We start from the raw sequence: 71896 nt of genomic DNA, 5'->3' as shown, positions 1-71896 counted from the left end.
ATTCCTGAGTTACACCGGCTCCTGAAGGCAGCCCCGCGCTGTTTAATCCGGGGGTCACATCATCTTGGTCTTCTCAGCGGCCTCTGCCGTGTGCCTGCGTCGTGGTGGCCGTGGCCTGTGTGGCCCAGCGGGCCCTCCCTCCCCACGAGCAGCGGAAGAAGCAGGGTCTTGGGAGCCAGAAGAATCTGGGTTTGGATTTCAGTTTTGCAGCTCAAGGCCTCTGCTACTCTGGTTCCATTTTCCAAACTCTCTGAGTTCAGTCTCTTTACCCGTAAAAGACGAGCAGCACCGAGAAACCGTGGCCGTTGGATGTGACCCAGGTGAGGTGACATCCAGCTCGGGAGCAGGTGTAGCTCAGCGCTGAGAATAGGATCATGGGCTTGACCTTGTGCTGTGTAAGGCCTGTCCGTGTCCGGCCCTCTCAGTCCTGAGCTGGGACACTAAGGATCCCGTCCTCCTGTACACGTTAGGGAACAGGGCACTGAGGAGTTACGTAAGTTGCATAAGGACATAAAGCCGATAATACAAACATATATGTTGCTTTTAAAAGCTGGAGCTCTTCCTACCACCTTGTACCACCCTGCCTCATATTATAGGAAACAAATTCCAGACCCTGAGTAGGCTTATTAGAACACGTCCCTATTACTAAAACCACAGTTTTCAGAGCTCAGGCTCTCAGAATGTCTATCACACCCGGTCCACATGCGCTGCATTTGCCCTTTATTCACCGTTTGGAGTACCGTCCCTATCGGCAGGGGGATGTCAGCACTAAGTTAGAAGACACAGCAGCACATTTGCTTAGAGAATCTCTCAAAAATCATCAAGACTCTTTGCAATAAAGGGGAATATGTTAAATTTATTTTAGATCTGCAGGCTATTTTTCACCAGTTTCTATTATTTTATTCATTTATTCATTCAACAAACATGTGTTGATGTCTGTGTTCCAGAAGATGTGCTGGCTACTGGGAATTTATGCTTTAAGATGTTCTGTCTAGTGAAGAAAAAAGGTGTCAAAAAACTGCCACAGGACTTCCCTGGTGGTGCAGTGGTTAAGAATCCACCTGCCAATGCAGGGGACACAGGTTCGATCCCTGGTCTGGGAAGATCCCACATGCCATGGAGCGATTAAGCCCATGCGCCACAACTACTGAGCCCACGTGCCACAACTACTGAAGCCCGCACACCTAGAGCCCGTGCTCCACAACAAGAGAAGCCACCGCAGTGAGAAGCCCGTGCACCTCAATGAAGAGCAGCGTCCGCTCGCCGCAACTAGAGAAAGCCCACGCGCAGCAACGAAGACCCAACGCAGCCAAAAATAAATAAAAAATTAAATCTTTTAAAAAAAAAAGAACAAAACTGCCACGCAGTGAGATAAGCACCACATTGTAAATGATATAAATCTCTCAGAAAGAGTGAATTTGGAAAAGTATTCAAAGTATGTGACATCTGAGCCACGTCTTATGTATTAGAGGACGTGCAGTCAAAGGCCTTGTAAAAATGCTAAAAGTTCTAAAAAATGACTGAGCTGTATTTATAGAAAATCTTAGTATCTGATTGATGTCCCGTAATTCAAGCTCATGTGACCTTAATGAAAGTAGAATATTTAAATCATGAATGAAGTGAGAATGGTGAGGACAAAGCAGAAATATATTGCAAAAATATTACCACTAATGCTTCACTAGGAAATTAAACGAATGAACAGACTTTTCCCTTTAGAAAATTATCTGTTTGCATTTTGGACACCAAGAAACGACTTGCCTGTAGCTCTACTGATGAGGAAAGGAAAGTGGGCAGATGTGGTTCTTGGGAGGACGAACCAGATGTCTGCAGGGATGTGACTCACCCACACATGTCCCTTGTGGGATATTTCTACATGCTACCTGGCCTGCAAACTTCCAGGCATCATTTATATGCCATATACACTAACTAAAGCCGTCTTTTTTTGACTTCAGATTGCCCCAGACAAGCTACCAGCCATTTCTTTTACATTTATAAATTGCTCTCCAAATAATTTTGTCTTTGAGATATATATCCTGAGATATGAAAAAAATTAAACATAGAATATTAAATTGAGGGGTTTTTTTTTTTTAAGTCAAATGCACACTCCTTATATACGTTGACTAAAATTTACATGTAACACATAGTGGAATGTGTGTGAACATTAAGGGAATATATTGGTATTGCTAACATCTTTGAGATACTAGTTCTGGCTTTTATTTGTATCACAAGGACATTAGAAGGAAAAATAATTCTCCAAGTTCTGAGCAAACCAGAGAGAAGTGATTAATAGTAGCAGGACTAACCTCACCACGGGTTTGGAGTTTGGGTTTAAACACACAGCTTGGTGGTTGTCACAGTGCTTGCAACACGTGGTGAGCATCTTGGCTTGTGCGTTCGTCCACCGCGTTTGGTAAGCATGTGCTTGTATGTGGTCTGGCTGGTCCTGCCCTGTTTGAGTCGGTGCACACTGGGTGTGGGTGGTGCCTCTTCAAAATAAAGGGAAACTTAGCTCTGTGCCGCTCAGATTGCAGCTTATCTCATCCCACTAGACGTGGGGTTTTCTTTGCATGGTTTAATCTTCCAACTTGTGTAATTTATAATAAATCCACTTTTTCCTGATCTTTTCAAGCAGAAGTTCTATTTTTCTTCTTATATATCATTAAATATTTCTTTTAAAATCCTTAAACTGTTCTAGTGGCCTATGTGACAAGCACTGATTACAACGAGTGATTGTAATCTGATTTCATAAAGCCAAAACAGTCAAGTCATCAAGAAGAAAAAGTTTTGAAAAATGTTCTTGACTATTAATAAGGTGAATATTTTTAGCACTCAGAAAGCGTGATTTTTGTTAAAGAGATAACGCTAACAAACTCCCATTAGGATGTTGTCTTTCTGAATGTAACAGTATTATCTTAAGAGTAAAGAATAATCGAACACATAAAACAACACTCCACATACATAATGAACACTATTCACTTTTTCTCTTATTAACAAAAGAAACAATTCTTCATACAGCTGTTTGGTGGTACTAATCATGAAGTAAGTAAAGTCTCTGAAAGTATACAAACAATAGATTTTAAATCAAAAATGTTTATTGTAAAAAAGAACCTTGAAAATTGTTTTTTAAAAAAGAAACGTGAATTTCACAAGTCTTCAGGTTGTTTATAGGCATTAGCTATAGACAACTTCTCACTTTCATACAAAACTCATTCAATCATATAAAAATAAACAGAAATTTACATGGACTCATCAACTATACAATTAATTAAAAAGGCAGTTGCAAAGGGTGCTGTGTGGATTGCATTTCTTGTATGCATTTAAAATAGTTTAAGTACATCACAGAGTTTCTAAAAATCCTTTGTTGCACTTATTCCCATCGTTAGAAAATCATTAAAATTTAAAAAATTAAAATTTTTAGAAAATCATCAAAAATTCTTTAAAAAAGTATGACATGGAGCGTGCACCAGGAATGTTCAAAGCTAGTCTTTCCCGTCTCCCCCAAGGCACATACTATTTATTGGCAAAAAAAAAAAAGAACAAAAAAACCCACTTTTAATACATTCTCCTGTGTTTTTTCTTCTTGTTCTTTCTTCCTCTCTCCCCCCTCTCTCCCCCTCCCTCCCTCCCTTAAAAACACAGTTTAAAGTATGACCAGTAATCAAAACAGGCTTTAGCTCAAGGATGGTGACCTGACATCAGACATGTAATAAAGTAAACTTGGAATACTTTATAAGGCACCTGAGATAGGGTCTGGCAGATTCTCTTCCTATAGGAAATTCTATTACAAATTCTGTTACAAGGCAACACTGTTCTTTTCAGTGAAATGATTTGGCAGCGATGTAAATCTTTGCATTCTTTCTTAGTAAGAAAAGATGCACAATGTGCTTTTTGCTTCATCTCTGAAGAGAGAGATTCTTGTCTTTTATCCTCTCCATCTAGCTGTCAGTAAATATATAGTAATTTTAAACTTCACATGGAAAGGATTAACTTGACACACATGGATGCCCGTGCTCTTGAAGCTCTGTGTGTGTGTGTGTGTGTGTGTGTGTGTGTGTGTGTATACATATTCTTTGGTCGGTAAGCACAAGAGAAAATGCCTTTGGACTTTTACTTGTCATTCGGAGGCGGAGTGAAGAAATGCCTTCTGCTTGAGTAAACATGGGTTGTGTCACTCAGTGTGCTACACAGCAGCCAGATTCCTCGTGTTTGTGCAGAAGAGACATTCGGGAGAAGGTTTTGGAGCAGTTCTTGCACTGGTATTTCTTGACGTCCGAGTGTGTCTGCAGATGAGCCCTCAGATTTGACCTGTCTGCAAAGGCCCTGCTGCAGTGAGAGCAGGAGAAAGGCTTCTCCCCTGGGGGGTGGGATGGGGGGGGCAGGGGGAGAAAGAAAGACAATCAGTGTTTTCAGAGGAAACGCAAAGCCAGATAACGTTTATGAGCAACAACCACATTTAGCCCAAAGCATGAGAAACAGCCAAACTTGATTCAAATCCCCCAGAATAGATACTTGTTTTAATGTCTGGCCCTTTAAGACAAATGTGACTGTTGCATTAAAAAAAAAAAAAAAATCAAATTAAAAAAAATTTAAGAATATGGTTCCTGCCACCAGTCACGCAGAAATAATTCCTGTCGTCCCAGGGCTTCACTTGTCCAGGCTCTCTGCTTCAGCAGGTGCAGCTAACGGCCAGCTCCTCCCCACATTTCCCAACCTTTCCCCTTTTCCCTCCTTCCGTGTTATGACAAAGCCTGGATAAATGCCTCGACTCCCTGAAGGGTAATTTTGTGCTAGGAATAGAAAATTCTGCAGCAAAAACAAAACAAAAGCAAACAACGGAAAGCAAATTCAGCTCTAACTATCCAGCTTGCTGTGGGGTGAGAGATAGCACAGCAAGAATGAAACTAACCAAAACCAAAAACCAAAACCTTCCTCTCTCTGTCCCCCTGATCAATTGATTGGGACAGCAACGTTTGTACTTGCTGATTATTGGGAGCCATTTCACAGAACACACATTCAAGCACATCTTTCCTGATTTGCTAACTGATCTTTGAGACCAAACCTCCTGAATCTACTTTCCAAAGTCTAAATGCTTGTTTGCGGTCCCGGGAGCAGAGAGTGTTAGCAAGCAATGGGGCCCTTGGTGCTCTGACGACTTTTCGAGTCGTCAGGCAGTAGCTAAAAATGATCATCCATCATTAAAAGCACCGTGTCGCCACTTAATGCAACTCCGACAGCCCGCCCAGAGCTTCCTTGGGTCCATCAGTAAGATCCCTGACTAGGTTTTCTCTTACCAGTGTGAGTTCTAATGTGCCCTTGAAGTAACCAGGGTCTGGAGAACGCCTTGCCGCAGATCTTGCAGACACAAGGTAACGTGTGGGTCCGGATGTGCATCTTGAGGGCGCCCAGGCTCACATACTCCTTGTCACAGTATTTGCAGCTGAAAGACTTCCTTGACTGGGTGTCACAGTGCAGCTGCTTGTGTTTGCCCAGCCCAGAGAAGGTCGAATAGGTTTTACTGCATAAATTGCACTGAAACTTTTCAGCTTCGATGGCATGGGGGTCTGAAAGCTTGGATTGTAGTCTTTCCTCTTCATCGCTAATGGGGCTTTCGGAGCCGCTGTGGTCCTTGGAAGAGGTGTCAGATGGCGGAGGGGGACTCACTCGCCCCAAGGATGCGGGGTATCCCGACAGAGGAGAGAGGCCGGTGGGCAGCGGGGCGTGGAAGGGAGCTGCTGTGGTCCACACGGTGATGGGGCTGTAGGCTCCCGAGCTGAGGATCTCCGGCTGGGGGATGACAGGCACGGGGTAGCCCTCGTAGAGATACGGGGAGATAATCACTGGGAGGAGAGAGGAGGGGAGAGGAGAGTGAGCTGAAACGCAGCTTCAAAAACGCACGAAGAAGCTGCTTGGCAACACGCGCAGGACTTGGTTACGAGAAGACAGACCCTGTAAGAAGGCGCAGGAGGTGGGAGGACATTTCTTCTCCACCGTTGCTGCCGGCAGTCGCTGCCCTTAAGGCACATCTGTGTCCTGCCCTGCGGCCAGGGAGCGCAGCCCAGCGAGGGGAAAACCTACCCACTCTTTTCAGAGATACAGAAAAGCCCTCTTCCATTTTATGCGTGGGCTGGTTGCAGGGCTTACGCCTGTGAGTACAAAGATCGGCGTAAATCAAGCCGCTTTCTGCAGGGAAGGAGCCTTATTACATGGGGAAAAAAGCAGTAATTCAACGTTTACGCACCGCCTCACCCACCCTCCACGTACTCCTTATGCAAGTATGTACACGCTTTGGAACAGGACGATGGACGAGCCGAAGGAAGTTCTCCTAGCCAGTTCAGAGTTTGAAAGTTTTGAATTAAACCTGAGCCTGGATGATCAGAGGAATGACCGCTCTTTCGCGACCCTGTTTCGAGGCAAACAGCTCGGTCTCCGGCTCTTTTGTAACAGAAGCTGAGCGGCCGCGCGCCCCTGCGTTTACCTATTTATAGATAGATGGAGATGCAGACGTCGGGCCCCCCCTTTACCTGTGTGTGTGTCTAGCTCGCTGTAGTTGGGCTTCTTGGAGGCGTTGAAATGCTTCTTGACCAGGAAGGAGCGCGGCATCCTGGCGGCGGCTCGGGGCGCGGGGCGCGGGGCGCGCGGTCCTACAGCATCGCGGCCCCGGCAGGTGCGCGTGCGGCGCCGCCAGGTCGCGGGCTCCTCGCGGACTGAGCCCGCGGTGGCGGCGGGGAGGCCTTTTTTTCCTCTCTTTTGCGAGAAGGGTCCAATCACAGCCGAGAGGCTCAGATTTCAGCTCCTCCCTCTGGGACAGCTGTGAACAGAGGAAGAATCTGTTGTCAGACTAAGTTATTCTGGTTCAAAATGGGCTGTGCCCCGGGTTTCAGTGGAGAGGAAAAAAGTGCTTGAGTCTTTTCAGGAGAGGTCATTCTCCTTCTTGAGCGCTAAGCCGGGCGTCCGTGCTCCGGGGGCGCCAGGTCCGCCTGGCCGGGCCTGGCTTCCAGATGTGGGCTCCGCGCCGGCCTGGGAGGCCGGCCCCCGGTCCCGGGAGAGGTCCGGCTAGCCCGGGGACGGAACGGTTCGCTCCTGGCTTTTGCAAAGGGAAGGTAGCGGCGAGGACAAAGCCCCCGTGAGTGAGCGGCTGGCCCGTAGGGGGCTTCCCGGGGCCTGCGAACCAGCCCTGCCACGCGCTGAGGATGCGCTTCGCGCGTCCCAGAGGCTCGGCCGAGCCGGACGCGGCGCTTCCCCGGGAAATGGAGCGGCCGTGTCACCATGTTAGCCTCGGTGCCTGAAAGAAGCGCTTTGTAGCCCCTGAAGGAGCCGCGTTCGGGGAGAAGCGGGGGCACCGCAGGGATGAGAGGGAAGGATGGGTGAATCTTAACGTCTCCACAAAGGCATCTGACAAGTGCTTGTATCTTTCCATGCATCACTGTGTTTTTTATGGAAAAAAAAAAAAAGCGTGAATGGGCCCTTAGAGACAGTTGTTTCAAACATGCATCTGCTTCTATATGGTGCTGTTTTCTTCAGTGTAAAGTCGTCAAACTTCATGTCTGCTGCTGCCCTGCGTGGTGCTTTTAAAGAAAGGGTGCTTTCATGAGTACTGCTTGGTTAAGCTTTTAAGCTAGTCTAGCAACCAGCAAAAATACCTTGATTTTGTGTATGGTATTCAATCTGAAAGTACGCTATGGTGGCTCACTGTAAAAATGACATTTCAACCGTATTTTCAAACATCTGTGTCCCTTCCAGATTTTCTCCCCACCTTTTGCTTAGAGATTAAGGAAAGAACAAATTTGCAATCAGACCACCCTACTCTTGATTCGAACAGGTGCCAGGAGAAAAAAAAAAGTGAAAAAATAACAGTGTGAAGTCAAGACTTGTAAGAGGGAAGCGCGTGGCAGGCCGCATAACTTCTTAATCTCGGGGTGAGGCAGCCGTGTGCGGGGGCGGGGCGGGCGCTCCCCATGCAGGAGCCCATTTCAATGATTCCCCCCCCTCTTTTTTTTTTTCCTCCCAACAGTCACTAGTTTAAACGCCAGAGAAAGGAATTTAGATGAATCTTTACGTTAAAAGGAACGGTGTTCGTAGGCGCCAGGAAAATGTGAATATGCCTCAGATTTCTCCACAAACGATAAAGTGGGGGGGTGGGGGGGTGGGCCCCTCACAGCAAGGTTTCTGAGCCTCTGCTTTGGGGAGGGCTGCTTCAGATCCGGGTTTATTGGGGCATGGGCCCTCCTCGCCCTTCCCAGCCGGTTCCTGCAGAAGCACTTGTGTTAGAGACGCGACCCCCCCACCCCCCCACCCCGGGAAAACGCAGATGCCACGTGCCCGCCCTTCCTCACTGAGCTGCACGTAGAGCTTGCTCACAGCACTGAGGCTGCGAAGGGCATCCGCTGTTTGTTTGTTGGTAATCACAGCACGAGATAACCTGCTAAAGGTGTGTATTCGAACACTCCATTCTAGAAGCTGAGCAGCAATTCACTCAGCTAGGAAACCCCTGGAAGCTGGGTTACAGACGTCTCATCCCGAGAACACCAGGCAGAGGTGGGAAGCGTTCCCGCGCCCCCCGGCGGGGAGTAGGGGCGTCAGGGCCGTCCGAGGAGCGCCCTTACGCAGGTCTTCGGGCCCCCGTGAGGCGGGGCCGCGCTCAGGTGAGTCAGGGCACAGGTGCTGCGCTCACACACCCACCGAGGGGCCAGCGGCGCCAGGCGAAGCAGCGAGGATGGGAGGATGGAGGCGGGCCGCCGGGAACCCCCCCCAAAGAACGGGACCCCCTACCAAGGAACCCGCTGCGGGGCTCTGCTCACACCTGTGAAGGGTCCCCTCCTGTCCGCCAGCATCTGGCCTCGGTCACCGGCGAAAGGCGCTCTGGCCCAGGCATGGACCCCGGGCTTCAATGTGTCACTGGGGCAGCACACACCCAAGTGGGTTTTGTTCTGCAAGAAAGCAGTCCTGGGTGGATGGCTCAGGCTCACGGGAAAAGCGAGGAAAGACACCGGGGCTGAGATGTTACTGGGCCTGCAGTGTGTGTGGGGGGAGCTGGGGGCACAGGTGAGGCCCCCGGCAAGGGGCACATGTCACCCTTCGTGGAGCAGACACGTGAGGGGAGAAAGGACGGCCTGGGGGCAGCTTCTAGGGGCCTGGGCCCAACTCCCCAGGATCCCCAGGATCGCGGTTCTGCTGGAGGAAGTGGGCCTTAAAAATACCCCTCCTAGCAACTGAGCCCCTCCGGGGGGGCCGCGCCTTCCCTGTGGTCTGTGGGGCGCGTGGGACCTTGGAAGCCCATGTGATCTAGCTCCTTAATTGTCGGGAAGGCTATTAGGATGGGCCCTGATGTGAGTTACCTGACAGTCTCTTCTTTGCTCTGTTTTCTGAAGATGCTGACAGAGGTGACTTGTAGACAGCTTTGTAAAGGGCGGCTCTGTGACCTCACGGGAGGGCCAGCCCTTCCCCGCAGCCTCCCCGTGCCAGCGGGACTTCTCCCGGACCCCGTCTTTTCCATGAAAGACATATTCTTGCCTCGCCGGTTTGGGGAATAAATTAGATTCATGAGGTTTGGGAATGCACCTCAGGTTTGTTTACTTTGCACAGGGATTTGTGTACATGTCGGTACGTAGGTATGTGGGAAGCAGTGCAGATCTGACTGAGTTTAGGAAACAAGTCCGGCACCAGAGGAAACCACGCTGGGCCGAGGTAGAGAACAGGCTCCTAAGACGATGGTGTGTCTTCTGGCTTCAGTTTGTGGCCGGCACCCTGGAGCGGGCGGGGGAGGGATAATCTCCCTTGAAAGATATGCAGTCATGGAATGTTGTTGGTTTGACTGTGCTGTCTGGAGAATATGATCATGCCTAGCTAATTTCTTAACTATTTAGATAGTAACAAAGTGGCTGTGATATGGAACTTTGAAGTCTGAATGACAAAGGCGTGAGGCCACTCATGGTTTGGCACGTACCTGTGTTTGTACACAGATGTGTATGTATTTGTAGTCCTAATTCATAATTGAACTCAGCTTCAGATAAAGTCAACCAGCCCCTGAAAGAGAAATAAATATTTCCTTGGGTACCTGGGTATCTCTGTCTGTAAATTATGTTCGATACTCTTCCCTTATTTCTTTTCCAATGATATGGGGACAAATATTTCCCAATGCAGAAGGGGAAATAACCAGAGTGAGTGTAGGATTCTGCTAATAGGTTCTGAGCTTCATGACATCCTCTGGGGATGTGGATAAAACTCACGTACACACATATGTCTGCTCAGCGAGGTCAGCATGAGCCTGTGTGTGTGTGTGTGTGTGTGTGTGTGTGTGTGTGTGACAGAGAGAACTGTGTGAAGAACAACGGGAAGGCAAGCTGTCAGGGTGTGCTGTACCATGTGACGGTGCTCGTTCTTTCTGGCTGTCTCACAGCCGCGGGTTCTGTGTGTGTCCGCCTGGCTCCAATGCGGTGAGGTCAGAAGTGGCGCACATCTAACACCGAACACAAAACCTTGCTGAACGCGGGAGCAGCTTTTAATGAGATGTATTGAATATTTTGTGTCGAATAACTTGTATGCAGCGCCTCGTCTCTAGGCACGGTTTTCGAACCCCCTTTGGCTCTGATGGCTGCACTGCAGTGAATGTGCCCTTCAAGGTCAAAGACATCCACGCCCGCAGCGTCCCCTCCGTACCTGCCGACGGGGCAGTTAGAGGAGCGGGAACGACGGCAGAGAACACGCCGGGGCTCCAGGATCTGTGGGCGCAGAGAGACACCTACTGGTGGAGTTGGGAAGACGCCCGGTTTCCTTTCCAGGCTTCCTTTTCCATAATTCTCCGACAAGGCTGCCACCTCGGGGAAGGTGGACGATTGGTCTGCACACCCAGGGCCTGAACCGAGCCTCATTTTGCAGTTGCCCCAATTTCAGGCGAACATTATTTAAACCCTGAGTTTTTAATCTGTTCTTAATTAACAGTGACTTATTTGTGTTTGTAGAAACGCAGGTGATATTTACAAACGCACTATGCCGTTTAAAGGATGGTGAGCGAGGTGGGGAAGACTTTCATTGGTCTGGGCCGACGTGAGGAGAGCATCGTATTGGTAACTCACGGGCACCTCGGATGGTTGTTCGCTGGGCCCCTGATGACCCACAGGCAGAGGCTCAAAGGCGGGAACGAGCATCCCAGGGCATCCAATGGCCGCGATGGGGCGGATTCCCACTGTGCGTCCTCCTTCACGGCTGGGCACTCCGCTACCCACCTGGTCTGCTAAGTGGGCGAGACCCTGAGGCCAGGCAGTCTGTGGAGTGGAGGGTGATATACAGGCCGCGGTTCTAGAAGGTTCCATGTGAGCTGCCCACCGTGCTGGGCACTCCTCACGCAGGGCTCAGTTAATCCCCCAAAGTAGCCAGCCCTGCAGGGGCAGGTGAGGAGATGGAGACGCAAGGGTCAGGTCCCACTGCTAACAGGGAACTGGGGCAGGGGGGTGGGCACTCGTCTCTAATCTGCTTAACTTCAAGTCCTACCTATTCCACTGCTCGGTGGTAACTTAATTTCTATCATAGGACTGAGTCAGGCTCATTACCAGCTGCAGAGCACGAAGAGTGCCTTGCCACATTCTTCCTCACTAGGGAATGTTTATAATCTCCCCATTTATCATCTTCCTGTGTCCGTTCCACCCACCACAGTCTGCGCTGTGTGTCTCCCTTTTTTCCTAAGTAACACCAGGGTCACAGTTGCTTCATTTCAAACGTGATATCATTTACCCCAGGCCTTGGGTGTGGCTTCTGGGAAGACATTGGACCAGAGCCCTGAGCACTCAGCTAAGGAGCTGCCGTGGTCTTTGCCCAAAAAGGAGACAACACTGATCATTATTCTTATCCTATAAGCATCACGTGGCTTTCAAAACTGGAAGTGACTGGAAGGGACTCCAGTCTTTAATGGGATTTTGTTGGGAAAGTAAACCCACCCGTAAAGAAGCAGTGTTTCCAGCTATAATGGGGGTGCCCCACAGCCGGGAAGTCCTCTTTCTCTCCGTAAGTGTGCGCACACGTGTGTGACACGCCTGCCTTGCTCCCAGCGTGGGGCGCTGCCGTGTCGTGGACATGGCTTCCTTGTACACACGTGGGCAGGTTGGTCTGCACTCGCTTACAAGAAGGGCTGAGGCACTTCCTGGGGGAGAACGGGGAGCCGGGCCCCCAGTGGGACCCTGTAAGAAAACCTGGGTCCCCGGGGAGGCTTCTGACCGCAGTCCAGTGCCAGCCAGGCCGCAGGAGAAGTGGGGGGAGCCTGGCGGGTGGACCCGGAAAGGGACGGACTGGGAGCCCGTGGGCTCCCAAGGGAGGTGGAGCTGCTCTGGACCCCCCAGCGCAGAGCAATTGAGGAGGTGTGAGCCCCCTTCCCGGGTCTGCCCGAGGACCCCACAGTGTCCATGCCCGAAGGGGTGCCGGGTGCCGGCTCCAGTGGGTGCCCGGTGGGAGTGCGGGTGCAGCCGGGGAACGAGGAACTACCGGGTGCTCTGGTCCCCAGCAGAGGCGGCGGCGCCTGGGGGGCCTGGCGGCCGGACAGACAGGCTCGGGGGTCAGGGGGAGGAGCTCCCCGAGTTCCCCGGGGCACCCACCCTGGCCCCGCAGAGCACACAGTAGGTCCGCAGAATGCCTTCCAGGTGCTCAGGTCCTGGATCAGTGCCGGTGTCACTGACATACTGAGCAGGGATTGGAGGACGGGGGCAGGGAGGGGGCAGTATGTGAGTGTCGCTGCCCGCCCGCCCCCTGCGCCCAGGTGCCCTGGCTTAGCCCTGGACCCGAGTCGCCCAGACATCCACCTGGATATTCACGCCAAAATCCTTTCAAAGAGCAGACTGTGAAACTTTTCAAGACGATTAGAGAAGCAAAGTCTAAATCACGCTCTGCTTATGACTTTCTCCCTTAATTGAGATCTGGGCCCACCTCCTGGAGAGCCATTTCCCAGAAACACGCGTCTGTCAGATCACTCAGTTGACAAGAGGCTCCCGCCAGCTTCCCTGACACCTGTCCTCTGCGCCAGGACGGTGGCTGTCACCAGCCAGGCAGACCCGGGCACACTGTTTGCAAGCCCCTGGGAAAGACATCTAGAGCCTTGTGGGCACTTTGATCCACTGCTGACCAACTATTTTACCTGGATGGAAACCTCATTTCATATGCTGTGATTTTTCAAAGTAGACATTTTCTTAAGTTATACCTGTTTCAAAAGAAACACACACATACCACGAGCAGAGCAATCTTTTCTAAACGTGCTCTGTGACCTGTGCTTAAAAGTAAAAGTCTTATCTTAAAACCAGCATCATCATGGGAAGTAAGCCCCGTGGTGCTCACTCATCACCTTCTGACCTCGGATGTAAGTAAACCTCTCGCTGGCACTAAGGAATGATCGGTCCCCGTCGCCCGCTGCCAGGGGAGGTGGTGGTCCGGTTCACGGGCAGCAGGAGAGTGTTAACATCTATTATTAACTAGTATTAACACTGAAGGCTCCTTACTGTAACTCTCCCGGCGGCTGGAGACCATCAGCTGATTGCGGAAGCCTAAGGCCTCTTAGGAGCTGGGTGGTGGAGTTCTACCCTCCACCCCCACACGGACCCAGACTCTACTGGGGGGGGGGATACATCACGAGGCAGAGACACTGTGAAACCATTCAAAGGTGATTATGGATGGACGTCAAGGGCGTGAGAGTAATCCCGAGACGCCACGTGGTCTCGAACCGTTGGAATTACGTTCTTGATGCTGAGTGATGACCCAGAACCAGGAGCTGTGCTTCGGAAAGGGTGACGGGAACTGAGGCCAGAGAGGAGGCTGAGGTGGAGTCAGGCGTCAGGGCAGAGCCTCGGGGATGGGGGGCAGCGTGTGCCCTTTGACTCTGGCCGGGAAGGCGAGGAGAGGTGGGAACCTTCTCAGCCTCACAGGGGATGAGGTCTGACCCTACTGCTTCCCGGGGTAAAGCCCTGGCAGGCAACCTCCATGGCGCTGGGGGACAGGTCACCGTCTGCTGGGAAATGTAAGCCAGCAGCCTTTGCAGACTCTCCTCGAAAGCCTCTAAAGGCATCAAAGTAGAAAGAAGGAACAGTTCTCTACTTCAAAACTCTGGTGAAATTAGTGTCCTGTCCTCTGCTGCCCTCTCCACCCCGGGAAGCGGTCCAGTTTAATGCCTCTGCGTGGGCATCCCCTGAATATTTAATGTTGGTTTCATCCTTACCCTCCCGCACATCAGGACAGATGTCCCCCTGCTACGCGGAGACTGTGGGAAACAGCAGGTTCCGCTTAAAATGGCAAATGCCCCCTCCACCCCAGGAGAGACCCTCACTCATGGAAAGGGGGGGACAGAAGGTACAGGATGTCTTGGCTTCAGTAGTTTTAGACCAAAGTGCAAAGGGAGACTTGGATCCCACACACTGGACCATCCTCCACCTGAGGGAGAACATACACCAGAAGGACCACGGTTCAACCTGGTTCTCCCGACGCCCGGTTTTCGGTTTTCTCTTTGTGGTCGACTGAAAGGTGGCTCCCCTTGGCTCTAAGCTGCACTGGGGGAGCTCTTGAAACGGCCTGGGGGGTCCCCAGTTGGCGATACTCGCTGGTGTCAGCGAACGTGGGGATGGGGGTGGTCCCAGAGGTGTGGGCGCGGTCCCGCTTCCCGCCACAAAGCACCTGACAAGCCTGTGCCTTTACAGGAACAGCCACTGGCCACGTGAGCCGGGCGCATCCTCCTGTCGACGGGACCCCCTCCGCCCAGTCCCTCCTGGGGGAACCGTCGGGCACCTGCAACCGTGCTGACTCCCCCGGGTACAGCACAAATCTCCCTCGTCTCCAAAGATGATGGTCAGGGTTTGTCAAGTTGCAGTAAGGAAGAAAAAGGACACTGGTCCCTGGTAGCCACGATCTTTAAACACACAGGCTGAGGCGAGGCCCCCTGAAACGGGAAGGCTCAGAGCCAGTGGTCCACGTCGTTCCCATGACATGGATCTAAGCCACCCTTGTGTCAGGATAGAGACTCTGCACTGGAGGAAGGTCACTCTGAGCCCCAGGGAAGGCCCTGACTTGACACAGCAATGTTGAAAATCAACATGGGTGACGCCCCAGGATTAAGTGTCGGATGGAAGAGGATGGGTGCCGTGCATGGAAGGTCCCCGGGACACAGAGCCCAGGGAGGCCTTCCCTGGAGGAGCCTGCAGGGAGGATGGCAGGGCGGGACCCCTCCCACAGGGAGTGGAAACCCAGCCGCTGGTGGGCGGTACGGGGAAGTTAAATGCACTGCTCAGCTGATCGCAGACAACAAGTTTGGAAGCTGGTCCTATGTACTGTGTATTGTCTTTTGAGGGTGGGATTTTGCTGCTTTTTTTTTTTTTCTTTGTACTTGGAATAGAAATGTTGGCTATTTCCATCAGCAGTGAGTCAATGGATTCCAAAGTGAACTTAAAAAATAATAACCTGGAAATTATAGGACATGTTATGCACATCATCATTATCATCGTTTTCCCAGAAGAACATTTGAATTTGTATGTTTTCAGGCTATTTCACCAGATACACCTACAATCAGCTCAGGCAGATGAACCATTCAAACGAAGTATCAGCGTGATCGCTGGTACGTTTGGGTGAGGAAGGGCTCAGTTTTTGACTTGAAAAGGACGATTAAAGATGATTCATTATAAACCCTTTGTTTTTAGAGGGACTATATTTTCTTAAGCTGTGTCAGCCTGGGGAGAAAAGGGGGTTTGAATAGAAGCCCTTGGAGAGTGGTTCTCCTGCGTTGTCTCCCCAGCTGTGTAGACAGGCTTCCTCTTGGGGAGCCCAGCCCCTGCCCGGAGTCCTGGGGCGCCTTCTTGCGTCCCCGTCTTGGTGGCCGTGGCCATGCCTCCAGTGTCCACCGAGGCTGCTGACCACGCCCGCAGGTTGTGGAAGCCACGGCAAAATTCCCTGGACGCCCCCAGCTCGCCTCCTGTCTGAGCCAGACGCGTCCCCTTAGATGGCGTCCAGCCTCCTCCAGCCCCAGCCCCGGACCTGGCTTCGTCTCCGCTGCACAGACGACACAGCACTGGACACAGCAGCCCCGGGCCTGGGGTTCCCCGCAGCCTCATGTTTTCCATGCTCCTGACCCAGGCCCGAGAGGTGAGGGCGCGGGGGTTGCTCAGAGGACAAGCACCTGACGAACGCGGTGCCCAGCGCCAAATGCCCGTTCTTCCAGCACACTGCACCAGCGCCTGCAGGTTCGCACCCTTCGGTTCTCTGTTCCCTGGAGGCTTCTGGTCCTGGATGCAAACAGACACCTGGAGGCATCTCTCCCGCCAGCAAGCAACTCCCGGTGATTGAGTGCCAAGATGGACAGAGCCCAGGGCCCTGAGTCCTGCCTGCTGTCCTTCCTTCCTCCCTTCCTTCCTTCCCTCCTCCCTCCATCCCTCATCCCTCCCTATCTTTCCTTCCTTCCTTCCTTCATTCTTTCTTTCTTTCTTTCTTTCTTTCTTTCTTTCTTTCTTTCTTTCTTTCTTTCTTTCTTTCTTTCTTTCTTTCTTTCTTTCTTTCTTTCTTTCTTTCTCTCTCTCTTTCTTTCCCTCCCTCCCTTTCTCCCTTTCTTCCTTCCCTCCTTCCTTCATTCCTTCCCTCTTCCCTCCATCCCTCCCTATCTCTCTCCCCTTCTCCCTTTCTTTCTTTCTTTCTTTCTTTCTCTTTCTTCCTTCCTTTCCTTCCTTCCTTCTTTCATTCTTTCCCTTTCTTTCTTATGGATTTTGTATCCTTATAAGTACCTGTGTATATATACATGCATATGTATTCTTTTTTTTAATAAGAACATACTGAGTGCCTACCTTTAGCCAAGAATTGCACTAACTATATTTGTAAATCTTATTTAAATCTCCTAACAACTCTCTAGGACAGGTATAATTTACTACCTCACAGCTGATGACATTAAGAACTAGACTTCATACACATGACAGCTGTTCTAAGTCTACTGGTTTGTAAACTGCATGTTAGCAGAATGACCATTTATTGACCTCCAAGTATTTGGAAATCAGACAATAACAGCCCTTATGCAGACTGGGGTAATTGTGTTTGGTTAAGAGTATAATAAAGAATAACATGACCCAGCCTGAGTGCCCATTAAATTATGCAGTTTTTGAGTCCAAAAATGACTGCGGACTTTGAAGTTCAATAGGTCTGGATTTGAATAATGACTAGTGTTACATACTAGCTGAGTGACCACGAGCTAATTATTTAATTCCCATTTACTCTTTGGTGAAATGGGAATATTGATGATTATCTCTCAGAGTTGTTGTAAGGACTTGAGATGGTGCACGTAAGGTGCTCACATAGTATTCAGCACGTAACAGTAATAACAAGGATGATCCTTTATTAAGTGCTTACCATGAGCTAGATATTGTGCAAAGCAATTCAGCAGGTTTTATTTTGTTGAATCCTCTCCTAATCCCTTTAATCTTGTCCTGATAAAGTCAGGATAAAGCCCATTTTGCACATGGGTTGCCCAACAACCCATTGGTCCCATAGGCAAGACTCGAATCCAGTTAGTCTGACACACCCTGTGCTTCTCCTACTGTGAGACCTGCCACGGAGCAGTTGAATGAACGACTGCTGCTGTTGTTAGAGCGCACAGTGCAACACACTTAAAAATGACATCATTTTTTGTTATAAAAACATTTTTAAAAGGAACTACACTGGCCGTTCAAAAATCCAGCAACAGCAGTTTTGTTTTAGAAATACGATCGTTGACCTTTTGGTGCCATGACTCTAGGGTGACCCTGGGTTACTTTTGGTTTTGTTTTGTTTTGTTTTGAAGCATCTTCTGACAGGCTGGGGTAGAAGTAATTCTGGAGCTTCTTTTAAATAAAGTCCTGCCTCCCCTCCTACTGCCTTGGGTTCTCAGGTTGGTGTTTTTCTTACTGCACAAGAGGGCAGTGGATCTGAGCCAAGGAAAGCTATGGAGACCTCTGTCATTTCCCAGCCAGATCTGAACAGTACAGTAGATCCTTGTTATGACATGACTCATCCACGGATTTGGATATATTGCTGGTCAAGCTAAGTCTTCCAAACATAACAAGGATACCTGCCAAAGTCTCAAATAATAGGGTTAGTCTATGATACAATTATTAGTCCTATTTATTGGGACTGGAGGTGTTACAGCCCTGAATGCATTGCTGGAATAGAGTTTCTTACGCTGTAATAAATAAGGCGGAGAGGGTAAGGGAGGGATCAATTTAATTTCCCCTTTGCTCTTACTTTCAAGGATGGAATTTATACATTCTACATGAAGAGGTATGTGGGGCTTTAGAAAAGTTGATGGATATATTAGTTCCTTACTTATTCAACAAATATGGATTAAATGGCCAAAGTGTGCAGGGTCAGGTGTGAACAGTGGGGAACAGTGAACAGAGAAGATGGATCCCTGGTCTCATGGGGCTTATGGTTTAGAGGGGGAGGGGTATCTCTTGCCCCTAAAGCATGAACTACAGATGAGGGCAGTTGTGGTGGGTGAAGGATGCTACAAGATTATTTAGCAGGAAGTCAGACCTTCTTGGGAGTCGAGATACTTCTCTGCTGAGGTGATGTTTGAACTGAGTTCAGAGGGTTGAGGGGTACCAGCTAAGTGAGACAGGGGAGGGGAGGAGGACATTCTGGAAGGACTAATAAGTGGCGGGGAGCAGACTGAACATCCAAAAACCAAAAGAGGCCCCTGTGTTGGGGAAAGGGACAGAAGAAAAAGCTGCAGATGAGGCTGAGTCTAGGGCCATTGTCCTGAAAGGATCATCTGTATTCTGAGATAAATGGTACAGCATTGGAGGAAAATTTGTGTGTAAATATGTATATTGACATTTCAGTAAACTATAAAATGGTCTTATGTTTAGAAATAAGCCACCTTTCCAGCAGGCTAGCTTGATTAAAAATAAAAAGTAAAAGCCACCGCCCGACTCCTCTCTTCCACCCACGTTTGTTTCTCAGTGTTGTTGGACATTCTGTCTGTGAGAGATGTCTTCCCAGCATCACTCATTGAAGAGGCTGTTCTTTCTCCATTGTACATTCTTGGTTTCTTTGTCATAAATTAATTGACCATATATGCGTGTGTTTATTTCTGGACTCTTTACTCTATTCCATTGATATATGTGTCTGTTTTTTATGCCAATACCATGCTGTTTTGATTACTATATATTTAGAATATAGTTTGAAATCAAGGAGTGTGATGCTTTGTTCTTCTTTCTCAGGATTGCTTTAGCTATTCAGGGTCTTTTGTGGTTCCACACAAATTTTATGATTGTTTTTTCTCTTCCTGTGAAAAATGCCATTGGAATTTTGATATTAATTGCACTGAATCTATAGATTGCTTTGGATAATATGGGCATTTTAACAGTATTAATTCTCCTAATCCATGGACATGGAATGTCTTTCAATTTCTTTCATCAGTGTCTTATAGTTCTCATTGTACAGGTCTTTTACCTTGTTAGTTAAACTTATTCCCAGATATTTTATTCTTTTTGATGCAATTCATCTACTCTAGTTTGAATGGCATTCATGCTGTGCATGTAATTCTATGTTGACAGTTTTTTTTCTCTCTCTCTCTTTTTTAGTAATTTACAGTTGTCTTTCTTGTTTGTTTGTTTACTTCTCAGATAGAGAGACATAAACACCTGTGGTGTTGTTTTTATTTTTAATACATCAAGCTAAACATACTCTTAACTAACAGTGGATATATTATTGATACAATGAACCAGTTCAATTCAATTAAAGGGTAAAGAAATGACAAGGCTGATGGAAGGAAAACTCAGAGGACTTGATACACTGAAGTCTTTTAAGATTTAAGAACAGGTCTAGGGAGTCAAATGGGTAAGAAGTTGAAGGGATGGGGGTTATAATCAGAGAGGCGAAGCTTGGGTTAGTGATTGTGGAGAGGGGTCTCCATGCCATAGTGTCCTCTCCGTGGGGTGGGGTGTGAGCACAGAGAGGAACTGGGTGGGGGGCAGGCTCTCTGTGCAGCAGGAGGTGATGGGTACAAGGCTGCAACATTATTTGAGGATTTTGAGATTTTGATTCTCTTGCTGTTTATTATTTTGTACAAAGAATGATAGTAGAATCTACCAGGCAGACATTTGGATAGATCTGAGTTTTCTACCATGCCCTATTTTTCTCTTTCTTTTGGTAAGTCTGTTGTTTCACTAATCTTTTTTTTTTTTTTTTAAATCTGCATTACCCTCATAAAGTCCTCAAGGGAGTAAATGAATCACTGCCAACACAACTACATTTTCTCTTCATTTTCTTGAGAAATATTTTTGGAAGGCGATACCTAGAAGGGAGGTTGTAGGTATTTTCCATCTTTCCATAGATGCATGTAGTTTTTGCTTTTTTAAAAAAGCAGTTTTATTGAGGTATATATTTTACATCTCATAAAATTCAGCCACTCAAGGACTTTTAATAATCTTGCTGAGTGCTGCAGCCTCCACCAGAAATCAGGCTTATGGCATTTCTACACCCCCAGTAAGGTCTCTCGTGCTCCAGCTCGCACCCGCAGCTCCAGGCAACCTCCAATCTGCTTTCTGTCTCTAAGTTTTCCTTTCATGGGCATTTCGTAGACAGGGAACCACACCATATGCTGAGTCTTGTATTTGCTTCTGTCACTTCACATAACTGTCTCTGAGGTTCATCAATCTCGTAGCATGTGTCAGTACTTCATTCCTTTTTATTGCCAGATAATATTTCATTGTAAGGATACAACAAATTATTTAGCCATTCATCAATATGCTAATGGGGAACAGCTTAGATTACTGTTTTGGGAATGCTCTTCTTTTCTAATATGGGCATTTAAAGCTAGATTAGAAAGCTAAGCCCTGTTTCAGCTGTTTATCATAAATGCTGGTATGTTGTATGGTATTTTCGTTCATATCTACGTTGTAAGTCCGTTCACCTGTGTGTGGTGTGTGTTGTTTAGCAATCTATTGTTTAATTTCCAAATATTTGTGCTTTCCCTAAATTACCTTCACTTTTTGATTTCTAATTTAACTCCATTGTGGTCAGAGAGTATACTTTGTGTGATTTCAGTCCTTTTACCTTTATTAGGACTTGGTTTATGGCTGAGTCTATGGTCTGTCTACTCTGCGACTCTTCCACATGCACTTGAAAACAATCTGTTCTAAGGTGTCTGTTCCTTCAAGCTGGTGTTCCTCTTCTATAACTTGGCCAACTGTTAATTTTGCTGTGTGTGGGACAGAGTGTCCTGCTCCTTTGTGTGTCTTAAAATGTCTTGGTGAAAACTGGACGCTTAGATATGTCAACTGAAAAAAGAAGAAGCACAGCCTACAGGTTGAGAAGCATGTTTTATTCAGCGGGCTTTCTGAGGACTGTAGCCCGGAGGCAGCCTCTCGCTAGCTCTGAGCGTCGGCTCGCAGAGGGCAGGGAGGAGCCAGGCCTCTCAGGTTTTCTGTGCACGGGAAGACGCAAGAGTCCGGGCTCACTGAAATCATTCCTCTGATCTGCACCTCAGCTCCCTGGGGCCAGTGTCCTGTGCTCTCCCGTCCTGCTGGCTGGCAGATGGGGAACAGAAAGAGGAAGAAATCAGGTGCTGCTTCCCTCCCTTCCTGGCTCCAGGATGGGCTCCAGGGTGGGCTCTGGGATCGTGCCCCCTGCAGCGTCTGGGCCGCGTCCCCCGGAGCCCGGCTCCTTCCCTGGGGCATTGTCTCTGTCTCTTCCCGTCCCTTCAGCCCTGAGAGAGGCGACCTCTCCTTGCTCTTGCTGGTCTCTGTGCCTCTTCACCCCGGCTGGTCCTTCCCTCCGATCGTGTCCCTGTGAAGAGTCCCCACCTTTGAGTATCTTCATTTGAACTTTGGGGTGAAACCCACTTCCTGCTGGGGCCTCGACCCTTTCAACCTCTGTTTGGGGGCCCCTCTGTCTTGCTCTCCAGCTAAGATGTCCTTGAAGCCGAGGACTTACTTACCTTTCAGGGTAGACTGGATCAGACTGCGGTAAGAAAAATGATAGTGCATTTTAAAAAACACTAAATATCAGTAGCTTAAACACACAGGCTTACTTCTTGCTTATGCTAAATGCCCATTTTGAGGAACTGTCTGGAGGCGGGTGGAGAGGGGCGTCTTTACTTCTTATGCACGTTCAGGGTCCGGGTGCAGGACAGAGAGGGGGAAGGAGAGCCCGGGAGGCAGGGGGTTGGCAGAAGGAGCAAGTGTTCTGGCCTGGGAAGGACCTGGACTGGTCACGAGGCCCCACCCAGCTAAAAGGGGGCAGGACATCCCTGGGGGCCGAGAGCCAGGGTGTCCGGTAAGCAGCACTAATTAGTGAATCCGCCCTGTCTCCACGTATTCAGTTCACTGTCCGTCCCCAAAGCAGAATATTCTGCCCCCTTCCTAAGGGGGACACCCCAAGGGTCCGTCCTGGCCCGTGTCACGTCGAGGTCAAGGCTGTCTGAACAGTGGCTGGGAGCCTCCCGGGGGTCTGGAGGTGACTCCTTCTCCGTGTGCAGCCAGTGAACTGCCCTCGAGTACCTGGTGCACGGTGGTGGCACAAGGGACAGGAAACATGGCAACAAGCACTTTTAGGACCCATTTGAAAGAAGGCAGAATAAGGGACGCACGCGGTCACTGGCGCCCACCCGGGGACGGGGGAGCTTAAGTTCCTCTCCCGGCAGCACCTTGGTCTCCGCATCCCAGCCTCCCCATGGGACAGTCTTCTTTTGACGTTACCTTCTTGGCTACATCTGAACAGGACATTAGGGCATATTTCCTCCTTGAGGACTGAGCAGCTTTCTGGGGTGTCTTGCCCATGGATGGTTCGGAACCAATGTCCTTTAATCCTGCAGGGTCACATTCTCTTTTGGTCCTGGGTGATGGTACCTTCAGGCAGTGAAGCTCTCAGAGACTTGGGGAGATGATGACGTATCCGATTTCCATCAACTCTGCATGTTGATAACCACACCCGTGTCTTTTCTGGACACGCTTTTGAAATCTGCTGTGTTTCCCTGCTTCCTGGACCCTTGTCTTTCGCTTTCTCAGCTGAGCCACAGTTACTTATTATCTTATTTCCCTGAGACATTTTGTCCACTTAAGAAGATTGATTTGGTGCCAACGTTTTAATTGGTCATTACTCTAAACACCTCACTCCATCCTGATATTTAACAGTTCATGTGGCATCTATGCACTGACATAGTTTTGTATAATGTTCACAGTCTGGATTCGTCAGCAGATTCTGAGAACATGTTTGGTAGGAGTGCTGCAGAGGGGATTTGCAGCCGTCCAATGGCAGCAAATCAGGAGATATAACACACCCGTTTGTCTCATTAGTGATACTGAGTTTGATCACTTGATAATCATGTCACCATTTTAAAAACACCTGTCTCACTTTGTGGGCATCTGTAGGGGGCTCTTTGTGCAGAGGGCAGGGAAGGGAAAACGTCTTCCCTCTGCTGTCCTGGGTTCAATGACTGGGGCCTGCAAATCAAACTGATATAAGACAGATTAACGATAGAGGAAAAAAGCTAGTTTTAATTACGTGTGTGCACAAACAGTAAGCGGCTGGAGCTTGGGGCCTTTTGTGGCATCTGAGGCTGCACAAAGGAGAGGCATTTTGGACTCTGGTCGGGGAGGGGAGGTCATTTACAGGATGGGGTCAGGAAATGTGTGATAAACGAGAATTTTTTAGTAAGGTTTGTTATGCAGATTTAAGTGTGTGCTTTCCACTCCTAAGAGTTGCTAAGAGTAACCCTGCTCCTTGGTATAGAAGTAGGAGACACCTTTATACGTGGAAACGTCCTTTATAAATGTGAATATCCCTTAAAAAAGGAAACTTAGGCTCTGTTTTCAGAGCTTCTCCTGCATCTGCTGTTTCTCAAAATAATCAGCTTAAAATAATCCTTATGCCAAAGAGGCATATTTTGGGGGACATATTCTGGTCCCCTTCAAGGGGAGCCATTCTTGATTAGAGGAGAGCAAAAATATCCACCCATATGTGAGCGTGTGACTTCACACGTACATCCTTCACGGCTGATGGGTAGCGAGCTGGTGGGTTTGGGTCATCCTGACTGCAGTGACAGCTCTCAGCTGGCCAGCCCGGGGATCCTGTGACAGGGCAGGGGCTCACGAGAGGAGACGTAAGTGCACAAGGGCTTTCCAAGGCTCTGCCTGGGTGTAGTTTGCTACGGTCTCATACAACATGATATATCTAATCATGTCAACACTAATATTAAATATGAATGGAGTAAGCAATCCAATCCAAAGACAGAGATTGCCAGAAAGGATAAGAAAATACTTAACTGTCCTCTCGAGAGAAGACACCCTTCAGATTCAAACGTGTGTAGAGGTTGGAATCTAAAAGATGGGAAAAAATACGTGATGCAAACAGCACCCATAAAAAAAACTGGAGTGGCTACACAACTATCAGACAAAATAGACTTTAAAACAAAAACAGATGTTACTAGATATAAAGAAGGGAATTTTATTATAGAAGTGGTCAATCCATGTGAAGTTATAGGCATTATAAATATATATGTACCTACCAACAGGGCCTTTATAGATGAAGTAAAAGCACTTGACAAAATCCAACACCTTATTATGATGAAGACATGCCACAAACTAGACATGGATGAGATTTTCCTCAACATGATAAAGGAAATCTATTTTAAAAAAACCCCACAGCTAACATACTTAATGATGAAAGAACGGATGTTTTTCCCCTCAGATCGGCGGCAATACAAGGACGTCCACCCTCCTCACTTCTATTCAACGTTGTACGGAGGTTCTGGCCCGGAAATTAGGCAAGAGCAAGGCATCAAGATTAGAAAGGAAGAATTAAAACTACCTCTACTTCGAGATGACATGATCTTACTCCTAAAACAAATCCTAAGGAGTCCACTACAAAATGATTACAACGAGTAAACATGTTTGGCAAGCATGCAGGATACAAGATCAATATACAAATATCAGTTGTATTTCTATAGTCTGTCTGTGAACCATTTGAAAATGAAGTTAACTTCATACTAGCATCAAAATGAATAAAATACTTGAGAATTAAATAAACAAACAAAAGACCTACAAAACTTTTACTCTGAAAATTACAAAACATTTTTGCAAAAGAGAAAATCCCTCAATAAATGGACAGGTATTTTACTGTGAAACCATTAAAAGAAATATCTATTTGTATGATATATCTAAGCAAATGTCTGGGGCCGGAAGGTACACTTCCCAGGGCTGGAGGGCTTGGGGGTCGGGGATGACTGGTAACGAGTGGTTACCAGTGGTTGGGGACAGTGCTATAAAGTGGACCATGGTGGTGGCCGCACAGCCCTGTGAATACACTAAAGATCATTAAACAGTACACTCTGCATGGATGAATTGTGTGACATAGGAATTACAGCTCCCTAAAGCTACTAGGCATTTTCTCTATATTATAAAAAAAGATCACTCTAAACTAAAAATTTTTAGTAAGGAAGTGTTATGTATAAATTTTAAAAACTATTGAATATTTATATATAGGGTTATAAACTCATGCTGGGAACATGCTTATTTTATTTAAAATGGTCTTGAAAATTTGAAAAACACAGGAAACTTAAAATAAGGATGATGAACATAGCTTGTAATTTCTCTCTTCTCTCGTGCTCTGCACTTTCCAGAATAAACTAGGAACCAGGGTCAGGGATGCTGTTCTGTCTCAGGGTGTCAGTGTCTGAATTATTTTTTCTAAATACATAAATAGATGTAGGAACAAATGGAAATCTCAACTGATACCAAAAAAAAGCACTTGAGAAAATCAACACGTTACTATGATAGAAACTCAGGACAGACTGGGCTAGAGAGAGGTCCCTTCACCCTGGTAACCATCATCCATGGGAAACCACAGCTGACGGTGTACCTGATGGCAAATGACTAAGGGCTTCCCCTAAGAACAAGGATGCAGGGCCTGAAAATGCGTTTTCTTAGCACCCTGACGCGGCTGACCCACAGACCTGCATTTGGCAACTTACGTAAGATGAGAAAAGAGTAGAATTTCTCAATTTCACGATTGAGCCACAGTGTTGATTCTGATTGTAATTTATTCACAGCCTACTAAATTCTGTCAGGATTTAAATTATGTCCTAAGAGAAGGGCAGATGTACTCAGATGGAGACTTTGTCATGTGTTTCTGCGTTTCATCCCATGGGGCCCCTGCAATCTGCACGGGAAGCCTTCCCTTGGGGTCCCGCCCGCCCAAAGGACCTTCAACCACTGGACATCGCCAAAGGAAGCAATTCCAATCTGATTTTCTTCCAGTTAAAATACGTTTTGTTTTTGTTTTTTAGTTTATTTTGAACTTTAAAAATCTTCCTACAGGATCAAGGCTGTGTTACAAATGCAAATATCACAAGTATCACACCCAGGCAGGTGCTGTAGGGCTGGTGTCCAGGGACCAGAGCCACTTAGGTTCAGATGGAGTAAACGCAGTCCTTCCGACTGTTGGGTCTAATCTTGGTACATCGTTGCTTTTGAGGGTTGTTCAAGGGAGACTGAAAGAATAGTGAAATCTTCGCAGGTACATCACATCGGAAGGGATGTGAGTTTTGTGTAGAAGGAATGGGCTCCCCAAACACTTTGCAATTTATTTTCAGCTTATCAGCTGGACGCACGGCAGGCTTAGCAAAACCGCCAGCCCTGGAGTTTCCCTGTTTGCCTTTTAAGCAAATAAGTAACTACCAAGTGGGTTTCAGCTGAAAGTTGCTACTGTGACGAAGGCTGTCCCAAGCGTTTAATACGAGATCATCTGTCCTTCAAAAGGCTGGAGAACAGTAACATTTTAAAAGTAACCATTCTCCTTTTACGTTTTGGTGTATTTATTCTTTTATTTTGTTGTAATCTTTTGATGTATTAAGAAATCCTAAATTAATTGATTCCGATGTTAAGCAGCCCAGTGATATCATGCTTTCTGGATGTATTGTTTTTTGTTTATTTATTTGATGTTTTGTTAAAGGCTAAAAAATACCAGCTTTTAATGCTTTCCCCTAAAGCTAATAGTTTTACTGGGGATTCTTAGAAAAGAAAAAAAATGCTATAGTCTATTATATTTATAAAAGATAAACTGTATTACATTTTTTTAAAGAATTGGCATTTTTTGAAAAATCTGGGAAATGGAGAAAAAATCTGTTACATTGCTATTAGCAGGCTAACAGAGCCTTTGCTAAAATTTTATTGTATTAATTTTCAAACTTCCTTCTATGCACAATTTATATATGTTGAAATAATAATGTCCAGGCAGAATTGTGTTCTGCTCTTTTCTTTAGCATTGCATCCTAAGGATTTTCCTGTTATTCAGTCATCCTCAGGATCATAATTATAAATAACTACACAATATTCCATCATGTGGACAGATCCTAATGTGTTTTAATATCGTCTGTCTGTGGACATTTTGTTCTTTCCAGATGTTCACTATTACAAACGATGCTACAATAAATATGTTTGATGACGTAGAAAATAGTCCTGGAAATAAAATTATTAGGCCAAAGGCTATAAACATTTTCATGGCTCATGATACAAATGTCAAAATTCCAGATATCAAACCGAAGCCATTTGTGTCCAGAGATGCAGTTTGTGGGCAAGTTCCTGCAGCTACACCACCGTCCACGTGGGGCAGTGTTGTTTTACGGCTGATGCTCCTTTAGTATACAAAAAATGCATATTGCAGTTTAAACTTTTATCAGATTCATTTAAGATGTCCAAGGCCATCAGCTAGTAGCAAAGTCGAGAATAGAACCCAGGTGTTTCTGTTCACAGGGCTTATTTTATTGAAAACCATGCTGTATTTCTTCTGTGATCATTTCTATCCTCATGGATGAAATTGAAATAATAAACCTCACCAGGCTGTGATAAGATGCCCGAGGTAAAAGGTGTGGGGCTTTAGGGAGGGTTTAGGGCATGGAAATCCCTCAAACGATGGCATTGATTATTATTTTTGTGTGCAGCCCACTCTCATGAATATGTATATTTTCAATTTTCTCTATTTGTTCCAAAGAAGATTAGAAGCCCTTTGTTATAGATCTCTTTGATTTTATTTTTTTATTAAAAAAATTTTTTTAACATCTTTATTGGAGTATAGTTGCTTTACAATGGTGTGTTAGTTTCTGCTGTATAACAAAGTGAATCAGCTATACGTATACATATATCCCCATTTCCCCTCCCTCTTGCATCTCCCTCCCACCCTCCCTAACCCGTCCCTCTAGGTGGTCACAAAGCACCGAGCTGATCTCCCTGAGCTATGCGGCTGCTTCCCACTAGCTATCTATTTTACAGTTGGTAGTATATATAAGTCCATGTCATTCTCTCACTTCATCCCAGCTTACCAATCCCCCTCCCCGTGTCCTCAAGTCCACTATCTATGTCTGTGTCTTTATTCCTGCCCTGCCCCTAGGTACTTCAGAACCATTTCGTTTTTAGAGTCCATATATATGTGTTAACTATGCAATGGAGCCAATGTTTATTGAATGTCTGCTCTGTGACCTTTCCCTGGAGACCTCAGACTCCACAGCTGGGCCACATGCTTCTGTATCCTGCACTTTCCCTCCATGTGAGAGCCCGGCCTCCTGCTGTGTGGACCACCCGCCGGTGGTGTTGACCTCAAACCAGCGTGTCCTCGTGGGTTTTCTCCGCAGAGCTTCAGATCCATGCAGCCAACTCGCTAACTGTTCCTCAAACTCACTTCTCCCCGGCTGACCCCGCCATACGGTCTCCCAGCCCACCCCACCTCCCTCCAGCGTTCTGCTCCCCCAAGGGCAGCCCCCCGGTGTCGGCCACTCTGCCCCTGACTCTGCGTCCATCCCCCCACCTGCTCATCTCACGGCCTGTGGCTCAGGCCCTGCTCAGCTCTTCCTGGGGTTGTTTACCATTTCAGCTCGTCGTCCCCCTTCTAATCCGTTCCTAAGAATACAATAAAAATATATTTCAAAAATTCAGGTATGATTGTCACTCTTGCTTAAAATGCTTTGAAGGTTTTCCTTTGCACTTAGGCTGGAGCCCAAAGTCTTAGCTGCTTCTAAGGTCTTTCATGCTTCCATCTCTGCTAACTTCTCAGAGCCCCTCACCTGCTGCCCTGGCTTCATCCGTGATATAGGCACATGGGGCGATTCCATAGGTAATCCTTGACTTCTCCCTGCCCTCTGTTGACTTTGGATCATTTCTCTCTGGAACATTCCTTCCACCTGCCCATCCCCTCCACCCCCTTCCACCTGACCAATGCAGGCGCCCTACTGTTTTTACCTCAGAGCCCCTTCTGTCCTTCTTGGCCCTCGCTTGTGCCAGTCTGGGCTTTACTCATGTCCTGCTGTAACCAGATCGAGACCCTGGTGTCAGGAACCATGTTGTGTTCATCCCTGCATCCCCAGTGCCTGCTGGGCGCCTGGACCACGTCATGGTCTGAAGAAACACCCCGTGCGTGAGAGAGAATCCCATTGTAAAGTGCAAGAACACTGACTGGGAAGGTGCCCCAAGGGCGTTCCTACTTCTCCAAGGGCTGCTTCTTCCTACACTTCACGATATCATTGTCAATAGACGTTCACCAAGAAATGAAATGACAGATGCTGATAACAGCAGTTTCAAGTGATGAACAGAAGCTACTTATCCCTTCGACCATAGGAGCTAGGGAGTGATTATCCACGAAGCCCAGTTAGGACATTTTGTTCATACTGAGCATCTAAAGCCTCCCATATGTACAAGGTCTCCTGTTGGACTCCACAAGGACACAGACCACGGGGACAGTCCCTGCCCTCAGAGGCAGACCATGTAGTGGAGACGTGGAGATGGGAGGAGTTCTGCAGGGACCCAAAGGTGATCAGTTGACGTCATCAGGTGCATAAGGTGGACATTGCCTGTTGGTATAGATGGCCCTTCTCTGTGTCCCTGTTCTCTGAGTAGTTCCCATACTTCTAAGTCCAGGATATAGAAGGGATAGAAGTAACTGTCTGTGACAAACACATAAAAACCTCACCTTCCTGGGGGGGACCTTCAAGATGGCAGAGGAGTAAGACATGGAGATCACCTTCCTCACCACAAATACATCAGAAATACCTCTACATGTGGAACAACTTCTACAGAACACCTACTGAACGCTGGCAGAAGACCTCAGACTTCCCAAAAGGCAAGAAACTCCCCATGTACCGGGGTAGGGCAAAAGAAAAAAGAAAAAACAGAAACAAAAGAATAGGGACAGGACCTGCACCTCTGGGAGGGAGCTGTGAAGGAGGAGAAGTTTCCACACACTAGGAAGCCCCTTCACTAGCGGAGACGGGGGTTGGGCAGGGGGGGAAGCTTCAGAGCCGAGGAGGAGAGCGCAGCAACAGGGGTGCAGAGGGCAAAGCGGAGAGATTCCCGCACAGAGGATCGGTGCCGACCAGCATTCACCAGCCCGAGAGGCTTGTCTGCTCACCCGTCGGGGCAGGCGGGGGTTGGGAGCTGAGGCTTCAGCTTCGGAGGTCGGATCGCAGGGAGAGAACTGGGGTTGGCTGCGTGAACACAGCCTGAAGGGGTTAGTGCATCACAGCTAGCAGGGAGGGAGTCCAGGAAAAAGTCTGGACCTGCCTAAGAGTCAAGAGACCATTGTTTCAGGTGTGCGAGGAGAGGGGATTCAGAGCACTGCCTAAACAAGCTCCAGAGACAGGCACGAGCCGTGGTTATCAGTGTGGACAACAGAGACAGGTATGAGACGCTAAGGCTGCTGCTGCAGCCACCAAGAAGCCTGTGTGCAAGCACAGGTCACTATCCACACCGCCCCTCCCAGGAGCCTGTGCAGCCCGCCACTGCCAGGGTCCCGTGATCCAGGGACAGCTACCCTGGGAGAACACACAGTGTGCCTCAGGCTGGTGCAAGAGCGAGAGCTCTCCCAGAGATGTCCATCTTAACACAAAGACCCAGCTACACTCAATGACCAGCAAGCTACAGTGCTGGACAACCTATGCCAAACAACTAGCAAGACAGGAACACAACCCCACCCATTCGCAGACAGGCTGCCTACAATCATAATAAGTTCACAGAAACCCCACAACACACCACCAGATGCAGTCCTGCCCACCAGAAAGACAAAATCCAGCCTCATCCACCAGAACACAGACACGAGTCCCCTCAAACAGGAAGCCTACACAACCCACTGAACCAACTTTACCCGTAGGGGGAAGACACCAAAAACAATGGGAACTATGAACCTGCAGCCTGTGAAAAGGAGACCTCAAACACAATAAGTTAAGCAAAATGAGAAGACAGAGAAACACACAGCAGATGAAGGAGCAAGGTAAAAACCCACCAGACCAAACAAATGAAGAGGAAATAGGCAGTCTACCTGAAAAAGAATTCAGAGTAATGATAGTAAAGATGATCCAAAATCTTGGAAATAGAATGGAGAAAATACAAGAAGCGTTTAACAAGGGCCTAGAAGAACTAAAGAGCAAACAAACAATGATGAAGAACACAATAAATGAAATTAAAAATTATCTAGAAGGAATCAATAGCAGAATAACTAAGGCAGAAGAATGGATAAGTGACCTGGAAGATAAAATAGAGGAAATAACTACCGCAGAGCAGAATAAAGAAAAAAGAATGAAAAGAATTGAGGACAGTCTCAGAGAACTCTGGGACAACATTAAATGCACCAACATTCAAATTATATGGGTCCCAGAAGAAGAAGAGAAAAAGAAAAGGACTGAGAAAATATTTGAAGAGATTATAGTAGAAAACTTCCCTGATATGGGAAAGGAAATAGTCAATCACGTCCAGGAAGTGCAGAGAGTCCCATACAGGATAAATCCAAGGAGAAACATGCCAAGACACATATTAATCAAACTATCAAAAATTAAATACAAAGAAAAAATATTAAAAGCAGCAAGGGAAAAGCAACAAATAACATACAAGGGGATCCCCATAAGGTTAACAGCTGATTTTTCAGCAGAAACTCTGCAAGCCAGAAGGGAGTGGCAGGACATACTTAAAGTGATGAAAGGGAAAAACCTAGAACCAAGATTACTCTACCCAGCAAGGATCTCCTTCAGATTCGACAGAGAAATTAAAATCTTTACAGACAAGCAAAAGCTAAGAGAGTTCAGCACCACCAAACCAGCTTTACAACAAATGCTAAAGGAACTTCTCTAGGCAGGAAACACAAGAAAAGGAAAAGACCTACAATAACAAACCCAAAACAATTAAGAAAATGGTAATAGGAACATACATATCAATAACTACCTTAAATGTAAATAGATTAAATGCTCCAACCAAAGGACATAGACTGGCTGAATGGATACCAAAAAAAGATCCGTATATATGCTGTCTACAAGAGACCCACTTCAGACCTAGGGACACTTACAGACTGAAAGTGAGGGGATGGAAAAAGACATTCCATGCAAATGTTTCCATAGAAACATTTGGAAATGTAGGAAAAATGTTTCCAAAGAAAGCTGGAGTAGCAATTCTCATATCAGGCAAAATAGACTTAAATAAAGACTATTACAAGAGACAAAGAAGGACACTACATAACGATCAAGGGATCAATCCAAGAAGAAGATATAACAACTGTAAATATTTATGCACCCAACATAGGAGCACCACAAAACCTAAGGCAAATGCTAATACCTACAAAAGGGGAAATCTACAGTAACACAATCATAGCAGGGGACTTTAACACCCCACTTTCACCAATGGACAGATCCTCCAAAATGAAAATAAATAAGGAAACACAAGCTTTAAATGATACATTAAACAAGATGGACTTAATTGATATTTATAGGACATTCCAACCAGAAACAACAGAATACACTTTCTTCTCAAGTGCTCATGGAACATTCTCCAGGATAGATCATATCTTGGGTCACAAATCAAGCCTTGGTAAATTTAAGAAAATTGAAATCGTATCAAGTATCTTTTCTGACCACAACGCTATGAGACTAGATATCAGTTACAGGAAAAAATCTGTAAAAAATACAAACACATGGAGGCTAAACAATACACTAGTAAATAACCAAGAGATCACTGAAGAAATCAGAGGAAATCAAAAAATACCTAGAGACAAATGACAATGAAAACACGATGACCCAAAGCCTATGGGATGCAGCAAAAGCAGTTCTAAGAGGGAAGTTTATAGCAAATACAATCCTACCTCAAGAAACAAGAAACATCTCAAATAAACAACTAACCTTACACCTAGAGCAATTAGAGATAGAAGAACAAAAAAACCCCGAAGTTAGCAGAAGGAAAGAAATCATAAAGATAAGATCAGAAATAAATGAAAAAGAAATGAAGGAAACAGTAGCAAAGATCAATAAAACTAAAAGTTGGTTCTTTGAGAGATAAACAAAATTGATAAACCATTAGCCAGACTCATCAAGAAAAAAAGGGAGAAGACTCAGATCAATAGAATTAGAAATGAAAAAGGAGAAGTAACAACTGACACTGCAGAAATACAAAGGATCATGAGAGATTACTACAAACAACTACATGCCAATAAAATGGACAACCTGGAAGAAAATGACAAATTCTTACAAATGCACAACCTTCTGAGACTGAACCAGGAAGAAATAGAAAATATGAACAGACCAAACAGAAGCACTGAAATTGAAACTGTGATTAAAAATCTTCCAACAAACAAAAGCCCAGGACCAGATGGCTTCACAGGTGAATTCTATCAAACATTTAGAGAAGAGCTAACACCTATCCTTCTCCAACTCTTCCAAAATATAGCAGAGGGAGGAACACTCCCAAACTCATTCTACGAGGTCACCATCACCCTTATACCAAAACCAGGCAAAGATTTCATAAAAAAAGAAAACTACAGGCCAATATCACTGATTAACATAGATGCAAAAATCCTCAATAAAATACTAGCAAACAGAATCCAACAGCACATTAAAGGGATCATACACCATGATCAAGTGGGGTTTATCCCAGGAATGCAAGGATTCTTCAATATATGCAAATCAATCAATGTGATACACCATATTAACAAACTGAAGGAGAAAAACCATAGGATCATCTCAATAGATGGAGAGAAAACTTTTGACAAAATTCAACACCCATTTTTGATAAAAACTCTCCAGAAAGTAGGCATAGAGGGAACTTACATCAACATAATAAAGGCCATATATGACAAACCTACAGCCAGCATCGTTCTCAATGGTGAAAAACTGAAAACATTTCCTCTAAGATCAGGAAGAAGACAAGGGTGCCCACTCTCACTGCTATTATTCAACATAGTTTTGGAAGTTTTAGCCACAGCACTCAGAGAAGAAAAGAAATAAAAGGAATCTAAATTGGAAAAGAAGAAGTAAAACTGTCACTGCTTGCAGATGACATGATACTATACATAGAGAATCCTAAAAATGCTACCAGAAAACTACTAGAGCTAATCAATGAATTTGGTAAAGTAGCAGGATACAAAATTAATGCACAGAAATCTCTTGCATTCCTATACACTAATGATCAAAAATCTGTAAGAGAAATTAAGGAAACACTCCCATTTACCACTGCAACAGAAAGAATAAAATACCTAGGAATAAACCTACCTAAGGAGACAAAAGACCTGTATGCAGAAAACTATAAGACACTGATGAAAGAAATTAAAGATGATGCAAACAGATGGAGAGATATACCATGTTCTTGGATTGGAAGAATTAACATTGTGAAAATGACTATACTACCCAAAGCAATCTACAGATTCAATGCAATCCCTGTCAAACTACCAATGGCATTTTTCACAGAAGTAGAACAAAAAATTTCACAATTTGTATGGAAACACAAAAGACCTCGAATAGCCAAAGCAATCTTGAGAAAGAGAAACAAAGCTGGAGGGATCAGGCTCCCAGACTTCAGACTATATTACAAAGCTACAGTAATCGAGACAATATGGTACTGGCAGAAAAACAGAAATATAGATCAATGGAACAGGATAGAAAGCCCAGAGATAAACCCATGCACATATGGTCACCTTATCTTTGATAAAGGATGCAAGAATATACAATGGAGAAAAGACAGCCTCTTCAATAAATGGTGCTGGGAAAACTGGACAGCTACATGTAAAAGAATGAAATTAGAACACTCCCTAACACCATACACAAAAATAAACTCTAAATGGATTAAAGACCTAAATGTAAGGCCAGACACTATAAAACTCTTAGAGGAAAACATAGGCAGGACACTCTATGACATAAATCACAGCAAGATCCTTTTTGATCCACATCCTAGAGAAATGGAAATAAAGACAAATATAAACAAAAGGGACCCAATGAAGCTTAAATGCTTTTGCACAGCAAAGGAAACCATAAACAAGACGAAAAGACAACACTCAGAATGGAAGAAAGTATTTGCAAATGAAGCAACTAACAAAGGATTAATCTCCAAAATATACAAGCAGCTCATGCAGCTCAATATCAAAAAAACAAGCAACCCAATCCAAAGATGGGCAGAAGACCTAAATAGACATTTCTCCAAAGAGGATACACAGATTGCCAACAAACACATGAAAGGATGCTCAACATCACTAATCATGAGAAATGAAAATCAAAACTACAATGCAATATCATCTCACACTGGTCAGAATGGCCATCATCAAAAAATCTACAAAAAATAAATGCTGGAGAGAATGTGGAGAAAAGGGAACCCTCTTGCACTGTTGGTGGGAATGTAAATTGATACAGCCACTATGGAGAACAGCATGGAAGTTCCTTAAAAAACTAAAAACAGAATTACCATACGACCCAACAATCCCACTACTGGGCGTATACCTTGAGAAAACCATAATTCAAAAAGACTCATGCACCCCAATGTTCACTGAAGCACTATTTACAATAGACAGGTCATGGAAGCAACCTAAGTGTCCATCGACAGATGAATGGATAAAGAAGATGTGGCACATATATACAATGGAATATTACTCAGCCATAAAAAGAAATGAAACTGAGTTATTTGTAGTGAGGTGGATGGACCTAGAGTCTGTCATACAGAGTGAAGTAAGTCAGAAAGAGAAAAAGAAATATCGTATGCTAACACACATATATGGAATCTAAAAAAAAAAAAAAGTTTCTGAAGAACCTATTGGCGGGACAAGAATAAAGACGTAGACGTAGAGAATGGACTTGAGGACACAGGGAGGGGGAAGGGTAAGCTGGGACGAAGTGAGAGAGTGGCATGGACATATATACACTACCAAACGTAAAATAGCTAGCTAGTGGGAAGCAGCCGCATAGCACAGGGAGATCAGCTCAGTGCTCTGTGACCACCTAGAGGGGTGGGATAAGGAGGGTGGGAGGAAGATGCAAGAGGGAGGAGATATTGGGATATATGTATATGTATAGCTGATTCACTTTGTTATAAAGCAGAAACTAACACAACAATGTAAAGCAAATATACTCCAATAAAGATGTTAAAAAACCAAAACCAAAACCAAAAAAAAACACCTCACCTTCCAAAGCAGTTTCCATGGAACCGAAGAATAAGAAAGGATGCATATATACTCAGCTGCTTTCGGGGACAATGCCATAAGTCCATAGTTTTATATTTTGTTTCAGTTAGAACTCTTTTAATATGTTGACTAGGAAAAGCATTCGGGCCGGATACAGACCCCAGAATATGCTAACATCTCTCCACTTCTGGCCATCATGTGCTAAAGATATTCATTCACTAACAAATATTACTGAGAGCCCAATACGTGCCAGTGTTTGAAGGTACATCGGTGAGAGCTGTTGCTCAGAGAAGGAAGAGAGAGGAAGGGACGGCCTATGAACCCGAGCTGCGCCCAGCAGGAGGCCGGGTGACCCACAGGCAGCGTCTTGCTCCGTGAAATATGTGTTATTAGGCACACGTTGTAATGATCCTGTGTCACCTGCGGTTTGAAGATGAGGACACTGAAGCCGAGTTACAGGAAATATTTGCCCGAGGTCGCGTTTTCAGAAAGCAAGCTGACCTACGAGTTTCAAATCCCAGCTGCCCGTCACTTTCTCTTTCAACTGTCCTGTGACATCTTTATCAAACTCTATATCGGTGAATTAAATCTCCATCCTTTCTGGTGGATGCAATCCATCCGGAGAATTAGTGGAATATAGGGCATGTCTTGGTGATAGGCCTTATCTTATAATTACATAAAATGCATAAAAATTTTTGTATATGAAAATATATTAAATGGAAAATAAAAAACATGAAGTAAAAAAGCGATTTAAAATATATGTGTAATTTGGGGGCAGTTCTTCCATTGCACATATTTTGTTATTTTAACTTTACATCAGTGACATTTTGATTAAAAAAATCCTAAGAAATATACTAAAGATTACCTTTAAGTAGCCCTGCTTAAAAATTAAAGAAATAAAAAGATAAAAATTAAAAAATTGAAAGTATTGTTTATTGGAAAGCAAATGTCAGAAAAAAACCGTCATTCATTTGGGGAACAAAAGTTTATTTTCTGGGGAATGTTGGGTTCTTCACAGACTCTGCAGGTTCACATCCATTTTTAATGTCAGGCACATAGTGGCCAGCAGAGGGCGGTATGGGTCTACAATTAGTCCAAAACCATTAAAAATTAAGGGAAAATATTCTCACTCCCTTAATCCAAAAATCTATGCTGTAGTAGGTGAAATCTTTAAAAATATTTGTATTATATACATTGGGATCCATGATATTTGATAACTTTATTATGACAATGTATAGGAAATTTTTTTTTATAAACATGGATAATCTGTGTTTTAGGAAAAAATTAGGAAATGAGTGAGCTTGAAGCAAATGCTCTCTTTGATTTCTACAAGACAAAATCCACTTTAATATGGCTTTCAGGGCTTTAAGAGGCTTTAATTCCTGACTGTATTTCTGATAAAGTATATTTCTATGAACAAAACAGTTCTGCCTTTGGCGATTCTAAGCTAAGCAAGTGTGTCGAAAGTTGTAGAGAAGGAACCTGTCAAAACGTCAGTTTATTTTTGAAGAAAAGAAGGAAGAAAACAAGAGGAACTTGCTCTTCGTGGTGATTCCCGCTTCGGCCCTGTGATGGGAGGATGGGTCGTCGCCCTGCGGTCTGCCTGGGGCTGCAGCGGCCTCTGTCACCAGCCCCCGGGGGCCCTTCACTTCACCCACTCAGCCCCAACGTCCGGAACTGTGTCCTGAGCACAGACACACGTGGCAGCGGCCAGGATTCACCAATAAACCAAAACGGACCTGCCGGCCTGTATAACTCCATCCTCAAGCCCCTCTAGGTATCACTTTCCCAAAGGCGCCAGGCTCATCGGACTCCAAAGGAAGCTCTACCAACAGCCCCGCTTTTGGCCAAAAGAGACACACAGCTGAGTCCCCAGCCAAGCACACTGGTCATTCCAGCTGCTTACAAGGTAAACATCTTTCCATAAGAGTAACTCCCAGGAGAACAAGCAAACAAGCAACATCCCCAAACACAGCGGTCTCAGGGCTGAGACTGACTCAGAATCCAGTGGCCCAGCGTGCGTGGTCGGCTTGCGAGCAGGAGGGCCGGGGATGGGCTCTGGTTCCCAGCTGCGTCTCCTACCAGTCGTGTGACTTTGTGGGACTTCAGCCCAGCTCTTTACCAACCCATTCCGAGCTTCCTCCTGTGCGGTGAGGGGATAACAGAGAATCTGCGTCTAGGACTGTTTCGAGGCTCACCTTCACCTGAAGCACTGAGGCCCTCAGCTGGTAGACAGCAGGCGCTCAATGGGCGTAACCTGTATAATCGCTGTACATCGCCGTTGTCAGGCGCGGATTACGTGCTGGGGAAGAGGTTGGATAAACAGGAAATAACAAGAGCATTTTCACCTTTGCCAGGTGTCAATGAATCCTCACCACTGCTTCTGTAAAATTAAGAGTGATTTGAAAACACAAATTCCCCAAAGTAGCAAATCCTAACATCTTCCACGAAGGTGTGCTCCTTTCTCCTCCATAGCGGCATCTAGAAACCTCCTGTTTGCTGTCAGAGATTGCACACTTGCTGCATCAGGGTCTTCCCTGAGGACCCCTTCTTCCCCTTCAAATGCACCTCTGGGGCATTTGATGATGACATTTGACTTCTGATTTCTATATTGTAAAATTAATTCATCAATGTTTTTTCAGGATTTGGTAATTGTTATCTGTAAACTCAGTATTAGAACTTTGCCTTTTCCTCCCAACTTTTTGAAGGTTCTTGAGTTTCTGAGCGGTTAGCACTTCTTGCAAAAATGATAGGTGTGGTCTAAAACACTGCTGATCCCAAGTAGACATTTGCTATGTACGTTCTGAAGGAAAAAAATACTAATGGTTACCAACATATGCATGGTTTTAATTCATGGACATTCTTTATTGTGGCTCTTGAAAGGATTACAAAGTGCTTCATTTTATGATCTCAGTTTTGGATGAAATATTCATAAACATTTTTATGAGTCTGAATGAACGCTTGTGAATTTTGGACAATGAGCTTTCATCAGTATTCACTGAAAAATCATAAACACTTCATCCTTTGTATGGAAATTTTAATTAATTAAAAGTTCAAACAAACTCATAGCACTCCCATTAGAGACAGAAGAGTGGCTTCTGTTTTATTTACTGTAAACTCATTATTGATTATATTTTATAAAATAATATCAGTGAATTACGCTGATCGCATAAGCCCTGCGGAAAAGATGTCCTGATTCTGTTAGCAATTCCAGATAAAATCTCAGATCAAAGTTACTTCAACCTAGATGCTTTACCAAAGGGCTACATTCACCAAGGACGTAAAATTGCTACCAAGGTGGACTGTTTTGTAATGATCAGGGTTAGTTCTACAGAAGTTCACTGAAGGGAGTTCTTTACCTCTAATATGGTTATTTACTCTGCAACCCAACTCCAGTAGACGTATCCCCCTGGAGATTTGCTAAAAGAGGCTACATAGTTCATGATCTTTCACAGATGTCTAATGTACAGTTAGAGATTCATTTTAAAGTAAAAGGAGAACACTAATTGGGTTGAATTGCTAACAAGGGGTATCTTGTGTCATGTTTTTCAAATGCATACACCAACTTAAAGATTCTTATACGTAATACTTTGAAGGGTATTTAAAATTGAATAGCCCTATTCTCACAAGAAGAAATAAAGACATAGGTGAGATGCATGCTCTCTTGCTTACCCAGCACATTTAGACAAAATCCAGACCTAAATGGACTCACTCATTAGCCTTCTTTCCCAATAGATACAAGCGAAAATTATCCATCTTGGGAAATAAATGTAAGGAAATTTGTCTTGGTTTATGTGATTAACTAAAGCAAAGTTAAACTTGGAAACTACCTCTGGTTTCCAACTTTCAATCCTGAAATCTAGATCACATTTCTTCCCAATTCTGTGAAATATAAATAGCCTTACTAAAAAAGATGAACGATTTATAACTGTTATATTATGCATCCTATATTACAGTTTGTGATGTCTTATTCAAATTCTGTGTTTAGACATTCCTTGCTGCTTGAGGGGGCTCTTTGGAACATGTGGAGGTGAGGACAGTGGACGAGTCTTGAGGTACCGATCAATGCCTGCACCATCCTGGAGCAGCTCACTGGAGGTATTTAATCAACCTTACAGAGCATATTAGATGCGCAGTCAAAGAAGAATGTGTTTTAATTATGGGTTATGCAGTCTGAACACAAGTATGACAGAGATTGGGGCACTTTATTCCCCTGGCTTCATGCTTTACAGTTAGCATGTTGCTTCCAATGGGGTATCTAAAAAGTTACTTCAGCTACAAAGGTTTTGTCCTTTCATCACATGAGAAGGAGCTAGAAAAGAAAAACATTTTTCTAATGTAATAAAGAGCCTTAAAGAAATCGCAGCCTCAGAAACCCCTTTACTCCAGGAAATTCCCTTCATGGGCTCCAGGCCGAGACACTCCCTCTGCATCTCCTCACACGGTGAACCAAGGGTCTTCATCCTGAGCTTCTGTGAATGAGATGATCTCCACCCGTTGGACCATAAATAACCCTGGGGATATTCCTTCATCTCCTCGCGGTGTCTCGTTGCACAGTCGGAGTAATGATGTCGACAGAGCAACTATTATTACGGCTCCGTCAGAAATGGATATGCTTTGGAGAACAGTGTCTGTCACCTACTTTGATCTGCATGAAGACGGTGCAGACTCTATTTCCTGTCTCACTTTGACCCCTACACTTGCCCACCACCCCCACTGTTGCCCTCCTGTTCCCGGGTCCAGGTATATCCCATGCTGCTGGGGGGTGGGAGAGAGGGCAGCATAAAATAGAGGGAAAACACGAACAACTTTGGCCCTAAATAAAGTGTGGATAAGGGTAGAGTGGTCACGAGGGAATGAGTCAGTGAGAGCAAAGGGGCCTTGACAAGAATTACGGAAGCCTCAAAACATCTGCATACTTCCACTGGTAATCTGAAATGAGTGTGGATTCATGAAGGAGTCCAGATTTTACCTTTGAGTTCAGTATTATAGATGCAAAACTAGAAGTTGGGCCATAGATTGAAGCAATTCTGTTTTCAGCAAAAGTTTCACCAATATTTTCCCGAGATTGCAGGTAAAACTATTTTTTTACAAACATTTACTGTATAAGCACCTATAAGTCCACAATCTCTGCATGTTTTTGTGATTGAGGGCCTGCGTTTAAACACATATAGATGTAATACTTTAGAAAAACACCCTAGGACTCACATAACATTAATTGCTTGTGCCTTTCCGTATTTAATTATTTATAAATTGCCTTGAACTACTGATCTTGATTATATAAAACTATTTTATAATGTTATAATGGATTTGCAATGCAAGTAAGTTTTCTATGGCTCCTGGCAACAGCTTGGGAAAATTCTGCCAACAGTACTTTTTTTCTCCCCTTCCTTTCTGGTGATGAAATTCATCAAAATACTTTGCCTTCCTTGGCTGAAATTCAAAATCCATTTGAGCTTTGGATCATCTGATAAAAGTTAATACCTCATCTGAAAGTTCAACAGAGTTTATTCTCATAAGAGAAAAAAAAAAAACAAACAGATGAGAAGTGAAAAAACACCGTATTTGGAAACTATATCCTTAATTAGGCATGAAGAGTGAAAAGTACAATAAAATAAATACCACTGTTAAAACTATTCTTTCTTTTTATGTGTAATTCTCAGATTTAAAAATTTTATTTCAAGTAAAGAATACACAATCTAATACTAATACTTTCAACATGCTGTGTTCATTTGGGCCCTTTGATAATTACTATGAGATGATTAAAATTGTATCTTTTGTCCCCACCTCTAAAGCTCATTGCTTCTCTGGTTTTAATTCTAAATAAGAAACTGTTTTGTCTGAGTTTAGTTGAAGGATCAGTGACTGCAGTGTATGAAATTTTATGTCAGAAACTATGTATATTCTACTCCAGCAATAGCAGTGCCCAGATTTATGGGTAAAGATAAATCAAAATTGATATAATTCAGGATATTCAGGATATTCAATTAAAGAGATAATTCATTCCACGTCTGAAATTAAAATTTTAGTGCTCAGCATACACTTTGTGTTTGAAATCTCACTTCACCTGGTAAGTTGTCTGAGTGATTTCGTGGTGTAATTGATGAGATTGATGGTTTGAACAGGTGATGCTCAAGGCTTCCTTCTGCCCCAGAAATGTCCCCATGTGTGTCTCAGTGTCTGTTTCCCAGGGAACCCAGCCAAGGGCAGGATGCCAGCAGGGCTGGGATTTCAGAGCTGGACCACCCTTCAGCTGGCCAGCAGCTGTCTGGACCCCGTCTTTGGTGATGGGTGGAGCTCCCACATCACCTGGGAAACTCTAGCAGGTTGATATGGGCTGAACTGTGTTCTCCCAGAATGCACATGTTGAAGTTCTAACCCCCAGGACCTCAGAGCGTGACTGCATTTGGAGACGGGGTCTTTAAAGAAGTAGCTAAGTTCAAATGTTGTCATTAGGATAGGACCCTCATCCAATATGAATGAGTTCTCATAAGAGAGCAGATTAGGACACAGGCACCCATGGAGGAAGACCCGGTGAAGACACGGAGAGAAGCCGGCTGTCTACCAACCAAGGAGAGAGGCCTCAGAAGAAACCAATGTTGCCCCCAGAACTGGGAGAAAATAAAATAGAAATTTCTATTGTTTAAGCCACCCTGTCTGTGGTGCTTTGTTACAGTAAGTCCAGCAGCCTGAGACCTAGGGCGACTGTCACAGCCTCTACCAGTGAGGACCTGGTGGGGGGCAGTGTGAAAGGTGATGCTCTAGCATCCCTGGCAGCCGACTGTTGGACCTCGGGATGAGCAGACTGGAGCCGGATGTCATCCATATGTTGGGAAAGCTCTGTGAAAGGAGGAGAGTGACCATTAGCTAGTGTAAGTGGGATGGTAACAGGCCGCATGTGAAGGGTGTATCATCTTCTGCAAGCACCAGGCAGAGGGAGCTGACGGTCAGCCTCAGGAGCAAATCAGGAGCTGAGGTGGCGGAGGGTGGGACGCTGGTGGCCCCGGGTCCACAGCCCTTCTCCGGCCTCACTCGACTCCGATGCTGTGAACTGTAAGCTCATCCTTCAGGGACTCAGGTAGGAAACTCACAGGAGGAAGGTGAGGGGGGTGAAGGGTGATCCCCGCCACGGGCAGCACCCACGCAGACTGCGTGCCTTTGTGAATCACCTGCTGCACGTGTTCATTGGCAGCTTTCATTGTCAGAGGTGCCCAGTGTGTTTAATATGGCATGTCCAATGGCCTGGATGTTACCGCGTGTCTGAGATCCCTGACGTGCCGTGTGCACACGCAGACATTTCATATTTCGTGACTGCAGCCGGGAACGAGGTGGAGGAGGTGGAGTTGCCCAGGTCTGATCTCACGCTGTGCACTTGGTCAACCGTCTGACAGTGCAGGCTGGTAGTAAATCATCTACCAGCAAAACTCTCTTTCTTGCCATGAATTTCCATGCTCTACAGAGCAGCAATCGGATATCTATCTACTACTTCATTCATCGTCAATAAACCCAGAAGGAGTAATAGTGTCTCCCATGTGATAAATAGGTCAACTTTCAGAGAGGCTGCCGTTGACTTTAATTAGTACTTACTCTTCCTTGAACCTGCCTTTCTCTTCCCTTAGTGAGGCGTCCATTAGGTTTGAAGGGTGTCCTCAGAGTTGGGCTCTCTTCTTGTTATGATCGAAGAGAAATGTTTGCATAACTTAATTCTAGGACAAAAGACTTCGTGAAAATGTGGATGGACCTAATTTTAATACTGAGCTATTGAAAAATGACGTGAGTCAGAAAACGATCGGGTAAAAATTAGTCTCGTTATGTCATGCTTATGGCGTGGAAATCTGAGCCCTGTTATAACATTTTAATTATTAGCCAAGGATGTAATTCTCATCACCATGCACAGGAGGAATAATACATTGGTTTTATCAGATTTTCAGAACACGAACTACTGTATGTGTCAGGTTTTGTACTGGGTGTTGCTAAAGGGAAAATGAATAGGGTACTCCCTGTCTTTGAGAAACTAGCATTCTAACAAATAACTCAATAAAATGTGAGTGGTATAATAGAAAGTTACAAAAACTAGGGTCAGGTGGGTAAAACCTTGGTACCACCAGCCAGGAGAGGGGCGTGGCATAGTGGCCAGGGGTGGCGCAGAGCTGGCAAGAAAAATAAGAGTTATCTCCCACTCACAAGGAACACACGAACCCACATTACAAAATTTATGAAGAAATCTAATGGCAAGAAACTCAGCCAACAGATCAACAACCGTGACAGAAAGTACATCTGTAAAACTAGGAAAAAAATAATGCAGCTAAAGGGTGCTTATAAGCTATTTCTAAACTGAAACAGAACAGCTAGTTGAAAACAAAGATATGTAAGGAGATACCTTCTGATTACTTACAAAAAAGCTGGTGCTGCAATATTAATATTAGACCAATGAGAATCTAGGGCAAAAGTAAACCCTTAGTGCTGATAAAGGAAGGTGAAAGCCAAGATCCACTGATAAGCTATGACCTCATGATTCTGTGCGCACCGTCCCACACAGCTGCAAAATACAGGAGGCCAAAATGGACCGAATCAGAAACTGGGAGGGCAGGAGGTAATACATTGCTAAGTGTACAGATTATTTGTTTAACATAGTTAAGTAACAATCAAATAGACACAAAATCATGACTGTGCAGTAAATGAAGAATTTTCGCTCTTATTAATACACACAAAGCCACTTCCAAAAATTATTTCAAAGAATGAATAAAAAGTTAACATTCTCTCTTGACAATACAGTGGATTTAGGAATCATCAATTAAAAGATAATTTAGAAAATTTATATGTTTGGAAAAGAAAAGCATCCCTAGATAATTCAAATATTCAAGAAATGTCATAACAGTAGTTACAAAATATCTTGAAATAAATAGGAAGAAGAATAATCGTACAGTAAGTAAAAGGAAGAAGAATAAAAGCAAGACAGAAAAAAAAAATAAAACCAAAGAACAAAAGAGAGGTAGTTCTTTGACAGAACTAATTTAATAGAGAAACCACTAGAAAACTAATCAAGACAACAAGTGAAAAGGCAGAAGTAAATTATACTGGCAATAGGAAGAAGCCATAACCAGGTGACGTAGGTATTTAAAAAAAGCCATGATGGCAAACTCAGATTAATGGTTTGAACAAATGTGGACCTAGCTGATCGAGTAATTTTGTAAACGTCGCCAAAATCGATTTAAACGGGTAAAACCAAGAGCCACCAAAGAAGCTGAAACAGCAGCTGACAGCATCCTCATGTCAGTGTCAAGGGGCCACAGCTTGACCCCTCGGTAAACTGAGTCTGTGAAATGGCAAAACAGTTCACCTAAGGACCATTACTAAAGCAGAACAGAAACTCAGCTTCTGTATGAACCAATAGTATTGGCAGAGCGTCGTCGAGTTACTAGTTTCTCCATCTGCCCCCGATCATTCTCGCTGGAATCTCTAGCCCGCTGTCCGTCGGGGCGACAGTGAAGGGCTTCCCGGGAAGGCCCCCCAGCTCCCCTGAGCTCTTCTCTGTCCTCCGAGACCCTGTGACTTGGCCCTGCATCCCGGCGTCTGTGACGGTGTCCAGTCCCCCGGCTGGCCTGGCAGCCTGTCGCTCTGTCCCCTGCAGAGCCCGGCGGGGTGCTGTCCCCAGAGTGGCTACTACCCACCCCGCCCGCGTCAGACCAGCAGAGGGGAGCCGCGCCCGTCCAGAGCCAAGGGCAGCGCCACGTCCGGGCGCAGTCCTGCCGCGCCCAGGCCCACCTGGCAGGCTGGCACAGTCAAGGGCGGACGGGAGGGCAGGGCGCCTCCGGCTCCGCCTGCGGTGGCCCGGTGCCCACCGGCGTGTGCTCCCAGCTCCGCTTTCTGCCTTGCAGACGGTTAACATCGCTTCCCCTGCCGGGCAGCGGGTCTGTCCCGGGTCTCGGCCAAGCGGCCCTTCCACGGCGTGCCTTTTCTGAAGAAGCTTTAGAACCACGTTTCCCATAAAGAAAGGTTGGAGAAGGCAGGCGGGTGAGTGATTGTCACAGCTGTGTTCACACTTCTTCCCTGACCTTTAGTGTTTCAGGTGCAGCAAGCTGTAGGCGTTGTTATGGTACTTGGTTATGTATTTTTTTCTTGTCTTTGCAAAGGAATTGCATTTTTTGTTTATTGCAATGTATTTGATTGCAATTTTGTGTAAACTCTTTAATTCTCTTTATGAGATTTATTACATGGTAAATTATATTGCTTTACACACACACACACGCAAAATACTCATGGAAAAAGGAAAAGGAAGTTTCAGCATTTTGTCCCTGCCCCTGTTTCACGGGCTGCTGGTCACCACCTCACTGGCTCCTGCTCTGGGGACGATGACATCGGTGCCTTCCATTGGATGCCTTCTGGCCAGAACCCAGCATTATCGAAGTAAGTTGTACCACCACCGGAGGGTACCCCCAGAGAATATGATCTGAGGTGATGTTTGTGGGATATTATTAACCTACGTATCACGTCCTGCTCAGAACTTAAGGGAGAAGAACGACAATTATTTGTGACAGTGAAGAAAACAGGAATAGACCTCATCAGAGACCAATCCGAATCAATATGGTCAAGCCTCATGGCTTTGCTTTAACTATGCTATGTTACATCCATGAAACTGCTGACACATAAATAAGTGAAAATAAGCTTATATTTCATAATTATGTTTTAATTTCATGTACCTTGCATTTAATAGGATATGTTAAAAACTGAAAGTTTCACATAAATAAAATATTCATTTCTTAGAAAAGAGGAGTCACAGGACTCTGCCACAAAGATGTTCTCATTTCCACTTTCTGCTGTGGGTAATAGGTCAGCTTCTACCCGGCCAGCTTTATTTTTATTTATCTATCCATCTGTGATTATTTATAGCTAAATAGAAAATTGTAGCTTCTTAAAGAAACTTCAGAAATTTCATAAAACGAAACAATCATTTCAGAACCAAATTATCATTTAAGGGATGTATGCCAGCATATAGAAAACTCTTATTTCAAGGGTTGTTTGTAGATAAGAGTTGGACACATTTATTGACTTATTCTTTTCACGGACAATAAGTTTACATCCTTAGAAATTATTTTTATATCTTGATCTTTTAAAGGACTTACAGGTTTAAAATACAAGTATGATATGACAAATAAAATGTATATACCGTACAAGTTAGTGTATATAATATACAAGAAATATTCCTAATATAGTACAATAATATTCATTCTTCATTTTGTGCTTCCTAAGATTTTGATTTTGATAACATTTATAATATATTTTAAATTCTACACTTAATCTGTGGAGAGAGAGAGTTGTCCACCATGGAAAGAAATTTACTCTATTAATACAAATGTAATACGCGTTATTCTGGAAGACTTTTAATAGGCTGATAATTTAATCAGATTTTCAATTCATGAATTCATGATCAGGATTAAATGATTTCAAACCATGCTACTTGAGCGTTTATATATAAAAATTTGTGTTTGTTGGCTTGTTGTTTACTTGCTTGTTTATTATCATCTGTTTCCTACAGAAGCCAGTGTTTCTTCAGGCACCTCTTTAACTGGCTCTGATTCTGTTCACTTCGTAGATGATGACAAATCCCAGCAAGGTATGTCGTTTATTTCTTATCAGCATCACCCTCATTATTTCCCTTCATTTTTCATCTCTCAGAGGTGTTTGATAAGGGAGTAATGTCAATTTTATTTGATAGGATTACCTGAAGTGGCAGAATCCACCTGGTGGTTTAAATCCTTTTTCCAGTCTGAACCTGTGCTTTCAAATGTAAAAAGAGAAGACCAGGCTGCTTGTGGGTAAGTTGTAGCCTTTTCTGATAAGGATATTTCCTTTTCAGAATAGAACAATACATGTCATAATTATCATGATAACCAATAAGGATAAAACCTAGCTGTCTCCTGGAAGGTAGTGAAGGCTTTGATATGAAGCGTACTTGAGGGTAAAGGTGGGGAAACAGTTTCTCCCTCCTTCTAGTTAAGCATCAGTCAGATCAGAGCACGCTTTCTAATTCTATCTCTAGAGAAAAAACTGAAAACTCATATGCCGATTATTATCATGGTTTAGCGGGAGTGGATCGGGAATCAGAGGCAAGGTTCTAAATTTGTTTTTCCAATACCTACAGGAACAAATAACAATTATCTACTCCAATAAAAGGAATCACAGCTCCTCGGGGAAATGGCTGATCCCAGGACAGGTAAGAAACAGTAAGAGACAATCCTGGACCATTTCATGATGCCAAAAAGATAGAAATGCCCCTGAGATGATGGGAATGTGTCAAAATGACACAGGAACGAACTGGGTAAATCTGGGACTATTTCAGCAGCAAAATAAGGATAATAATAGACAATTGCCTGTAGAATAAAATAAAGTCCATAATCTATTTAGATATAAAAAATACTTGAATGAACAAATACATGAGAGAGAAGGAAAAGCTCTTTCTTGCAGCGGAATTCCAATTTATAAACGTAGAAGGAATGATGGAGAATCGTTATATGACAAACACACCAGCAACAGTTGTTCCAGGCAAGAATTACCCCAGGGCTCTAAAAGAAATGGGCACAAGTGTGAGAAACAAGATATCACAGGCTCTCAGAGTATCTCCCCATAAAGTACCTAAGAATCACAAAGGGGAAAAATAGTAACTTTCTAACGGAAAAACCTGTCAGACAAGCCTCAACAAAAACAAACAGAAAACAGTGAGCTAGTTGCTGGCTGTCCTAGACAATCCTGCTAGGTCCCACTGCTGGTCTGGACTGGCCTCTGTCTGGGCGCCAATTACCAGCCAGAAGATGGAATTTGTGGGTTTGTACACAACATGTTTTGAACTCTGTATCATACTGAATAGCACAGTTGTTATTCTAATGGTTTTTAAAAAGTGACTGTGTTGTTTTTTACACCCTTTACTAATGACTAGCTACTAATTGGGATAAAAAGAGTAAACAACAATGCAGTCCATAGATTCTAATGTTAAAACCTCAGTGTTTTGATACATTTTCCACAGAATCAACTAAAGACGATACTTTGTAAAATCAAAGTAAGGCCAGTTGTTGAAAAGATGTATTCTTTACTCTATCAAGTATAGTGATTTGAATTATTTAGGTAAGTGTTTCATTTATTTTTCTGGTTTACCTCCATTGTAAAGACAACTTACAAAGAAGCATTTCTCAGCTAATCACCTTTGACTTGCAATTCAGTGGGCATTGTTGTAACAGCTGACTATTCTAGGCAAAGAATTACTGTTCTTTGTAATTCTATGTAACAGCCAGTTACAAGCCAGAAGACCACCCATGGAGGCCCTGCCCCTGGGAACCGCACCCTTCAGCACCCAAGCTACTCCCAATGACTTCTCCTCAACAGCAAGACCGGTCCTGCTACCAGCAATCAACTGCACAGGGAATACTGGAAAAGCCTTTGAAAACACGGGCCCTTCAAACGCAATGATTTATGCAGAGTAACTTTCTCATTACCCATATTATTTTTCAAAAAAATTTTAAACATTAAAAGTTGTGTTTAAATTTTCAAAAATTTAAGTTAAGTGCTCTTTACATCTATTGATTGATTTATTATGCCTTAAAACTGAAGCATTGATGCCTAACATAAGGGCTTTTAAGGGCATTGGATTCAGAAATGTAAAAAAGAGTTGCAAAAACTGTATTTTTAATCATGAACATTGGAAATAGAAAACATACCCATAAGTACATTACCTGTTAAATACACTACTGTACATAACTGGTTATTGTGTAGACTTTAAAACTCATGATTTTAAATTATATTTAACAACGTGGAAAATCATGAAGATACAAAGTTGGATGAAAAAAGCAGGATAATCTCTATACGGTGTGATTTTACTTGTATCTAGAAAGTATGTGTGCTTAAGAATAGATTGGAAGGAAATATATCAAAATGGTAACAATGGCTATTTCTGGAAATGGAATTTTGGGTGATTTTCATTTTCTTCTTTATATTTTTTCTGTATCTTTTCACATTTTCTAATATGAGCAGGTTTTTGAGTACAATTAGAAGGCAATACATGTTATTACATAGAGGAGACCTGGAATTCATTTTCTGAGTGTGAATCTTCCTTACATTGGGCAGAGTATTCCCTACTTTCCTCAGTATTGGGTAGATAGTGCCAAAGGAGTTTCAGCTGAAAAATTTCTGATACTTCTTGCAGATATTTTTCAACGTAAGATGCCAGGTTTAGGAATTAGGGGTGCTAAGTTCCCTCAGAGGCTGACCTCCCTACAGGCTCATGGGGCTGATGTCACACTGAACACCTGTAGGGAACTTGTGATTGTTGGTGAAGCCGTCTTTCTGCCCAACCACAGGACCACGCAGCCACGGCAGCACTGGCATCCTCAGTGATGGGCACGAGTCTTTACCGCTCCTTCCAGACGGGACGTGCGTTCCTTCTATGTCACGTTCCTCCATCACTTTGCTGTCAACCAAGGGACTCAAACATCCCTTTGGTCCAAGAGTATATCGTTGTTGACATGTTACTGCTCTTCTGCTGGCTACTTGCCTTTACACTTTTTATATATTTGTAGAGGCTGATTAAACCTTTGGACTATATATCTCATTTGGCTTTAGTCGAAAATCAAATTTCAGTGATTGAAGACTGAATTTTTCCAAAGTGAGAGAAAAATATGGTGAAACAAAATGGTAAATTGTGGGAGGTTTTGTTTTATAAGATTATTAACAAATTCATTTTTTCTTAATCACTTGGTATATGTGTGAACAGATGGCTTGATTAGTGTGTTTGATGAATTTCCCAAAATAGGTTACCAAGTTGGTATTTACTTTGTTTACTCAGAAAGATACTATTTGTTAAATTACATTTTTGCCTATGTGTCTGTAGTATTTTGATTGTGTCAAAGGGATTGCTTTTATATTTGTTTAGACTAGTGTTACTGTTACTGAAAGTTATTACTGTTTAAAAGAGTTGAATTTTACATAAGGTTTTAAATCAAACATTCTATCATGAGCATATATAGTTATCAAGCATTTTAGAGTGGTTAACACACCTACATATATATATATGTGAGCATATATAGATGCCAGATAGATAGACAGATAGATATCAATAGACAGATATGAATCCTGAAAAAATATAAGGAATCTTTCCAAAAAATAATGTCAAAGTGAACTCTTATATAATGATTAAAAAATTGAAAAGATTGCTTTGTGCTATTCCAGAGTTTCTGCAGAATTAGTATGATAGAAATAAAGAGAATAAAATGTCTTCTAGGTAAATTCTAGTTAATTGCTTCTAAAGTAATTTTCCCACAGTTCAGACACTTTGGGGCTGTCTTTAAAAAGTACCTCAGACGTTAAGTCTCAGCATAACTGTTGTTTTAGTTAAAATATCTCCTGCCTGGCTTTGCTGCCTATTGGGAACATAATAAATAGTGAAGGTGCATATGTTACAGGGGTGTCCATGTGATTTGAGACGTGCTATGATCATTCTATGATTTATGAAATGTTATTTGACTTGGCCTGGATGTTGGTATTAAATGTGACAAGGTTTTGACAATTTCTCCTCAGTTTCTGTGAAATTATATGTTGAGATTCTGCTAATTTTTTTTTTTAGAAATGGTTTGGATAGCAGGTTCCACGTTATTGGCCCCATGTCCTTTATAGATAAAGCCACCGACAGCCAATTCTTCAATTCTCTCTAGAGTAAAAGTCCTCCATCTGGAACTTAGGCCTGTGCAATGCTTCGTACATTTTATAGAAGTTAGGGTTGTAGGAAACAAAATTGCAGAATTCCATTGGGCTATTAGAGAGTGAGGATAAATAATTGTTCATGTTGAACAGGGTAGAGCTAAACTTCTAACTCATGGAAATTCAAGAAATGGAAAGAGTCATAATCAATGCCCCACCCTCACCCCAATGACATCCTCTAAGGCCTCACACCACGTCCTGTAGTTTCTCCTTCCTTGGAGACCGGCAACATCATTCATCAGCCCGCACACGCAGCGAATGAACCTCGAGAGCTTCCCTTACATCCAATCTGACACCAGGTCCTTTCGATCTTATTTGGTATGTTTCCAAGATCTATCTACTTATTTCCTTTCCCACCATCACTACCTGAAGCCAAACTTTCATCGTTTCTCCCGAAGGCACTGCCATGACACCCTAAGTGGTCTACCTACGTACGCCCTTTCGAAATCTCTCCAATGGAGAGTCATCTACAGCTTAGTCACAATCATCTTCACAAAACACAAATCTGCTAATTCTCCCCCGTGAGCATGCACACAGACACACTCACATGTCCACAACATTCGATGATTCTATTACACTCAGGATAAAGTCACAACTCACAAATCTGCGCACGTCTAGCCATGCAGATCCCCACCAGCACCTCCAGTGCCCTGTGGTCCAGCCCCATCAGTCATCCTTCTGTCCTACCTGGGCACCATCTTCCCTCCTGCACTGAGGCGTCCACAGTCTCCACTCTGTTCTCTTAATTCATGTCTACTCATCCTTTAAAGTTTAGCTCAAGAGCCTCTTCCTTAGAGAAACCTTCTCTGATCTACTTAACTAAATTAGGTTTTCCATTATAGGCTCTGATAGCCCGTGTTTTTCTCCTTCCCAGCCCTCACCGCAGTTATAATTTTACATGCGTTTAGTTATTTCTTTTCTGCATGGCACTATATGTCTTCCCCACTGCACCATAAACTACCCGAGGACAAGGGTCACATCTGCTCTACCCGACGTTTTATCCCCAGCTTCTGACGTAACAATTAATATTTGTCAGATGATTGACACTGCTTCTTTGACTAGAGCTCCCCTTTCCCCAGGAAGCATCACATGTCAGGAGAGAAGAGTAAGCACTAAATCAATACAGAAAATAGTTTCCCCATAGCGGTAAGTGCTGTAAAGGAGGTAAAACAAGGCATTTTGTTGAAGAGTGACTGGGACAGGACAGAGGTGGAGGCTGGGCTGCTTTGATTGGTGTAGTTGGGAAGGACACACGGAAAAGGTGCTGAGCGAGGCGGAAGCAGCCGGCTTTGTGAAAAGTACTCCAGGTGGAAACCAGATGCGACGTACCATGCTCTCCGTGGTGTGTCCAGCCCCCTGTGACACTGTGGTGAGGGGACAGCTGCTTTGGAAGAGCTTGGTAGTTTCCATGTGGAGGTCAAATTGCCTACAGTGCTTGTTTCCAACCAAACTCAGGATGAGAAATGGTGGGGCTCGGAGTTTTGTGCTTCCTTCTTAAAGAAATCAGTGATCTATGAATGAATCGTCCAAAAGCACACTGTGTAGCAGCAGCATGAAGTAAGGTCACCCGACGCCCTGCCCCACGAGGCTCTTCACTCCCAGAAATAATTTTCTTCCCACCTCGCATACCAGATGAATACATAAATTGCTATTATTTAAGTTTTTTCTCGTTTCTCTTCAAAACATAGTCTTAGAACTATTTTGCATCAAAGAACTAGAAAAAGAGAGTGCTACACAATTACTCTCCTTCCTCAATAGATTAGAAAGAATGTTTTTCAGTTTTGCTGTCTGCAAACTTTGTTCGTGTTACAGTATAACTATTTGGTTCTCAAAAGGTTGGGGGGGAAGGTATGATGTGTTGCTAATATAGACAGTGCTTCAGACGACTTTTATTCAGCCTTTAAATACACTTAAAATAAATTCCTTATAACCAATATGTATTTCATTTATTCAGAAAAAAATGATCTGTATTATTTGTTATATAATTTTATGTAGAAGAGGTGGAACACAGAAGTTTTGCTTCATCACTTTTAAATTAGATATATTAAAACATATTTGCCTCCAGGTTGTAAGGACAAAATATATTAAATCCTTTGTGCTACAGTAATTATTTGATTAAGAGACAACTGGAGTGTGAGGTTCATAAATATTTTATCCTTTTTACATGTTTAGTGGAGGTTTTTGAATTAATAAATGAATGGTTACGAGAGCTATGATTTGTATGTCAACTCACTGCAAAGGTTAGGATTTTGAAATTCCTTTGCAAGGAAGAGTGACAAACATTCTATTTTCAAATAAACTGCCTTTGAAAATATTTGTGCAGTGTTACAAAGCTCTTTGAGGGAGCTATCCACCTTCAGATTTCAAGCTAAATTTCACCGTGAAGAGAAAAGGCAGCGGAAGGCCACCAAGTAGAATGAGCGCGTTACTTTGTCCTTTGTCATCCCGATGGGTTCCGACACCCGTCCATCGTCCGGTACCTCTGAAGCTGCTTAGCATCTTGGAAGGAGACCACGTGGCCCCTGGTGAACAGAGCGTCCTTCCTCGGAGCTGCATCAGGTTCAGGGCGGTCCCTGAGGTGGGAGCACACCTGAGTGTGTCTGATGGTGAATCTGAGAGCTGAAAGGGGCCTGAATTCTGGACCCCGTGGGGGTCGGATCCCAAATTGAAGGCAAAGTAGACTTCATTCAGGGCAGTGCTGTCAGACCGGAAGACAAATCTGGGCATCCACGGGGCTGAATTTAGTTTTCTCAAACATCTTTAAGAAGTTAATTGCAGTTCAAGTATTTTCCTTTTGAAACCACCTTTTAACACTATTCCATACTCCTCCTCCTTTTGAAACTCTAGAAAATATTAAATTTCAATATTCTAGAAAATATTACATTTCAGTATTTAGAAAACATTAAATTTAATATTCTAGAAAATATTAAATTTCAATGTATCGTCTCTCTCCTGTTAATTATTATAATTAGTTATTTACAGTGCTTCTGTGAAGCACTGTGTTTCTTCAAATGGCAATGACAACTTCTCTGATGCTGAATAATTAAAAGGACAGGTGACAGAGAGAAAGGCTGGGCATATATTACAGAAGTATAAAAACTTCATAAGACCCTTGGTTATTGCCTGAGAAGGAAGCAATTTATTTTGGCAAAGCTGCAGCCCTGCAATTCTCAAAATGTGGTGTGTCTAAGAATTGTGAGGGGAGTTCGATAAAATGCAGATACTGGGGCCCCATCTCCAGAAATCCGAAGTCAAGGGTCCTGAGCTGAGGCCCGGGAATTTACTCTTTGCTGAGGGCTCCTGGCCGCTTGTGTCTGATATGAGGAGTAGTGTTTTATTAGATTGGCATAGACTGCAACTACCCCTCTCTCCAAACTCAGGAAACAAGCTACTATGTTTAGCTGTAGTGGTCGTTTTAGTGTGGAGAACTCAATGGCCTGGCAGAGCATGCAGGTGATTCTGGAAACAAGATCGTGTAACATGGAGAAGTTATTTCCTATGAGAAGGGTTAGGAGTTGAACACGCATGACCAGTCGACTTCAGCTTTTGGAAGGAGAGCTGGAGTTTGGAAGGACTTTCCACTTGGGGAGAGAGTTTTCTTCTACATCCTCAAATGGTAATGATTACCAAAAACTCCTAATTTTAAATTAAACTTCACTTCTTGCTTTTCAGTCCCTAATTCACCCATGACCTATGTTAGAGATAAATGCAATTTAAAAGGAGGATAATTTTTCTCAATTTATCTCCATTGCACACCTGTCATATAAATTGCCCATTATGCTTCTTTGATAATAATTTTTTGTTTGTTTTCTCTGATTCTGTGACAGCACTACAGCTGACTAAATAAATATCAGAAAACCCATCTCTAAAATCACTTAATTTTCAAAAATTGCGGTACTTGAATGAAATCATTGCAGATTTCTCTGTAATGGGTTGGGTGCCCATTGCTGCCTTCAAGAGTGGGTGGGCCACAGGTTTTCTACGCTGTTTGGTTGCAGTACAGAGATTATTGTCAAACCTTCCATCTGGCCAGCAGGCCCCTTTCCTGGTCTTCTGACCTGATCAAGCAGATTCTCCTGGGGCTTTTTGTTTATTTGTTTATCCCCATTGGTATTTCCTGGCTGCTGTTCCCTCCAGGATTCAGTCTAGGGAAAAATATAACCCAGGGAACTCACCTCTCTGTCCTTCCTTGGATCTGAGGACCCCAGCCATTCCTCTCTTAGAGACTTCTGGTGCTTTTTCAATATACAATGTCAGGGTTTTTAGTTTTACTTAATGGGAGGAATACATCTATTCCATCAGAAGTCTTTCTCTCTGTACTTTTGTCTCCAGAAGTTTTCTATTTTTGCTTTTTATGTCTCCATATGAAGTTTGAAAATCTTGCCTTTTCCCCCTTATTTTTTCCAAAATGTTGTTGCTATTCCATTGTGACTGCATAACTTTCAAGATTAACTTAGGGAGAACATTCATTCCTGTTGAATTAATTATTTCGCCCAAGATTAAGTGTGCTTTTCCACTGCTCAAGGCTTCATTTGCATCTCAGCTCTGTCTCTAAATTTTCCTCACATTGATCTGCATTTTGGGGGCTGGTTGTGTGCCTAGATGTTTTATAATGTGTTTCCTTCCATCTCCTCCTCTAAATGCTTGTGTTTAGTGTGTTGCAGACTAATGATTTCTGTATATTAATATTCTATCTAGGTATGTTATGAATTCTCTTGTCACTTATAATAGTATTTCAGTTGATTTTTTAAATTTACAATAAACAGTCATATAACCTGCAAATAAATTATTATTTTACCTTCTACCTTCTGGTTTTTGTACCCCATTTCTTCCTCATGTCCCGTTATGTTGGCTGGTATATCCAGAGCAGTGCCAAATAACACGACCTTTACAGCTGAACTGTACAAGCTGGGGAGAGGATCTTTCACACTGTGTCCTTGAAAACACACTGACTTGCAACACAAAAACCCTTGGAGTGGCAATCAGGAGCTTGTTGGGTCTGTGACGGAAGTGTGCCAAAAGCTTTCTCACTAAGAGGGGAAAAAGCAAGAGATAGCCTTTCAGGAAAGCATGTCTGTATTTAATTGCTTTTTTAAAAGAAAAATGGATGCTGATGGTTTAAGTGCATTTCAAAATCCATGAAGTTAATTTTAATCCATGAGCGTATGACTCAGTTCATTTAATTATAAAATTGATCTATAATTTTCTTCTCTTGTGGTATCATTTTGGACTCTTAATGTTGGCCTTACGTCTTGTAAAGAATTTGCAATATTCTTTCTTTTTCTAAGTTCTGGAAAAGGTTAAAAGTGTTGGCATGATCTTTTCCCTAACGATTTGGTGTAATTATCCAGTAAAACCACCAGAAAGTGCAGCTTTTCAGAAACCACGTGAGGTTGCCAGGGGGCAGCTCTCAGAACAGTTTCTGCATGTCTATCCTCACTTCATCATGCTTACCCAGTTCATACAGGTCATCACATTTATTTGCAGACAATTGATCAAAATAATCTCTTGGAATTCTTTTTTTTTTTTAATTTATTTATTTAATTTATTTATTTTTGGCTGTGTTGGGTCTTTGTTGCTGTGCGCGGGCTTTCTTTAGTTGCGGCGAGCAGGGGCTACTCTTTGTTGAGGTGCGCGGACTTCTCATTGAGGTGGCTTCTCTTGTTGCGGAGCACGGGCTCTAGGCACTCAGGCTTCAGTAGTTGTGGCTCACGGGCTCAGTAGTTGTGGCTCGCGGGCTCTAGAGCGCAGGCTCAGTAGTTGTGGCGCACGGCCTTAGTTGCTCCGTGGCATGTGGGATCTTCCCGGACCAGGGCTCGAACCCCTGTCCCCTGCACTGACAGGCGGGTTCTTAACTATTGCGCCACCAGGGAAGCGCTCTTGGAATTCTTTTAATTTGCACGGTTGTCATGCTCTCTCCATCATAATATGTCTTATTTTTAAGTATTTTATCCTTGTTTTCTTCACTGGATGGTAGATATTTGTATATTTTGTTGTTTATCACAAATAACCAGCTTGCATTAGGATTTTTAGTCCTACCCTTTCTATGATGATCTTGAATTTATAAATATTTTCACTCGTATTAACTATTGCTTTGATTTCCTTGTATTTATTTTGTTGTTCTTTTTAAAAATTCTTCTGTTGGCACTTAGCTTATTTATTTTCATTCCATATGAAAATTTTAAATATTGTGAGTATTTTTTTAAAAATAAATAAATTTATTTATTTATTTATTTTTGCCTACGTTGGGTCTTCATTGCTGTGAGCAACTGTGTAACATATTGCTTTCATTTTTCTCTTGCAGCATAAACGTTACCACAAGTTTGGCAGCTAAAGCAACACAAACTTAGGACGCCCCAGTTTTCTGGGGCAGGGGTCCGGGCAGCTTGGCGGGTGCAGTGTCAGGGTCTCACAGGGGGGCCATCCGCACTTCTGGCATCCTCCAAGCTGAGGGAGACTCTTGGCAGAACTAGGGTCCCGTGGCTGCAGGACGGCGGGGCCCCGTCCTGAAGCCGCCTGTAGGCTGTGGCTCTATTTCCTGATGCCTGGCTCCTGACAGCCCGTGAGCCTCACCCCCTTTGCGCCCCATGCTCCACGCCCCGGGCGAGTGGACACGAGAGCCCTCACTCTGTCCCACCCTCATTACAACAAGCCCTGGTGCGTCTCCTTCCCGGCTCTCTGAGGCTCTTTCCCACCAGCTGGGGACACTTGTCCCGTTGAGAAACGCTCTTGATGACCAAAGGCTCGATGACGTGGGTGATTGATAAACCTCTTCCTACCCTCATGGTGGGTGTCATCTTGTGACTGATAGGGGGCTGCATCCTACTGGTCCAGGTGGCGACAGAGGGCGCTGTTAGCAGGTTGCTGAGTCAATGACCCCTGCTGGGTTCTTTCTGATCCTGCTTTGGCAGCGGACGGGCTCTTCCGTCTAAGGTGGTTTGTGCCTTGAGCGGGCGGTGCTGCGTTGGTCCAGCCCTTCCAAACCCCTGTGGTAGCTTTAGCCCACTTACGTTAGGGGGTTCAGTAATTCACTGGGATTCAGGGACCAAAGTATGGAACCAGGACCCTCCTCCAAGAAGCCCTGAGTCACGTCTCCTGGCCTAGAACTGTCTGTGTGTCTGTGATGCTTGATTTCACGTGCAATTTGACTGGGATGTGGGGTAGTTTGCGGTTAAACATTATTTGGTCAAACATTATTCTGGCTGATCCGTGAGGATGTTTCTGGATGAGAGGAACATTTTAATTGATAGACTGACTAAAGCATTTGCCTCTCCCCCAAGTGTGTGGCCTCATCTAACGCACTGAGGGCCTGAGTGGAACAAAGGACCGAGGAAGAAAGAATCCTCTCCCCTGCCTGCCCTGACCTCAGATGCTGGTCTTTTCCTGCCTTCAGACTCTGACTCACATGGGAATGTACACCGTGGCCTCTGGGGCCTCCAACCGACCCACCTGCAGGTCCTGGGACTTCTCTGCCTGCGTATCCAGGGGGCCAGTTCCTTATTATAAGGAAATAGATGTTATAAATCCTTTGCTTCTTTTTTTTTTTTTTTGGCTGCGTTGGGTCTTAGCTGAGGCACGCAGGATGTTCGTTGAGGCATGTGGGATCTTTCCATTGCGGCCCATGGGCTCCTCTGTAGTTGCGGCATGTGGGCTCAGTAGTTGTGGCATGCAGGCTTAGTTGCCCCTCAGCATGTGTGATCTTAGTTCCCTGACCAGGGATCGAACCCATGTCCCCTGCATTGGAAGGTGGATTCTTTACCTCTGGACCACCAGGGAAGCCCCGTAAATCCTTTGCTTCTATTTCTCTGCGGACCTCTGACCAGTACATGAGTCTCAGCAGACCCAGGGGAAAATTCTTACTGTGTGACCAGCTGCTTGTGTGTCCTAACCGGGTGTTGGCCCGTCCACACAGCGAGCAGGGGGCAGGCTACGCTCTGTGGAAGGTACTGGGGGGTGGCTTGTGAAAGAGCGGTCTTGCTGGGACCCTAAATGCCTCTGCAGTGGCCTGGGTCCTGACCCTCAGGGTTACAGGGTCACAGAAACACCCTTGGCATCCTGTGGTGCAGCAAAGGGGTTCATTCAAGGCTGACTCAAGCCCAGGGTCCTTTAAGCCTATAAAGTACCCACTGCCTTTGGGGACACCTCTAACCTTGACGACACTCATTTGAGGCTCTGGTTGAGTAGAGAGAAATCGTCCTGAAATATACGAGTAACAACAACAACCGAAAAATTTAAAAAAGGGAAGAAAGAACAATGAAAGAAAGTAAGACACTTGGGTTCAGCAAGGAAAGCAAAATACTGAAACAGGTCCACACTTTGACTCAGTTAAAAACACAAAACTTATTAAAAGTCTTTGCTGAAAAGATCAAAAGCCTCTTCCGGGCTCCTGCGCCCCGCCCCCCGTGACGCCGATTCTGAATGAGATTTAATACGTGGTGCGATGCATCCAGCCTTCGTTCTGGGTCCACTGCAGTGCTCAGACTTATGGCGCTCCCTATAACTTCAGGGGAGCTCCTGAATATAAAGTGGAAGACAGAGGATGCTCATCTTGACCATCGGGGACTGTCCCCGTGGTTATGACACGCACGCCCCTGAAGTCCCCCGCAGTGGGCGTGGACGCTCCCATGCAGTGAGTAATGAACAAAAATTAAATTAAGTCTTTGGCTGGAAAGAACACAGGCGCCTTACAGCGGCGCACCGTAACCTCAGCACTGCAGCCCCTCGGGAAGGCCTCGTACACAGTGTTACTGAACTACTGACTCGGGTCCGTCAGCGAGGGAAGGTGTTCTGCTCTCACGGCCTCTCTCAGCCTCCCAAAGGCAGCCGCCTTCACCACTGAGCACACACCTGCGTGGCACCCACGGGAGCCCCCAGCTGGCACGGCGCTGCAGCAAGGTCCTACCTGCGTTCACTGTTCAGACAAACAAATAAAAGGAGCTCGCTGTCACTGTCAAGTGCCCTTTGTAACAGATATTTGTTTTCTTATTTCCAATCCTGAATTCAATCGCTTATTTTATTAAGGTTACAATACCTGTATTTTTGTTTGTTTTCCTTTGTCTGGAATGTTTTTTGTGCAAACTTTTTGAGTTTCTTTGTTTTCTGGCTATTGCTTATCTACCACTTAAAGTTAGATTTTACTTTGAATTCCAATTTGTCTTTTAGCATATGAGCTTAGCTCATTTACATTTGTTTATATACAATAGATATGTTCGGTGTTATTTCTTAGCTCACATGTTGTGCAGTGACTCCTATTTTCATAGATTTTAAAATAAATTTTACATCAGTCTGGCTCACTGGATTTTCTTCTTTAAAATTCTGCTCTGTATTACTCCTTGCTCTAATGGTTAGCTAAGGCGATCACAACTTTTACTGATGCTGTTTAGATAATACCTGTTTGTTTTCTACTCTATACAATGATGGAATTCGTATAAATCTTCCTTAGTTAAAAACCTTGGGACCACATGTTCAGAATTCAAAATTTTTAGAATTTTAGAATGATGGCATAGTGCTTACCTATGCATTATATACCAACATACAGAACTGAGCACGTTAATATTACAGCATGATCACACAGTGCAGAAAAAAGGAGATTATAAATAGCATCCCATTCAGATCAAGCTCTGAACTGAATGATTATCTAAATAAGTTAGTATCTTGAGAATCAGGAATTAAGAATTTCAGAAAAAGGATTGTAGACCTTTGTACAATATCTTCTTCTGTTTTTCCCACCAAATGTATTTAACTGATAATGCTATTTTTCTTTTGTTCATCTTTATAACGTCAAATATACCTATACTTCTACCGTAGGCTTAGCAGCATTTAACTATATCTCTGTCAATCAGCTATTTTTAAACATTGAGAAAACCAGAGCTATACAGAAACTCCTACATTCTTTCTCTTTCCAATTTTAGCCATTTTATATCATTTCTACATTGCTAAGATTTACAATTTTTACATTTTTTTTTCTGTAACTATAATTACCATATTTATTTCAGACTTTAGTCAAACAATTCACGTGCTCAATTCTCAATGCTGGAATTTTGCCATAATAACTTAATTCACTAATTGGTTGGCTGAGGTTCATTCTCTGATAGTTTCCTGAAGATTAACTTGTAGGAAAAATGTTCCCTGGGCACTCCCATGTTTGTTTTTAACTCTGACTTTGCACTTCCACTATTGTTTGGCTGTGCTTGAAATTCTTGGACCGTTTTCCTTTCCCTGAGGACTCTGGCCATTGCTCTGAGGTGGCCTAGGCTTGAAGAATGTATGTATAGCTGAATCCTGCCTTTCTCTTTCTTTATAGGAAGGGTAACATTTTATGTAACTGTTCAAATTACTGTTTTTAAGTAAATTCATGAAGATATTTGACTGTTGCTTGTTTTGTGTCATTTTACCCTCCTACATATACAGGGTTTAATTTAAATGTAAAGATTTCAGTAGCTCTTTACATCTGGAGATTGTTTTCTCATGGTTTATGAAATCGTGTTTTTGTTTCATTGTTCTAGTTCTTTCCTTGGACACACATGTATATTTGAGTTCCATTTTCCCCATTATTTTCATATTTTCTCATAATGCTTTTCCAAGATCAAAATATAACTTGTATACCGTAAAACCTACCCTTTTACATTGTACAGTGAATTTTAGTATATTGACAAAGTTGTGTGACCATCACCACTCCCTAGTTCTAATTTCGTCACCCGCAAAATAAACTCCATACACGTTAGCACTCATCTCTCCTCACCCCTTCCACCCAGACCTTGGTACCTACAAATCTACCCTCTGTCTCGATGGATTTGCTTATTGTGGACATTATAAACGAGGAATCATACAATATATGAACTTCTGTGTCTAGCTTCTTTTACTTATCATAATGTTTTAAAGGTTCTTCTATATGGTTAGATGTATTTGTACTTTCTTCCTTTTTATGGCTGAATGTTACTCTACTTATGGATGGACATATCAGTTTGTTTATTCACTCATCAGTTGATGCACATTTGGGCTGTTTACACTTTTTGATTATGAAAACACTACTATGAACACGCATGTACACTTTTTTGTGCAAACATATGTTTTCATTTCTCTTGATCACATACCTAGGAATAGAATTGCTGGATCATATGATAACCCTATGTGAAGTGGTATCTCATTATAGTTTTGATTTGCATTTCCCTAAAGACTAATGATGTTGACCATCTTTTCACACGCTTATTGGCCATTTTTGTATTGTTTTTGGAGAAATTTCTATTTAAATTCTTTATACACTTTTAATTGGGTTGTCTTTTTTTATTGCTGAGTTGTAACGTCCTTTATATATTTTGGTTACTAAGATTTGCAAATATATTCTCCCATTCTGTAGGTTGTCTTTTTACTTTGTTGATAATATCCTTTGAAGCACATAAGTTTTATTTTAATAAAGTCCAATTTATCTTTAAAATGCTTTCTTGTTGCTAGTGGTTTTGGTGTCACATGTAAGAGATCATTGCATGATGAAGATTTATACCTGTGCTTCTTCTAAGAGCTGTGTGTCTTCTCAGGTCTTTCCTGGGCATGTGCTCTTATACACACAGCCTTCTAGCCTCCCAGGGACATAGCAAAGCTTTTCAAACATCTATAGACCCCTCTTTCCCCAGCTTTTCCTTTTAAGCTTTTTGGTGTTACTCTGTTTTCCCCCCAACTATTATTCACTGCCTCTGGAGGCTGCAGTATTAAACAATTGCTTCTGATTCTTTTTGTCAAACAACTCCAAGGAAACTACTTCACACTGGGTGAGGTCCTGCAGGGCAAGCTCTGAATCAGATCAACAGCCTTGGAAGTAGGGTCCTCCAGAGAACCTTCAGACAATTAAAATAATCCCAACTCTTTGGAAATTCAGCTTTGAAGGAGCTCAAAGCCTGTTGTATCTTCTCTAGTCACTGCAAGGTTGATGGTTTTCCCCATGATGGCAGGTGTTTTCAAGGCTCGTACGGAACCAGGGAGAGGAATATAGGAAAAAACTGCCACAAGTTCACATTCTTATCAACATTCAGTCTTTTTTTAAAAAAATAAAGGTTCTAGAGTGTTGCAAGCCTTTGGTTAATTTCCAAAGTTCTGAAAAAGTTGATTTGACCATTTTTGTGATTTTCCCATTGCTTTCACGAAAGTGAGTATTTTTGGAACTCCCTAATCTGCCATTTTCACTGACCTCACTTCCATTGTTCCATGTAATGTGTTTGTTGCCATTTCATTTGCTTGCTTCTCTTTTTCTTCCCCTCCATGTTTCTTGCTGTTTTTGTCATTTTTACTCTTCTTTAAGCTGTAACTAATTTGGTCTTGATTACCATAATGATTTTAATTTTTTCTTTCACCTGTGTTGATTTTGTTTCATCTCTTTTGTTAAATCTCTTAGCATCCTCAGCTCCTTTATCTGCCTTTTGCTGCTGCTATGGAGGATATGTTTTCTTTTCTTTCTTTTTCCTTTCCTTTCCTCTTTCTTCTTTCTTTCACTTTTATTCATGTCAATATATTTGGTCAAAAATTTCATCTGCTCTTTGGTAACATTTTTACTGTTGTTGTATACTCTTAGACTACAATTTGTTTACAATTCTCCTTTATTTCTTGTAGAATATTTCAGATATTCTGAGCTTGTTCCTTTATATATTCTTACTCACTTTTGAACAAAGTAAGTTATTTCTAAACAAGTTTTTTTGGTTCATTTTTGGGGGTTTTTGGGCAAGAGCTTCATGTGTGAGTTGTGTGCTCTGGGCAAACAGGAATTCTCCTTTATTCACCAGGTTTCGTATATGTGTGTGTGAGTCCTTAAAGCCATATTCTCCAACTTAAAATTGTCCCTGCAGCGCTGTTTGTGATACAAAGTATCTCTCCTCCACCCATGGTGTACCAACATATTGTTCTTTCAAAATATGGCCTTTCCGAGTGATCTTTCATTTGTCTGTCTCTGCTTTTTGAGACTCTGTACTAAAGATCAGGGACCTAATCCTTATCAGCCTCACATCTATGACAGTTACTATTACAGTCAATATTTGCTGGTCTTGGACCCCAGGCTGCAACATTTCCCAGGCACAGAGGTGATCAGCTGACTTTTTCTGAAATTCCTGGCACTCCTCTGAGTGTCCCCATGCACTTCTATTTCATCTTCACTAGTTTTTACTTCTTACCTTTCTTTCCTCGTTTTTTGTGGTCCCTGTGTTAAAAAGTCTCTTAATTTTACTGGAGACTGCTTATTCAGTTCTGTTGTTTCTCTGTCTTGTTTACCTTAGACAAATTCCAGGAGGACTATTGTAAGAGCATGACTTCATGTTGCCACATTAAAACTGGCATTTCCATTCCCAGCTCATCTAAACTTCATATACAACCGGAACAAGGATAATTAATTTTAGAATTTACAATAAACATATGCATTTGCAATAAACATATGCAATATCATCACACTAGAATGCGTGCTTAGAATGCGGTTCACCACAGGATTAATTAATTGGAATTATCTGCTTAAAATATTTTGCTAGGTCCCTCAGGACCAATGATAATTATTTATATAACATCTTTTCCAGGATAGACGTTAAGGTTGCAATTAGACATTAAGTGGTTTACATGAAGATGAAACATATAAATCTAAGCTTATAGCACAATTTGGCTTTGGATTTATAAATTTATAAATTCAGAATGCAGGTGTTGAATTTTCACCTTTAACACAATCTGCGTAACTTGGAAGAATTTTCTCTAATCTTCAGGATAGGAATAATTAAAAACAAACACCAAAACTATCATTTGGGTTTATTGTAATGATGTAATGAAATTATGTACATAAAGCTTCCAACACAGTGGCTGGCATGTAATAAATACTTCATGCATGTTAGTTGATTTATAGTTAGCTATTTTAATATATGTAGAACATACATAATAAGAGCATGTTCTAACCAAGTGGATTAATTAGTTAAAGAGATTTTTAGGTATAGAGTTTTCTATTTTTTTAATGGAAATATTTTTTAAATGTCATAAAATATTCTGAATATTTGAAGGAAGGCAATAGTGCTTTATTTCTTGCAGAGGCATTGCTCATATATCCTTTGATCTCCATAGCAACCCAATGAGGTACGCAGATCAGATGGGAAGAGAAATAGTAAGAATACTAATATATTTCCCCATTTCTGTGCATAAAGCAGCTCGTGCTGACGAGTCTTTACCAACATCACCTGAAGCTGGAGTCAACGTGGTGAAGAGGAGAATATTCTTGCTTTGGAGGCAGACAGACCCAGACCTGGATTTTTCAGTCATAGCTATGAGACCTTCAGCAGGTTACCCGACACTTCTCCAGTGGTAACAAGACCATCTCATCCCAAATGTTGTTCTGGAGATTGAGAAAACTATCAGTTACTTTCCCTTATTCCTCTGTGTTTTGAGCTGTTCATGGTTCCAAGGCAAACACATTTAAGTGATTATTTTCTTTACTGCCCCTAAGGCTAGAGGAGGTGGTGAAATGGTGATTTTCTTTATTTTAATGTAATTGAAACATTTGATGTTACTAGTTTGTTTGAACTTTTCCAGACCGTTTACAAATAAACACTTTTTCTTTGGTAATGAAACTTGGAATAATTATATATTTCATCACTGTTATGCATTATACACTGTGGGGTACCACTTTTATAGGATATAATATGAAGGATGACTCCTGGAGTTCCTGCATGTATTATATTATGTAATCATTTATTTAAACATATTCATGTAGTTAAAAATGTATATTTAAAACATAAATAAGTACCAATGGCAACATTCCTGGGGATATTTGTTTGGCATTAACATTTAATAGTCTTCGGGGTTTTATTCCAGTTTTTGCTATTTACTCTGATTTGTTTGTGTGCTAAAACTCCAAATATTTCATAAAAGCCTTGATCATGGGCCCTACTTCAGCTATTTTCAATATTTTAAAAATTACAGAATATGCTCAAGCCAAAAGCTGCTTTGATATCTAGAGTTTGTATATTGTCAAAAATAACAGCAGATATGATCATCTAGGTTGGAGAAACTCTGGGAAAGATGAAGCCACCAAGCAAAGATGAATCGTTAAGGGCAGTTTATGACACGAGATTGTGTGATACCACAAGTTTTTTTAAAATGGACGTAAGGGCATTTTAAAATGGGCAGAAGATGTGTTCTGTTAACTTTCATTAAGATGTTGCACTAGCCCTTGAACTTTTCTGGTCCACATTCCCCATTTGGTAAAAGGCAGAGTTCACGTTTTAATCTCCAGTGTCTCTTTTATTCTTAGCTTCTCAGGGTCGTGGGTAGCTGTCCTGGGTGGAGAGCTTTGTGGAGATAGCCTGGAGTAGCACATGGGAGCAGGGGCAGAGGAACCCTCTCTCTGGGAAGAACGAGGATGGAGAAAGGGGTTAGGGAGGAAGGGTTGTAGATCCAAAGGAGTGGACATGTTAGGAGTCAAAGCATTGACCAGACATGGGCAGAAGTATACAGGGAGAGAAGGGACGCAGTAAATGAAATCCATTTCTGAGGCAGGAATTAAATAAGAAGAGACATGAAGGAATCAGTGTACAAGGTTCAAGTTAATTCTAGAGCAGTTTTGACTTGGAGCTGAGCCCTTGAGTAACTATCTCATAGTGACTTCAGATGCAAAAGTGAAGGATTGGCATGTAAATTTCAAAGTATCTAAGAATCACAAAGATTATCTACTTATTAATAGAGGATATTTCAGGATCCCAGGACCAGGGATTAGGATTCAGCAGACCCAGGGTTAGACTCAGGAATCTTTTCACATGACATCACATAATATTATATGTTGAGTTTAGAGAGAGGAAACTGGAGTAACCATTAGGGCTGACTTATGGGAGTATGAAATGTCCTTTGACCCAAGCTGCTGAAGTGCTACTCGTGGTTGCCATCATTACCTTTAGTATTTAATGACACATACTCGATTCTGTCCATATACACATAGCTCTGTAATAGTCTCTGTACTTCTTTAAAAGATGTTAACATTGTCTAAATAAGTTAGAATGGGGAGACATTTCATAAAGGTAAAGCAAAAATCAAATCATTATTTTAATATCCTTTGACAAAGTCTCACATATCAAAATGACATTATTCTCTCAAACTTTGTAACTAAATTAGCATGAACCAGTGTCACTGAGACACCTGTAAATACTCCTCACTGTTTCAATACCATTCTTCATCTTGTTCTTACAATGCATTGTTACTGGAGCATTTACTAAAGTGTTGCCATACTCATGTGTATCTCTGCAATGAATTTATTTTTATGAAATAGTTATTTCTGGAATTAAAATCATGTGAAATAAAGTAAGAGATAACCTCAAATGACTTCAGAATTCAGCTGGTCCAATTTAGCAAATATGAGTTGATTTCTAACAGTATGGGGGAAAGATGTGCTAAACACAAAACAAAACAAAAAACACTGCTGGGCTCAAGTGCCCTCCTTCTTATCCTCTAGCCCAGAGAGTGGACCATAAAAGTATCACTTCCACCGGTGACTTGAAGAATGCAAGGCTGGTGATCCCTGTCGCTTCCTATTCAATTTCCTGTACGTGTCCTGCAAAAGTCAGGTGAGTCCTGGTGAAAGACTGAACAGTTGCCGTAGTCGAAGCCACTGCAGGAACACGCTGTGTCACTGAGGGAGCCTCTGATTTGTGCTACTGATCTGGCCATCTTCTCGGTACTCATTACCAAGGGTAACGTTGATCAAGTGCAGTGTTCACCTGAGAAAGGTAAACATTCTGTTACAATAGACTGAAGGTATGTCGATCGTTCTGACATCCACAGGAAGCCCTGCTGGTTCACGGACATTTTGCTAAATGGTCATGGTGAGCAGGAAGTGTTAAGTCCTGTGAACGCCTCAGAAAGCATGCAAGTCAACAAATAAACCCCACTAAGATGCAAAGACTTCATTAGCGAAGATTAGTGAAGATTAGAAGTCCGAAGATCTTAGACAATTTAGGATAACCTTCTGAGGCAGGGGATGGCAAATCACAGCCCACAGGCACGGCTCTTATTTGGTGAATAAAGTTTTATTGGAACACAGCCATGCTCATTAACACATTATCAATGGCTCCTTTCAAGCTGTAAGAGCAGAGTTAAATAGTCGTGGCAGAGAACACATAGCCCACAATAGTAAAATATGTACTATGTGGTCCTGTAAGAAAAAAATTTGCTGGACCTTCCTGTAAGATAAATGACAGCTAGTTGTACCTGACATCCGCATTGGTATGAAAAATTCAAAGCATTTAGAGAGCCTCTTTGGAATTTAGAGGTAGCATACAATGCATTTGGAAACATGGCTATGATTCGTTTGTCAGAAGATATAAAAAGATTCAAGTTTTAGGAGGAGCTCAAAACAAGAATGGGTCCTATAGCAGGGCTGGGTTGAAATGCAAACTCTTCTGACCCTTGAGTCATGAGAGTGGGCAGAAGACCCAAAGGTAAATCTAGAAATTCACCTTTGATGGATAGTGATGCTTTGTGCAGCTCTGATAGAACAATGAGTGGGAGTTCTGGAGCTTTTTCAAAAGTAGCTGCTGCCACGAAACTCGTGGAGAGTGAAACATGGCCGGGTAACCCAAGGAGATGTGCAGGTGGAGCTAACCTTCATGAACTGGATATTATCGGATCCAACGATCCATAAGCTTGAGTAGGTGCGGTGATAATCCATCACATGACGGATTAGGAACATTGGTGTCAGGCCCATGTGGATCTAGTGCTACGTTTCCTCTGATGTACTTTCAAATCATAACCATAGCAACACACAACTATCAACTGTATTTCCATATACAGGAAATGAACAATCTGAAAATGAAATTAAGTAAACAATTTGGGGACGGGGCCACAGAAAATAACAAGCACGTCTTATAATAACTGTGAGGAGAAAAGAATACATTACTCTCAAAATCCTTTGGACAAAAAAATAAATTCCTTGAGTAAGAAGCGTTTGCAGATGCTTTTTTGTTGTGGTTGTGCTTTGTTAGCTCTACTGAAAGCTGAGAAAATTCACACGATGCCTATAAAAGAGCTGAGAAATGAGAAACGGCTTTCTCTGAAATAAAATTTAGTTGTCAAAATTTAGACATGTTGAGTGGAAGGCATGTTTATTTGGACATTTGCCAGGAAAGAAGAAACACTGCTAAGGTGAAATGGTTGAACATTGATTTTTCAAATCCAGGCACTTTTTGAGTAAAACATTTTAAAGATAATATTAACAGATAATTGGGAATCAATAGTTATATCACTTGTTTCCAATTACATCTTGCAAAAATGGTGTTCCAAATCATGTCCTAAAAAAATGTATTTTCAAATCCAGTTAAAAGGTAGAGATACTTCTGCTGTAATTCACTCATGATTTCAAATTCATTGTAAACAGAGAAAATATTTCTCTCCTAAGGACTAAATAATTCCAAACTAATGAGGCAATATTCTTTATATCTCAAATTATACATGTTTTAAATTTTACTTTATTTAAATGTATTTACTTTTATAGGTTTGTTGAAGAATAACTGGCATACAATATACTGCACGTACTTAAGATGAACAATTTGATGACCACTGACATGTCTATTTGTCATTGAAACCATCACTTCGATCAGGTGAGTGAAGGTAACCATCAGGTAACCATTTCTGCCACCATAGATTAACTTGCATTTTCTCAGTTTATGAACATGGGATCATAAAATATGTACTCTTTTTAGGGGGAGGGGGCCTGGGTTTTTTCACTCATCATCATTAACTTAAGATGTGTCCATATTGTTGAGTGAATCCATAATTCATTCTATTTTATTGCTGAGTGATATTCTTTTGTATGAATTCACTGCAGTTTGTTTATTCATTCAGCTGCTGGTGGGCCCCTGAGTTGTTTTCAATTTGGGGCTGTTGCTCTTATAAATAAAGCTGCTATGAACATTTCTGTACAAATGTATTTTCCATTCTTTTGGATAAATACCCAGGAGCAGAATGGCTGGATCATGTGGTAGGTGACTAACTTTTTAAAGAAATTTCTAAATTGGTTTCCAAAGTGGCTGTAACCCTTTGCATCCCCACCAGCTCTGTGTGAGATATCCCCTTCCTCATTTGTATGGTCAGACTTTGAACACTGGCCCTTCTAGTGAGTATGTAGTTGTATCACGTTTTGGTTTTCATTTGTATCATGACTAAGGATGATCAACATCTTTTCATGTGCTTATTTGTCATCCATATATCTTTTAAACTCTAGAGTTATTCATATATTTTGTGTATTTTCATGGGTTGTTTATTTTTCATTGAAATTTGAGAGGATATATATATGTGTATACATATATGTTTTTCTGAATACAAATCTTTAATAAGTATATCTGTTACAAATTTTTTTTTCAGTCCATGGCTTTTCTTTTCATTCTCTTAAGTGTCTTTTAAAGAGTAGAAGTTCCTAAGTGTAATGAAGTCCCATTTATCTGTTGTTTTATTTTGTGGGTTGTGTCTTGGTGTACTTTCTAAAAAAAATGTGCCACCTGCAGGTCATACATAATTTATCCCATATTTTCTTGTGAAAAGCTTTATAGTTCTTGGTTTTGCATTTTGTTCTATGATGAAATTCTGGACATCAGTAATTAAAAGGATGTTTTGACAAAATAGTCAAGTTATCCTGACCTTTGATTTAATTTAAGATACTTCTGGAAGTGACTGGTAAATGCTGCCTATTACAGGCTTGGTTTTAGAAATAATGACCCTTAGATAGTGTAGCATTGGGTTTGGTTTGTTGTTCTTATTTTTTTAATAAATAAAATAA

General features: G+C 43.1%; 2 protein-coding genes across 3 annotated transcripts; one reads left to right on the top strand and one right to left on the bottom strand.

The window, feature by feature from the left end:
* Nucleotides 1-3069: 3069 nt before the first annotated feature.
* Nucleotides 3070-6709, bottom strand: SNAI2 (snail family transcriptional repressor 2). Its single transcript, XM_007168621.2, has 3 exons — nt 6522-6709; nt 5292-5837; nt 3070-4354 (listed from the first exon to the last, which is right to left on the bottom strand). The coding sequence occupies exons 1-3, from the start codon at nt 6598-6600 to the stop codon at nt 4173-4175; spliced, it is 807 nt and encodes a 268-aa protein (XP_007168683.1). The 5' UTR covers nt 6601-6709; the 3' UTR covers nt 3070-4172.
* Nucleotides 6710-43407: 36698 nt separating this feature from the next.
* Nucleotides 43408-51938, top strand: PPDPFL (pancreatic progenitor cell differentiation and proliferation factor like). 2 transcript variants are annotated; one of them, XM_028163145.2, is made up of 7 exons: nt 43408-43459; nt 46260-46788; nt 47918-47995; nt 48098-48197; nt 48524-48595; nt 49403-49500; nt 49664-51938. In XM_028163145.2, the coding sequence occupies exons 2-5, from the start codon at nt 46488-46490 to the stop codon at nt 48531-48533; spliced, it is 489 nt and encodes a 162-aa protein (XP_028018946.2). In that variant the 5' UTR covers nt 43408-43459; nt 46260-46487; the 3' UTR covers nt 48534-48595; nt 49403-49500; nt 49664-51938. The 2 variants fall into 2 exon arrangements, with proteins under 2 accessions (XP_028018946.2, XP_028018948.2); XM_028163147.2 differs by lacking the exon at nt 49403-49500.
* The last annotated feature ends 19958 nt before the right edge of the window (nt 51939-71896 follow it).

The sequence above is a fragment of the Balaenoptera acutorostrata genome, chromosome 17 (genome assembly GCF_949987535.1).
Source record: "Balaenoptera acutorostrata chromosome 17, mBalAcu1.1, whole genome shotgun sequence".
In the NCBI taxonomy this organism is placed as follows: Eukaryota; Metazoa; Chordata; class Mammalia; order Artiodactyla; family Balaenopteridae; genus Balaenoptera; species Balaenoptera acutorostrata.
The sequence above is the reverse complement of the archived record's forward strand: the minus strand, read 5'-3'. Positions and strand labels throughout refer to the sequence as shown.

Coding starts and splice junctions, on each gene's coding strand:
- SNAI2 (XM_007168621.2), bottom strand. CDS start 6,600: ATGCCGCGCTCCTTCCTGGTCAAGAAGCATTTCAACGCCTCCAAGAAG. Junction 5,838..6,521: donor CGAGCTAGACACACACACAG/GTAAAGGGGGGG, acceptor CTCTCCTCCCAG/TGATTATCTCCCCGTATCTC. Junction 4,355..5,291: donor GCACATTAGAACTCACACTG/GTAAGAGAAAAC, acceptor CCCACCCCCCAG/GGGAGAAGCCTTTCTCCTGC.
- PPDPFL (XM_028163147.2), top strand. CDS start 46,488: ATGTATTTTTTTCTTGTCTTTGCAAAGGAATTGCATTTTTTGTTTATT. Junction 46,789..47,917: donor CAGAACCCAGCATTATCGAA/GTAAGTTGTACC, acceptor TGTTTCCTACAG/AAGCCAGTGTTTCTTCAGGC. Junction 47,996..48,097: donor TGATGACAAATCCCAGCAAG/GTATGTCGTTTA, acceptor TTTATTTGATAG/GATTACCTGAAGTGGCAGAA.